General features: G+C 54.0%; 1 protein-coding gene across 25 annotated transcripts; it reads right to left on the bottom strand.

The window, feature by feature from the left end:
* Positions 1-7,137: 7,137 nt before the first annotated feature.
* Positions 7,138-42,397, bottom strand: LOC113879939 (proline-rich receptor-like protein kinase PERK8). Of its 25 annotated transcripts, none has more exons than XR_003507527.1 (9): positions 42,272-42,389; positions 39,482-39,560; positions 38,512-39,233; positions 36,721-36,836; positions 32,681-32,788; positions 32,388-32,556; positions 32,120-32,253; positions 22,193-22,268; positions 7,138-7,512 (listed from the first exon to the last, which is right to left on the bottom strand). XR_003507527.1 is itself a non-coding variant. In XM_027521805.1 (9 exons), the coding sequence occupies exon 9, from the start codon at positions 16,697-16,699 to the stop codon at positions 15,731-15,733; it is 969 nt and encodes a 322-aa protein (XP_027377606.1). In that variant the 5' UTR covers positions 16,700-21,868; positions 22,193-22,268; positions 32,120-32,253; positions 32,388-32,556; positions 32,681-32,788; positions 36,721-36,836; positions 38,512-39,233; positions 39,455-39,560; positions 42,272-42,396; the 3' UTR covers positions 9,194-15,730. The 25 variants fall into 25 exon arrangements, 20 of the variants coding, with proteins under 20 accessions (XP_027377622.1, XP_027377621.1, XP_027377618.1 ...); XR_003507526.1 differs by having other exon boundaries at positions 39,455-39,560; positions 42,272-42,388; XM_027521805.1 differs by lacking the exon at positions 7,138-7,512 and adding an exon at positions 9,194-21,868 and having other exon boundaries at positions 39,455-39,560; positions 42,272-42,396.
* Between the last annotated feature and the right edge of the window lie 18,551 nt (positions 42,398-60,948).

Genomic DNA, 60,948 nt, shown 5'->3' with positions numbered 1-60,948 from the left:
AGAGGGAGCCCCGAAGCGAGGATGATGGAGTGAGGCAGATGATGGATGGGTGATGGCCAGGTCCACAGTGAGATGAGATGCTGTGCTCAGGATGAGGCCAGGTGGAGGTGATGAGAGCCCGAGGTGACCGGCCCACGGGGAAGGATGGGCCAGGACCCAGGACTTGCGGCGTACAGTGAAGCAGTGCTGGGTGAGGGGAGCCAGGACAAGGGCACCCGTGGGGACAGACATGCATGAGATGGACCCCCAATACTAGAGGTGGGTGCAGGAGGAATCCAGGCCCCACAGACTGGCCTAGAAATCTCTGAGGCTCAAGATGGGACCTGGAGTGCCAGCTAACACCCCTGCCCACCTGCATTAACAGAATACCCATCTTGTACAAAGCTCAGAGAACCACTACCAAGCTGAGAAACTTGCCAGTGAGGAACAGTGGATGCCCTAGAGTGGGGGCATTCCCCAGGAAGGAATTTTGAAAAGCTACCTAATCCCCCCTTCCCCCAGCCCACTTTTAAATTGGCAACAAAGCTTTCACGTCAAGCTTACAGAGTTGCAATGATGTGACTTCCTGGGTATCACATAATATTTATGTGAGATATATATATATATATATAAAATACGTAAATGTAGATATGTATCTGTCAAAAGCACAGAGCTCATTGGATTCATCCACTCTCAACCTCACTGGCAAATCAATCAGACAAAACAGACTTTCATCAGCAAAAGTCTGGCGTTTTTAGCACCTTCAATCCAGACCAACGCAACCCTAAGCGCTGCAAAGACAAACACCACCCTTCTGGATTCTGAATCTCGGGTAGACGCATCCCCCAGATGAGGAGGGGAGGGCGCACCTGGGACAACCAGGTGGGAACTGACCTGGACGGAGCAGCCTCTGGGCTGAGTGCCGTGGGGTTGCAGGCATCGTCCAGGTCTGAGGCTCTGTCGAGGCTGCAGTGCCGTGGCCAACATCTGGGTCCAGAGGTCCTGGCCAGCGCCCGTGGGTGGCAGACGCCCCAGGCAGTGGCCAGGGAGGCTGAGCAGGCTGCAGAGACTGGGCAGCACCCAACATGTCCAGCTCAACACCCTATCCCTCCATCCAGGAGGTGGCTGGACAAATACTGTGAGCTGCTGGGGAAACTGGGTTCTCGGGGCTGGCCGGGAGGAACTGATCAGAGTCCCAGGTGGGGAGGGAGGAACTGGGGGGCTGCAGGCAGGGGAGGCCCCACTCGGGAACACTGGGCACAGCTGGTAAGAGGGGGCGTCAACAGCTCTTGGGGGCAAGATTGCCAAGGAGAGGCCTTGCGGTGGGCGGGGTGGGGGAGGTGCGGACAGGGAAGGGTAAGGGGTGAGGACAGAGGATGCCACTCTCCTGCTCATGGTGGCAGAACTGGATGACAGATGGGCTGGTGGGAAGCTACAGGGGGCTTGTGGCAGGGGGTACTGCAGAGAGTGGGTCTGCGGGGGATCCGGATGTGGAGTTCAGATTCAGGGCATCTGAGGTTAGGGAGAGACCCACGGTCTCTCATTTCCAGTCACTCTCCACCGTCTCTCTCACTCTCTCACACACACATGCACACACACATTTGCACACATGCACACACCCATGCACACACAGGCAGGATCAAACACATCCATCCCCCAACCGAGGCTAGGGCCCCCCTGCACCGTGAGCACCATCCCCCGGGGTCGGGAGAGCACTTGAGCCTAACCTGGGGCAGCCACCCAAGCACCTATCCAGTGCTGGGGGCAGTGCAGGAGCTGGGGTGAAGGGGTGCAGACTGATCTCTGAGTCAGGGATTTCAGGTGGCAGAAACCTTCAGAAACAGCCCCCTTGCAGGTGGCATGAGTCTGGGCTGCATGGGGAGTGTTGGCTAAGACCCTTTGAGGTCACATCCAGTTCTAAAGAGGCAAGTTCCAGCTTGGGTCATTAACCCCAGATGACCAGGCAGGGGTGCCCTGGGGGCTTTGCTTCTAGCAGCGTGGCCCAATTCCTGGGCACCGAGGCCCCGGCCAGAGTATCTCAGAAAAGACCTCTTCTGGGCCCAGCGCCCTATGGGCACGTGAGTATCTGTCTCTGAGCCCTAAGGTCTCCCCTGTGACGTGGGGGGCCCAAGGGGTACCCAGCCCCAACAGGCACACATCCATCCACTCCTGCCACCATCAACCAACACCAAGCAGACAGATAAAGTGCTTTGTGAAGTGCAGGTATATAGGTAACGATCCACAACGCCCTGCCAGCCCCCTCCCGGCCCACCCACACCCACTCCCAGGGCCACTTGGAGCCCAGAGAAGCTCTGGCCTTGGAGGCCCCACAGCCGCGGGGAGGCGGCGGACTATGGGCTTCTGGCAAGTACCAGCTATCAAATCAGCCTGATAAAGGTCTCCCTGGGTGGGGCTCCCCCTCCTCCGCCGATCACTTGAGTAACACTTGGCTGGAATTGGGTCTGACTCTGGACCAGTTGGCTGCTGTCTTGCCCCTCACTGCCCTGCCCATTTGTCCTTCCAACCCGCCTCCGCCCACCCACGAGTGGGCCGGGCCTCTGTAGAGTCTTTGCCGCTCCCGGGACTGACTTCCCTGAAGGCTCAACTTGAGTGCAGGGTGCAGGGCTGAGAGTAAGAGGCCAAACTTTCTCCTGAGAAGTGCTGGGGAGTCGGGGGTCTCCTGCCTCCCACTGGCCTGTGTGGGGGACACCCCTCCACGTGAAGGGGGCTTGAGAGAAAGCTTTCTGAAGGCTGCCAGCCCCTGTCTTACCCCAGCCCCCCGGCTTCCCAGCCGCCAGGGCCTCCCAGGTGGCACTAGTGGTAAAGAGCCCCCCTGCCAATGCAGGACACTTAAGAGACCCGAATTCAATCCCTGGGTCAGGAAGATCCCCCGGTGGAGTCCATGGCAGCCCTCTGCAGTATTCTTGCCTGGAGAATCCCATGGACAGTGGAGCCTGGTGGGCTAGGGTCCACAGGGTCACAGAGAGTCTGACACGACTACAGTGACTTAGCACACACATAGGGTTGCCACAGAACATAGAGGATGCCCAGGTCAACTTGAATTTAGGGAACAAGATGATGGCCGCCAGCGTGGATTAGAAGGGAAGGTTATAGTCATCTGGGGGAAAATGGCAGCCCAGGGCATCTTCTGCGTTATTGCTTCCTCTAAGAGCAGAGCTGGCAGTATCCACGAAATCTGGGGCACGAGCCGACCCCTCCTGGGAAGGAAGAAGGCCGTGATTTTCATCTCCCTCAGGGATTGCCTGCCTCCTCGCCGTGAATCCATTTCACCAAGTGGTCACTACTCACTAAGCAAAACGGGGGCTCCCATCAGAGAACATCCCTCCAAAACGGAGGAGGACAGAGTGACTGACGGGGGAACTAAAGCCCCACGGGACAGTCAGAGACAAATGGTGGCTGAGCCTGGCTCCCTAGATCCCCAGAAGGGGGTCTTCCTGTCCCATCACTCCATCCCGCCGAGCAGCCTCACTCCCTCTGGCCTGGTCTTCCAGTGCGGTGCTGGGCTGGGATCCTGGAGCACGGGTACCATCGCGGTCAACCTGCCCGAGGAGACAGGAGGTGTGGCGCCAAGTCTTCCCACTCCTGCTCTCTTGATGGGTGTCTGTGGGCAATCCGCTCAGCCTTCCGGTCTCTTCCTGAATCTCAGAACAGTCAGAGGCAGTCTGTTGTCTGGAAGATTTGACCTCCAGAGAGAGAGGTCTGGTCTAAATGGACATCGAGTAACCAATCTGTCTCTCAGCCTCAGTGTTTCCATCTGTAAAATGGGAGCTGACTGGGAGACCACCATGGACCATCCAGGCCTGACCAAAGGGGAGCCCTCTACACTGAGACCACAGCAGCAACAGCACCTGGAATTTAGTCTTTTGCACTTGGAGGGCAGGGACTGAATCAAATCTGTCTCTTCTCCCAGAGTCTCAGCACAATACTTAGCACTGTCCAGAAAACCTTTGACAGCTCGACAGCCTTCCTGGGAGGGGCTGCATCATCATCTCCGACCTGCGTCAAGTCTGGAGGCTCTGCCCCTGGTCCAGAAGCTCCCTCTGTCCTTATTTCCACTACCGCCGATCGACTTTGAGCCTTGCTTCCTGCAGCTGATGATGTCACAGAGCAACTTCACATTTTTTTCACAAACATTATGAGCCCGCTGGCACACCCGTTTCACATTTGGCTTAAGAGACTGTTGTGCGGACTTCTAGGAAATCAGCAAGGAGTGATTCTAATAATTGCCTGTTCTTGGAAATCTAAAATAACTTGGCCCAATGACAGTGGGTGGTGGGGCAGTCCTCTAAGACAACATTTCTCCTCCACTCCAACCCAGGTCTTGAGTTCCAATTACTCATAAAAGAAGCTCTTGTGTGCACAGTTCCAGATTCGAATGAATTTCCAGGAAACATCACCAAAACGATGTTGGCATCGTTAGGATGTGTTTTTCAAGAATGCATGCTAGCTGCTCCCTGTTCCTGCAGACTCCAACTGCAGAAAATAAGTCAGTTTCTAGGATATATCATTGTAGCTATGTCTGAATGGCATAAATGATGATATCAGATTCTCAGAACCTCCCAGTCTACAGATTCTAAAGTCAGCACATGCAGAATAACACTCAGCATTCTCTTCCCGCAATGTTGACACTTTTCATCACTTCGACTGTGTCATCCCACGACGTTCTTAGGGTTTCTGAGCAAGGCAGTGTTTTTGCCCTCATTCCATTCATTGCCACCTCTCTTTGGTTTAGTGGACACACTGGGGTCAAGCCAGCGTCCAAGGGATCCCGGTGACCATCCAGGCACTGAGGGCAAGGTCCCAGCTCAAAACACAGAGGCACGTGCCACCATCAAGGCCCCGTGTTGTCTGGGGCCTCCTCTGCTGCCCACGCCATCTTCACCACCCATGGTGATGGTCTGGCCCCCTCGCAGCCCCAGCCTCAATAATAAGCTTCCGTTGCTGGAAATAGGCAACCAGATCTGACCAGCCCCAAGGTCTCGGCTGCACGCTGGACTGGCTAGTGGGCGTTTAGCACTTTTCCCCGGGAGAGGAGCTAAGTCAGGGAAACAAGCTTGGGTTACATTCCAGGGTCTGGCCAAGTTGGCAGTCCCGTGGGTCAAGTCTGGTGCGCAGCCAGCCATGAGTCCAGCACGACTGAACAGCACTTTGCTGCACACTCAGGGGCGGGCTTCGGCAGCAGGGCCCACCCACGATCCATGACTTCTGTGGCCAGGCTCGTCCTCTCCTCCTCCTCCGGCCAGCAGTGCCTGCTGCTCCTCTCTCCTTACGCATCTGGAACCCAGCTTCCTACGGGGTGCAAAGGCTACCTCCGGCACAGCTAGTGAGGAGTCTGCAGGCCACACGTGGAAAGCAGAGTCCCCTCTGTCACCTCCAGTCCAGCCAAACCTTGGCCACACCAAGTCCTGCCCAGGCAAGCCCACGGCCTTGAGACTTTCTCAGTTCCTCCTGTCTGAGCTTTATCAGAAGCTGGAGCTAGGGTCTCAGTTCTGAAATATCAAGGTGGCCCCCATTCTGGATCCCCAAGGTTCACTGGAGGCCAGAGCTGGAGTCTCAGTGCTGGAACATAGAGGGGGGCCATTCATCACAGACAATCTGAAGTTCTTCAGAGGCTGGAGCTGGGGTCTCGGCTCTAGACATCACAGGGCCCCTCACTCTGGATGACCAAGGTTCACAGGAGGCCAGAGATGAGGTCTCAGCTCTGGAACATCAAAGAGGTCCCTCATCACGGACAGCTGAGCTTCATCGGAGGGTGGAGCTGGGAGTCTCAGCTCTAGAACACCAAAGGGACCTTCCTTCTGGATGTGTGAGCTTCATCCTCGGGCGGAGCTGGGCTCTCAGCTCTGGAACATCAAGGGGACCTTCCTTCTGGATGTGTGAGCTTCATCCTCGGGCGGAGCTGGGCTCTCAGCTCTGGAACATCAAGGGGACCTTCCTGATGGATGTGTGAGCTGGGACTCTGCCCACTACAAGCAAGACTCTCCTGGACTCTCAGCTTTCCCTTGCCCGGGCATGGACTCATCTGGTGGGCACATTTAGCGGCGGTCTTCTACTCATCTCAGTGTTGCCTGGACTGTCCACATCCCCTTCCGGGACTGGGGTCAAGCCTCCTTGGCTGAGATACGGCCATGGTCCAGAGGTGGTGCTTTCTCTCTGCAAAGGGGCCACTCTCAGCCCTGCGCAGTCATGGTCGGACTTGCTTGTAGTTCTCTTGAGGCACTTCCCTATGAGGAGGGGAGGGGAGGGGGAGGCAAAGGAGGACGGAGAAGAGGGAGAAATGGGCAAGGAGGAGATGGCGGAGCTGGTGGTGGCTTTGGCGCTGACAGCGGCGGTGCTGGTGGTTTTGGCGTTGACGGAGGCAGTGGCAGTGTGGTCGGCCTCTCTTTCCTGCTGGCTGAGTGTCCAGATCCTCTGCTCCAGCGAAGCCAAGTGTGCTGCCCCAGGATTCCTCGTGGGCTCAGGTCCGAAGCTCCCTAGCACTTGTCCCCTCTGTCCCCATTTGGCTCCAGCCATATACTGCTGGTCAATGGTCTGACCTTCCTGAGCTGAGCCACGGGGGTGCAGGGGGTGCCTCCCTGCCAGAGGGCAGGGACTGCAACTCAGGAGCTACTTTTTCGGGCCCTTGAGACCTGCTCAGAAGCCAACTGGTGGGATGAATGTTGGCCCTGGGTCACAGCCCGGCTGGACCGCATGGCAGTCCACTCACCATCGGTTTAAGCATTATGACTGTTCTACCAGGTCCCCTGCCAGGGCCCTGGGGATGTGTGAGAAATGGGAGGAAGAATCACAGGCCTGGAGCAGCACCTCCGGGGCTCCAGGGACCTGCACAGACTTCCTCCATCTCCTGTCTACATGCCTTTCTGGAAAGAAACCTGGCATCCTAAAACCAGCAGAAGAAGGGGACCAGCCCAGGTTAGTTCATCCCAACATGCATCTGCCTCAGGAGCCCAGCAGGCCAGCTTTGCTTCTGGGCCTCCCATCGCCCCCGAGTGCCCGACAGGCAGGGGACAGGTGGCTTCCTGGGACCCGAGCTGGCTCCCCCACCCCCCTATCACACGGGCCCAAGGTGACGGGAAGCCCCCAGCCAGACAGCATCCCGACATTCACCCCTCCTCAGATTAGTAGCACATCCATCGCTGTTTTTGTTAAGACAAGAAACATTTATTGAGAGCACAATGGGCCGTGCCAAGCCCCGCCCCCGCCACCGGGGGAGGGTGCTTTCCGACCCTGGCACAGGCTCCTCACAACAGCCCTGTGAGGTAGGTGTCTGAGCCCATTTCTCAGATGTGGACAGCAAGGCCCAGCGCTCCCCCAAGTCTCAGGGTTCATGAGGGGCGGGGAGGAGGTCCGGCCCGCGTGTCTGACACTCAGATCAGTGAAGTCCATCAGTCAGAGGGAGAGGAGGCAGGGAGGACACGCCCCTCTGCACAAGGGGGTCGGCCCCGGTCCAGAGTCTTTAGGTCCAGCCTGTCCCGTGGGAAGGTGTGCAGGCGTCCCCTGTGGCTGTGGAGGCTGAGAGAGACAGGCGCAGATGAAGGCCATCACTCCCGGGCTCACAGGCCGACAAGAGTTCTTAAGCACACAGGCAGACAGGAGGCGAGGGGCAGACACATTGAGGAGAAGGGATGCTCGGGGCCTGGACCACACAGGGACAGGGGAGCACCCAGCCACAAGCTCTTGCCCTCCACCTGGCACCCTTCACATCACCCCTTCCCTGGTCTCCTCCTCCTGTAAGTTCCAGAAGCATCACATGCTCCTGCACCAGTAACTCCAATGGTCCTCACCTAACCAACCAAAATCTAGATCTCTTGGCCTTGGGAGAAACCACCCCAGCTCTCCTGTCCAAGCCGTTACCAATTAGACCAGGGCATTTTCTAAACTACCAGCTTCCTCCCCATCTGAAAGAGGAAGTGTCAGTCACTCAGTCGTGTCTGACTCTTTGCAAACTCATGGACTGTAGCTTGCCAGGTTCCTCTGTCCATAGGATTCTCCAGGCAAGAATACTGGAGTGGATTGCCACGCTCTTCTCCAGGGGATCTTCCCGACCCAGGGATCAAGCCCGGTTCTCCTGCATTGCAGGCAGATTCATTACCATCTGAGACCCCTGGGAACCTACTCCTCCTTTGGGGGTTTCTGAAAATTCTCCCTGATTCTGCCTACCTGGACCTCAATCCCCTCCCCTCTGAACCTGTTACATCTCTCCATTGAAGAGCAAAGCTTCCTGTCCCTCACTGCGTCCCCTAGGCTGGCCGGTGCTCCCCTGACACCCTCCACCCCGCCCGGCAGTTTCTGGGGCCACCATAGTTCCAGAAAGCACAGGGTTTCTGTGATCAGGACCCACAGGCGGCAGGGCGCTGTGGCCAACCTCAAACCGGAGGCCAGGTAACAAAGCACTGATTTTCACATAAACAACCTCCTCGAACCCGACAATAACCACGCCAGGCAGACGTGACTATTTTCAGATTACAGGTGAACAAACCCATCCAGGCCACACACACATAGGTGCTTAGATAGCTTTGAATGTCAGACCTTGATTCTTGGGACCAGTGTACGGGGCCCATCGAGACAGGTTAGCCAGCAGCCCCTGAGCAGACACTGCCGTTATGTACCCATTCTACAGAGACGGGACCAGGCTTGGGGTGGTTCAAGTAACCCCTCAGGGCCACTGCACTGGCAAATGGTGCTGCCACCACCAGAACTCCAGCGGGTAAGATGACCATGCCCCCCGAGCCCCAGTGTGGGGAGACAAGAGAGAATGGAAGAAAGGAATCAAGGTCTGGGATCCAATCCCCACTCATTTGCTGGGTGACCAGGCGGCATCTCAGACCAGGCATGTACCTTACAGGCGAAGGCGGATGGTCACCAATGGTAAGGATAAAGACTTCTCAGGTCAAAGACCTCCCCTCCCCCAGAGTGAGGGCTCCTGAGACCCAGAGTGGGCAAGGGCGTGGCCAGAACACCTCTGCCACCGGGGACCTGCCAAATGCCACATTAGCAACGCCGCCTGGACCACCTTCTGCGTAACACAAGGAACCGAATTCAATACTCTGTGATAACATATAGGGGGAAAGAATATGAAAACAGACTATATATGTAACACCAAGTCACGTGGCTGTACAGAAGAAAATAACACAGTATCAACCATGTGCCAACAACATTTTTTAAAAATCACTTGGACCACAACACATAGGAGTACATTTTTTTAGCCCAAATAAAGTTTTATTCTAGATATAAACATTTCCAGAAACAGTCACAAGACAGCTATTTGCATCCAGAAGTTTCCCCAGGGTGAGCCCCCACTTCAGACAGAGACCCTCAGGGTCTGCCCTGCAGAGTCTTTGCCAAGGAACACCCTCTTTCCTCTTACAGATGCATGCACAGTCAATGTGTCCATCGGCCAACAATCAATTCAGCTTTTCACATCCACTAAAACCCCGCTTGCCCATCAGTGACCATCTATTAAGCGCCTACTACACAGGCAGCAGGACCATCAGGGTCAGAGAAGCCTAAGTTTCAGAGTCAGGGACAGGGGTCTGAGAACCCTGACCCTGACTCGAAACCCTAACCCTCACTGAGAACCCTGACTCTGAATTGAAACCCTAACCCTCACTGAGCCTCAGCTTTCTCCCCGCCCTCTGGAGACGGGGACCCAGGCCTGCCCTGCTCAGGAGGACAAGGCCCTGAAAACACTCCTCACCCCTGGGCACACAGGCCTGAGGACTGTCCAGGAGCAGACACCTACACACAGACTCACAGTCCCCTGGGAGGAGGGCCCTAGCCACCTGTCTCTACGTGGGGATCCCCTCGGGAGCTTCCAAAAAGTTCTCAAGGACACAGGGTGGCCACGTGTGGACACAGCCCACTGAGGCTGTGAAAGCCAGAGGCCAAATGAGGGGGCCAGGGAGGTTTCTGCAGGGGGAGGGGCCAGAGGAGACCCCCGACTCCAGCCCACCTGGAATGGAATCTGGGGGTGTTCTGCAGAACCCTGCTGTCCGCATGTGAGACAAGGGCCAAGAAAGGAATTCCATGGACTTGTGGAGACCCCTGGATCCACAATGACACCAAGGGGAGGTCTCCTGAGCAGGAAGAGGGGCAATATCTAATTCGGCCAAGTTTCCAGGTCCCACTGAAGCTCCACGGGGGCACTGCTAGGCACGTGGTGGGGACAGGGACACATTGGGGCACATTTGGGCTGGCAGAGACCAGCCGCGGAACCGGGAGGGTTTGCTTTGACTGAGTTTGGGAGAGCACCCTCTGGCTTTTCATGGAAGACTGTTCAATCCTGGCTTGGACACAACTCGCTGGTCTGTTAAATGGGCCCGCATGCCAATTGAGCAGGAGCCTTTCCCCTAAAGGGCAGAAGAGGGAGTTTTAGTCCCTAAGATGTTACCCAGAAACCCCTCGTTGGGCTCTGTCTACACTGTCCTTGCTCCTCCCCACTAACAAATACCCTCGGGGGACTCACAAAAGTCACTCCACAGACCTGGCAGGAACAGTCACCTGCGCGTGACAAACAGCCATCCAGGGTGGGAGGGCGGGCAGAGGAAAGGAGCCTCTGAGGAAGGAGAGGAGCCATCACTCATTAACCGAGCCAATATTTACTCTGGACCTGCATCACTGAACACTCTCAGGCCACTTGACCTCTGTCTCACATGTCCCAGTGACTGTCGGAAATACAATCTTATTATAAGGTCAAGACCAACTTTTTATTCATTTAGAACTAGCAAAAGCTTCCCTGCTCCCTTCCAGACAGCACCCAACACATGATCACTTTCAGTGACAGCCAGCATTTAATGAACGCTGTTAGAGTTCACCCAACCTGAGCTCTCACAACAACCCTGTGAGGTAAGCTTTCCGGTGACCCACGGCTTAGAAAAAAGGAGACCAAAAGAAGACCGACGGTCAGAGCGCAGTGCCTTGACCGACGGTGCACGGTTAGTTACACGTTAGCCAGATTCTCATTTCTAACACAGAACATCGACTCGTTCATTGGACAGCGGAAGTGCCACCAAGTGACATCTGAAACCAGAGTCCTGGTTTTCGAACAACATATATCATACAAAGGTCCGTAAGATACAGTAACTGGTTAACAGGTTAATCAGGAGCGGAGGACAGTCTCTTAGTCAAGGTTACAAACGATCGCTGCTTACACTGGGTTACAGTTGTGTTATTCGACCATCTACTCATCCATCCTTCCGACAGGAATGGAAGGTGACCCCTACCACTGGCCTGGTACTGTGTTAGGCACCCAGGCGGCTGAAATTTGAGCCCAAATGTCGAGAAGGGGAAGAGGGGACATTGGGCGGTGGGGGGTGGGGAGGTGGGGGGTAGTGTCTTTGACAACTGGTGCCTAATATTTTGCGGGGAGGATACTGCTGGGAGGGGTCTCTTATGGAGGGTAAGTGCCGCCCACAGGCCAGACACAGTGGTAGGCAAGATACAACCTATTCCAGAGGTGGGTGTGAACGCGTACCCCAGGGGTCCAGGACAGTGCCCAGAGCGATCCCCATTCCCCAGCCTAACCCTAACCCCCAAATTACTCCTACCTACCTTTCGAATGCCATACGAATTCAGCATTCGGTCCCATAATACCCACTGTGTGCTTGCTAGAAAGATTGCCCACTAAGCTGCCCCAATCAGGCTGCCCCTCATGGCCGGTCACCCCACCACCCGCCGCCTACTCCCGGGGGCACGCGCACCACCCTACAGGATCACAGTTCAAAACCCTGGTTACAGCAGATCCTCACAACAGCCCTGCGAGGTGGGTGCCATGCTCTGCCCAGCAGGCAGAACTTGGCTGTGCCCATGAGTTTAAACCACATGCTTGTCCAGCTCCAGGGTCCTGGCTTTGTCCATTATACCTACTGTCTAAGGCAGTAAGTCAAACGCAGAATTCCCAGGAGAGCCCCCGAGATCTAAGGTGGGAAGCCCTGCCTGGCTGGGAACCTGGATCGCGGATGCATCCCGGGTTTGCCAAGTGCCAGGCGGCCTGGATGCCCAGTTGTCCCAACAGATTGTTCTATGCAGACCTCACAGGGGGGTATGACCCTCACCATCCAAACCAGCAATTATCTCCCCCAATTTTCTCTCAATAGAGCCCAGAATGAACCAATCTCCAAGGGACAGGAAGGACTCTGAAACTCGCCCTTTGTGCAAGATGAGGGTGTCCTAATGACTCGAAATCCTGCTCATGGCCAGAATCGGCTGTTTGTCTCAGACTCCCCCCCCACTCCAGCTATCATTCTGGCCTCTTGAGACTCTGGGCTATGATTTCTGAGCACCCAGGGAACACAGCTTGCTGATTACTAATCAACCCACTTTGCGGAGGAACGAAGTTGGAGAGGGCAATCAAAATTTCGACAGAACTCTGGCAGAGGGGTGGGCACGCCGAATCAAGGATCCCGCCTTGTGGCTAGCCCCCAGCAAACACGCTCATCTTTTCTTTCGAGAGGGGGTGTCGGAATGCAACCTTGTGACCCAGCTCTAGTATAGCACCAGCTGACCTTTTCGAATGTTTGCGGGCTGGGAGTGGAGTGAATGGAGGGATGGAAGGATGAGTTACAACCGCTGTCATCTGGTAGAGGAAGCGGAGAGGCTGAGGGCAAAGCTCATGGCAGGGACCATGCACCAGGCAAGGTGGCCTGGGGGTGGGGGGCACATCTCCACTCACGGGTGGGGACGGGGGACACCCTGGGCCCCTGGGCCCTGGATCCCTCGCAGTGTGTGATGCATGGGAACGCGCCATGGGGAAGGAAGCCGTGTGGGTGATGTGGCAGATGACATCCAGCTGGGACATGCTCAGAGCAGTGACCCCGGAGGAAGAAGCCACAAGTAAGGGCGTTCACTTCATAACCACAGCCCATGGCGCTACACAGCCTGCCCACAAGGAAAAGGTTTGCTTTCAGGAAAGGGAAAGGCCAAAGCACCAGGTCAAGAGGCCAAATGCAATGGATGGACGGATGGATGGATGGATGGATGGATGGATCCAAGTAATGTTGGGAATCGTCACTGGCCTCCCAAACATGTGGGTGAGAAATTCTGACACAGGCAAACAGCGCTCAGTGCTATAGTAGACGGTCTATAGTATAGTAGACGGGTCTTCCCTCGACTGCAAGCAGAAGGTATTCTGGAAAGCAGGGCCGAGCCTTCTTGGGTCACATGCCCTTCCCGAATGGCCATGATGACTTCTGAGACCTGGCTACCCCTGGGGTGAACCATGAGGGAAGCCCAAGGAGAATATGGGGCCCATTCTACTCCTTGGCTCGTGGAATTGAGTTGCCCCATTTCTGAAGGCAGATTCACTATCTGACCTAATCTGACATATTTAATTAAACCCCAAAGACCACCATGGAGGCCAACGGGACAGTGGCTCACACATCAGAGGGCACTAGGAACATGAAGGGCAGCAGACCGCCTCAGCTGATTGCCCTGAGAGGTGGCAAGTGGTGATCCAAGGGGTTGTCTTCCTCAAAGTGAAATGGGGGTGGGGGGTGGAGGCAGGAAGGCCACCATGTAACTATTCAAGATGGCGGCACAGTTGTCTGGACCTTGGAGGGTCAAAGAGATTCCTGTACCACAAGAGTTACAGAGGGTGATTTGAGAGTTTATAAATCATAAATGCACAAACCCACCCAGGAGAAGACACCTTAAATGTCACTGGGCTGCCAAAGGGAGAATATCATCCCAATGCACATTTTCCAGGAAGAGTCAGAGAGACCTGAAGCGTCATCTAGGCCAACCCCACTCCTACTGATTGAATCTCCGTGAAGCTACCCTCATCGAGTATCTGTCTGTCCTGTCCCTTGAATGACTCCAGGGATGAAGGGCTCACTACATCCCAAGGACCCTCATTCCATCCTTGGCCAGTCTTATCACAAAGCCATGATCCAGCGGACTTGGACAAACAGTTCACAGAAGATGCAATTTTTTTTAACAAACACAGTAAAAAGTTCAACCGTCATTCGTCATCAAAGCAGTGCAAGTTAAAATGACAGAAAAACACTTTTTAACAGAGATAAATTAGCAACAACTTAACAAAATGCTAATACATCACTGGACATCATAAAATGCTACAAGCCTTCTGAAATTAGTAGTCATACAAAAATTCCTGGCCTTTTCTCAAGAAACTCAACACAGAAAATTCATTTGTTCATTCACCACTCCATGTACTCATCCATTCTCCCATCCTCTCTTCCAACAGCCAACCAGGCACTCACTCACATCTTCATCCACCCTTCTATCCTCTCATCTAACATTTAGTATCTACAACATTACAAGCATTAGAGATACAAAGATCACTGCAACAAGCTCTTTGCCCTCAAGGGTTCACAGCCTAGCAGGAGAAATTGACATACCACAAAGCAAAGATCACTTCTAGGTGTGGGAAAATAATTCATAAGAATGAAAAAAAGGGGGGTGTGCTAAGTTATTAGCTGTGGCATAATTTGTAACATTAAAAAAGATGAATTTTGCATAGCAAGAGTAATAATAGTAGGTTGATGTGGTGAATGACTGACACAGCCACTCAATGAGACACAAGGCAGCCAGGGAGGTGATGAAGTGTATGGACGAAAGAAAAATGTTGACAGCGGAATATGGAAAAGGTGGGATGCAAAAATTAAAAAAAAAAAAAAAGTGTATGTGGTGAAGAATAGCAACTGGGTTTAAAAAAATGGGTGCTCGTTTTAAAAAATTAGATGTCCATTAAAAAAATAGTGTGCAGAATAAACAGAATCTGAAGGGGAGAAATAAAGATGATTGATATGTCAAATGATGCGTGATCTGCTCCAGCTCATGTGCTATCCACACCATTTACAGTAAGATCACAACAGGGCCTCTGGCCCATCTGCCCCAGACGCCCAGCCTCTGCCCTCCATCCTCTGGCAGGCCAGCCCCAAGGCCAACCTCCCTGAGTTGGGAGTCATACAGAAATCCAAGGAGACTTGTAGCTCCTGGTACCATCAAGGGAAGGATTTGTGCAAGGGGTGCATGCAAAGGTCAAAGTCAACAGACAAAATTTGTTCTTTCTTTGAAAAGGGAAAAGAAGCACGCACTTGAGACAGGCCGTGATCAGAGAGGAGCGCTGAAACCCAACCTTGGACCTCGTGGGTCGGGCACGGACAGAACCAGATGGGGGCCCATGTGGAACTTCCACCCCTGGCTTCTGCAGCCCTGGCAGTCCTGGGCTGAAACCCAGCATCCCAGAACTGGAGACCTTCAGAAACCCTGACCCAGGGACCCTCAGGTCCCCAGCATTCCTAGGACAGAACTCACCCGATCCCAACCCACCCTCCCCCCGGGACATTCCCCCACTGGCCTATTTCCACCCACATGACCCTGGACAGCCCCTTGGTCCCCGGGAGGAGGCCCCTCTCCTTAGGGGTCTGCTTCTGTTCCTGCCCATCTCCTCTGCGAACTGGGCTGTGATCCCCTCCCATTCTACACCTAACACTTTCTCTGTCTTCTAACCCTCAGCTGCCTTTTAAAACAACCACACTCGGGTTCTTCAAAAAGACCCTCCCAGGCTCTTCCTGCCCCAAGCTCCTCCAACCCCCACTCCGGCCCATGCGATGACGCCTGGGGTGGTTGGGGGGCTCTTTGGGGACCCTTCCCTGAGTACCTGTCTTTGGGGTTAAGAAGTGCGCCACCCCCCACCCCAGGCTTCAGGCAGAACCCGGGCCCCCAGATTCCAAAAGAGAAGACAGCAGAGCCCTGAAGCCCCAGAGCCACCTCAGGCCCACAAAGCTCTGCTCACATGGCCCGGACACATGGCACTGGAGGCAGGGAAGGGTAGCTCCTGACACGTGACTCTGCTTCCTCCGTCTCCTAAAGGCCGCCTGCGTCCACTCAGGGCCCGCGCTAAGAGCGCAGAGGTTGCCCCTGGGCCCCCTGGCTCCCTCCCTGCACCCTGTCTGTAGCCATGGCTTCTGCTTCTCCGCCTCCCTGCCACCTGACATCTGAGCACCCTGGGGCATCGCTGGGCTGGACTAGAACCACCGACCCCACCCCTCGCCACCCCACCCCGACCACTCCCTGTCCCCACCCAGGGCCCAAAGTCACTCCTAGCGGGATAGCCAGCCCTCAGCCCTGCCCACCAGGCAACGCTCCAGCCCCGCCTCCACCAGACTCCACCCCCGGGGCTCCCCGCACTCCCAGCCACGAATCCTGGGTCCAGCCAACTGGGCTCCTCACGTTCAGGGCACTGGTTAGGAATCCAATTTTTTTTTATTTTTTTTTTAATGTCCCAGACTGGAATCGAGAAGTCAAGAGGGACTTTGATCCTTGGATTGATAGACAGACACAGGCACACCACAGACAGGTGCACAAATCCTACCAATACAGAGAAAAAAAGACTACACAGAACCAGGGAGTCCCTGGGATTCGAAATTATCAGTACAAACAGCCCCAGCGAGGGGCAGGGCGGGGGCAGGGCGGGAGGAGAGAAGACGCGTTCAACAACACACCATGCAAAGGCCATTTTTTTTTTTTTTTTTGCCAAAATACAGAGAGTACATCGCAAAACAATTGAGAAGGTAGCAAGGCCTTGAAACGGGCTCTGGGGATGCCAGGGGGAAGGGGGCGGGGTCCTGGGACCACTTCTGCCAACCCTGGGCTGAGATGCACCTGCCCCAGGACACCCCGAGTTGGGAACGGACGGCAGCCCACCCACGGAAGACCCCGCTGGAGGGCTCCTGGACATGTTTCAGAAAGCTGCGGGAACAAGGTTTCTGTGATGAGGCCGTGCCGGCCCCCTTCCCGCCCGCCTCTCCCCTGCACAGGTCCTGGAGTTGAGGGGGGCCCCCCACCCCGCCCCAGGACAGCACAGCGGGCCCTGGAGGCAGGGGGCACCCCTACCAGGACAACGCTCCACCCAGGGCCCCTTGCTCCCTGACCCTCTGCTGCCCCCTGGCGGGAAAAGCCTCCCCCACAGGTGACCCATGCCCAGGGAGGGGCCAGGACATCCACCTGGCCCAACACCCCCTGTTCCCGCAACCTTCTGCAGGCACCTGGGGCCTGAGCCCTTCTGCCTCTCCCGGGCTCTAGACGGGGCACTGCCAACAGGCAGGGCAGCATTTGCCCCCACGATCCACCCAAGCAGGGAGTCGATGCCATTCCACGTCTACACATGGGGAAAACGGAACGAGAGCAATGAGGTGAAATGGCCCCCACAGCCAGGATGTGACAGGGGCCCTCCAGGCAAGGGCCCCCCTGGGCCAGCCCCTCCCCGCCAGGGAATGCGCGTCACAAGCACACCGCATGCCAAGGGCTACCCACTCCATCCAGCTGCTGGGAACCCGGGGGCCCAAACAGGAAGCCTTCCCTCCCTCTCTTCCTTCATTTCCCTTCTTCCTTTGCCTTCTTTCCTTCCTTCCTTCCATGCATCCATTTCTTCCATTCATTCACTCATCCATTTAGATTTGATGCCTTTACCTACTGACTTCAACAGCATGACTTTAATCATAGCCTTTGGTTCATGAAGGTCTCCCTTCTTATTTGTTTACACATTATTTCCATTTCTGCTTTCTTATTTCTCTCACGCTTACTTTCATTCCTTCATTTTTACAAACTCAGGTGAAGAAGGATGAGTCAGGATCCCACATGCAACACCCCTGGTCCAAGCAACACCATTTCATTCATTCACTCATGCAGTCTCGCATTTGCCCTGCCTTTCATTCTTATCCTGGCTTATCCTGGGAAATGATTATAGCGGTCAAAACTCCACGTGCAAAATAACCATCATCAGCCCACGTGCTTACCTGCCTTTGCAGTCTTTCTTCCTCGCCACTAGTCACCTTTTACATTTTGCTATTTATTCTTCTATTTATGGACCTCCATTGCCTATATTTTATGATATAAAGATAATAAAAGGCTGGAGGTGCAGCCTTGTCTTGGGGCTGGATGTTTGGTCTATTTTTCATTTATTCTCGGAAAGGTGCAATACTTTTATCTATTTAAGGAATCGTATGTAAACTAATTATCGTTCCTGTTCAGACAACCTCTCTTAATGAACCATTTATCACTTTGGTGGTTGGTTTACCGTCTTTCTTTTCTCTCTTTTTTTTGCTGCTGCTTCTTTTTTAATCTCTCCATCCTCCTTTGCCCTAGAAAAGGGGACTGGATGACCTTATCCATCATTAGGATTGATGAACACCTCACCCCTATTCCTAACAGACCCTTCTCTCCAACACACCCACATCTTCACTCCTTTCTGCTGGGTCCCCCACCTTTCTCTTTCACTTAAGTTTCGTTTTGCCCCATTTCTTTCTCTGCTTCTCTTTCAGTCTTAGGAACCTCAGGTGTGCGGGGTGAGGTGAGCGACCATCCCATGGACCGCCTCAGGCATTCCCATCAGGAACTCAGGCATTCGTGGGTCCATTCATTCTTTCTGTCACTCTTTTATTGCAATATTTATTCTTTCACTTATGGGCCTCAGGTGCACAGAATGGGATCACCTAGCATCTGTGGTTCCTGGAGCCTTCTCGGCACCAGTCCACGTAGGGCCCCTTTGGTTCATTAATTCCTTGCACTGGTGATTTGCGGGAGGACTTATTTCACTCTCTCAGGAGCCCAGTTTTGAATCACTCACGATTCCTGGTGCATGGTGCCTTCTCATCTTTTTGTTCTAGCATGGCCTTCTCTCTCGTAATTTATGTACATATTTATTTATTCATTCAATATGTTTTTATGGCTAATATCCATCTTGTCTTAATTGTCTATGCCCCTCCTCTGTCCTCACTGGCTCTTTTGGCAATTCTTCGATTCTCAAGAGCCTCAGGTGCAGAGACTAATTCATCTAAGTCCCCTTCCTCATTCATTCATTCATTCACACAGCCATCCCCTTATTTATTCTTTCTTTCTGATGAACTTCAGCTTTTACTAGTTTTTATATTTAGTGAATAATATGTTTATTAAGTACTTATCCAGGAACTGCCTTTTTTCTTCCATCCGTCTATTTTCATTTCTTCTCCCATATCTTTCTTTCTCCCCATCTCCCCTTCAATTTTTCAAACTCCTTTCCTTGCCTTCTTGTGGAATGCGTGTGTTTATTCCTTCAGGCTTCTATTTACGTATTGTTCTTTTTACTATTTATCAACTCGGGCCAGACATCTGAATGAATGTGGATGATCTGTGCTAAACCAGGCCCCTCTCACACACTTCACTGACATACTTATTATCTTTTTTACTTCTTTATAAAAACTTTTTATTTTTTTCCCTCCCATCTTAATTAATTATTCTTTTCCACCAGTCTTTCAGGCTTTTTTCTTACTGCCTGTCTTTCTTTTGGAGATTGGGCACCAGGAAGTGGCTGAACCCTAACACGCCTCGCAACATCAGCCTCACTGGTCACTGCAATTTTTTTTTTCTCAGTCATTCATGCATTCATGTGCCCATTCAGGCTTCCTATCTCTTTGATAATGGTTTTTACACTTCTAGATGGCAGGGTACCTAATTGGATACATGATAATATACAAGCAATGGGTCCTCCCCTCCCTAGCCTCTCTGAGGTCCTCCCTTACTTATTTCGGCTTTGACCTGCCTCCTGGTTGGGTGGGTGGTGACCCATCTCAGAAGCCCAGATGTGAATTCACCCATGCGCATGGTTCACGCCCCTCACATTCCTATTCCTAGAATACCTCTCTCTTATATACGCATTTATCTATTAGTACATTCCTTTTTCTCTTTGCATTTCTAATCTGACTTCTGCTTGTCGTTTCTTTCCCATTTTCAGTTTCACTGTTTCTCTCTTTTACTCTCTCTCTTTCTTGTATTCTTTGGAGCTCAGGTGCCACGACCTGATGGAGCCTAATGTCACCTGCAAACAGCACCCCCGGGCCCTTCAGCTCCGCCTCTCAGTCAGTCTTTCCCTCTGGCTTTCCTTCCTTCACACCATTCTTCCTTCCTGCTTTTGTTTTTCTTTTTATTAGGTATTTACTCCTCTACTAATGGAGAGCGTGCTCAGATTTTGACCCATTCTGACCCACAGTTTGGATTCCTAGCCTCGCCTTCTTCCGAGGACCTACTCACTTATCACCTTTTTTATCCTCTCTCTTTCATTGCAACTTTGCACGTCTCCTCCTTTCTCGCTTGTCTTCTTTCATCGTCCTGGAGCTTTGGTGTGACCACGGCCTCTCCCCCTCCTCACTGCATGCTGTCTCTGTCTCTTTAGATGCTCGCTCACTCGTTTATTGAGATATTTATTGTTTTTTGATAGTCCTGTGGCTTTCAGGGTCGGACTAACCACAGCCCTCGAGTCATGACCGTCTGTTGCTCAACTGCTAGCACTGCCTGCTTTTGTATGTTTATCCATTCACCCACTAATATTTTTCTGGACTTCACACCCGTTACTTTTTCTTCCACATTTCTAGATTTTTATTTAGATATTTTATTCTCCTTTTTAATCCTTTCATGGAACAGACCTCAGTTCGCAGGACTGGATGACTCAAAACCCTTTCTGCCATGCTCCCTTCTGGATCCAGGTATGTCCACTGCTCACTCATCCTCCCCTTCATTTTTTTCTCTCTTTTTTTTTTTTAACTTTCATTTCAGTCTTTATTCATGTGTGCCCAGAATTAGAAAACTTTGGGTTAAAGTTAAATCTCATCTCTGGTTCCCTGGGTCTTTTTTCATTTTTAACTATTCTTTGAGCTCTTCCTCTAGTGTTTTCTCTTTTTTTCTACTGCCAAGAGCACGTATTTGGATTAATCCTAATGCTTGGCTTATAATAACCTGACATAGTCCTCCTTATGGGGAGTATTTTTCTCACCTCCTAATTTTAAAAGTTACCTATTTTTTACATATTAATTTGCATCTTTCCATTTTCCTTGCCGCTTTCAATCCCTGGTACCCTCTCTCCCATCTGTTCACTTTGATGGGCTTCACCTTCCCAGCCTCAGCCCTGGTTTACACGTCCAGACTCCTCATTCTCTCTTTCTGTCATGTAGGTGTTTCTTCTTTTATGGACAAGCGATAGGTGCTATGCATTTGAATTGCTTGTGTGCCTTAGTCCAGGATAACCGGATACCGGTTTCTGCATGGCCCTATTTACATACTGATTCCATGCTTCATCGACTTATCTATTGATCTGTGATATATCCAGCTGGATCTCATTCAGGGTACACTCCTTTACACTATTTATTCGTTTATTCATTCTCTCGTGCCTGCATTCATTTATTCATCCACTCGCTTCTTTGGATCAGGTAACAGAGCCCAGCAAAACGCCTTCCCAACCAGAACAGTAGGGCATTCACAGTACTCTGACCTCCCACCCGCTCTCATCCTGCTGAGCACCAAGGAGCACAGAACCCACAGTCCTTGACACGTAAGCATGGCAGATGCAGGCACAGGCAGAACACGCGTTAGAGCAGCCAGACCCCCACCCCGGGGCCCACACCCTGTGCACACAGGGGTCGGGCTCCCCAGGCCCGCTGGTGGGGCAGGCGCTTCCCCAAGGACCCCTGTGAATGGTCATCCCTATGAGAAACCTGTTTCAAGACCCAAGAGTACACAGAGACACACATGGTATATACAACCTCCCTGGTGGGAGACGACGGACAGAGTTCATCTGAAAGCAGACGGCTTTGTCTATAGTCACACACACAAAAATATATTTTGGCCTTTCAAGGCAAATAAAAAAGGAACTACCCATCATTATTGCTAAGCGTCCCAGTCCCAAACAATAAAAAGCTTGAAGAGGTTTGGCCCGAAGCTTTGAAGACAGAAAGTCTGTCCATTGGGACATTTCAAGGGGGGAGGCAAGCGAAGATTATTGGAGCTCGGAGACGGCTTCAGAGGCTGGTGCCACTGCCTGCGTTTTCTCCTTGGCCCATCGAAGGGCCCCCCAGCTAGGCCACTTCCATCCTAGTTTGCCCTGCCACACAAGAGCCAAAGTGGGGCTCGGTCATGAAAGGGCCATTGACTTCCTTTGTGAAAGAGGAGCAATTCTGTGGGGGTCTGGCACTTGAGGCCACCTGTAGAATCCCTTTGCCACAGAGATGCCATGAGGAGGGTGGGGGTGCGCCTCTGAACGCAAGCCCGCAAGGTCCACACTCAGCTTGGCTCCCTGGGCACCCCCTTCTGGGCGGGGACCTCCGACCAGTGCTCACCCATCCCTCCCCACGAGGCTGTCGGGGCGGCAGCCCGCCTCCATCGGTGACCAGCCTCACATGTGCCCCCCACACCCCCAACAACTTACGATTGTGGGGCTAGAGGGTGCTGGGGTGGCGGGTTCGAGGTCCTGGACCACGGAGGATTCCAGATGATGGCTTCGGCTGGAACGAGAAAGCACCGGGTCACTCAGAGAATCTCACCCAACGGAAGCAGAGGCGCCCCAACTTCAAGGGTGGAACTGATGAAATCAAGCCTTTCTCTCCTCTTTACACTCACTCACGAGCGCTCTCACCTGCCAAGCTCCCCCTCTCCCAGCTCCAGGTATATCTGGAGCTGACGGGGGCTGGCGTGGACATGACCCCAAGGCCCTCAGGGTGGGCTGATGCCACCCGTGCTGCCAGACGCTGTCTCACAGAACCCAGAGGCTCGGAGTCACTGCGTGAGTGACAGCTGGAGCTGGACACACTCAAAGGCTGCATAGAAGGCTTCCTGGAAGCGCATTCTACCAGGAAGAAGGGCGCTGCGGGCACAGCTGAACCAGGGTCAGCGTGTGCAGGGTAGCGTGCGCATGATGAGGGGCGAGGGCAGCGGGCCCTGGCTGAGACTAGGGAAGTACGCTGAGGACCACGCCAGGGTTGTGGGGTCCTGAATAAGCAGCATGTCCTAAAACCACGAGATGGAAGATGAAGGGACAGGGCTGCCCGGACAGACGGCTTCACCTGAACAATCTACCCACAAGTTTTCACCAGCCCCATATAAGAAGCCCTGACCAGGCTTGTCAAATCTTTGACATCAAGTATTTGCCTTAAAGTTTAAAAAGAACGAGCTGACCAGTGATAGACACGTGTCATTATACATCTGTCAAAACCCACAGACTGTAGGATACAAAGAACAATAGAAACCATGGATTTCAGTTAACAGCTACATTCTCAAGGTCAGCTCATCCATGGCAACGAGTGCGCCACGCTGATGCCAGATGTTGACCTCGGGGGAAACGGGGGTGGGGGGCAGGTGACGAGCATGCTCTATATTTGCCATTCACTTTTTCTATAAATCTAAAACTGCTCAGAAAAAAAAAAAAAAGGTGAGTCATTTTCTAAAAATATGTTAAGGGAGTTGATGTTGAACATATACCCAGGAGGCTCTGGTAGGTAAGTGTGGCCAACAGGTGGTCTGTGATGACTAAGGGGGGTTTGGTGTGTTTTTTGTTTTTTGTTTTTTATACTGAAGCACAGTTGATGTTTACAATATTGTGTTAGTTTCAAGTGTACAGCAAAGTGACTCAGTGATGCAAATACATGTATCTATTCTTTTCCAGATTCTTTTCCATGATAGGTTATCACAGGGTATTCAATAGAGTTCTCTTGTGCTACACAGAAGGTCCCTATTAATTCTTTTATCTGATGACTGAGGTTTGATCGGCACTGTAAGGTGAGGAGGGAGCCAAATCAAGGCAAGAATGAGAAATTAAAACTTGAGAAAAGGAAGAAAGAACAAGGAGAGTCCAGTAGCCCTCCAAGGAAACCCAAGGAAGGAAGAGGTCCTCTCCAAGCCCCCTGCCCTGACTTAAGCCATCTGGGTACTTCAACCCCCTTGCCCATGGTTCACTCACTGGGGTGCCCAAGACTTGGCCAGGGCCCCAGGGGGCTCACCTCTTGCTTCCAAGCCTCCTGAGAATTCCTCCCCTGACCTTGAGCTTCCCAAACACTCTATTCCCCTGACTGGTTGATTTTATAAGCAAAAAACAGGAAGTCTTTTTAAAAAACCAGAGTTAATCAAGCAGTCATCAGCCCATGGGTGACCAGGGTACACTGGTTATCTAAGGGCGCTCTGGGCCGTATTGCGGACCCCCCACTCCGGGAGAGTTTCCAGCCCTTCCTCAGAGACCCATGAGCACCCAGGGGTGGCCCTGTCACCATCTCCACAGTCCTAAGAGCATGGCCGGGCTCTAGACCCGGAACACACGGCAAGACCACAGTCACCGCCCTTTCCCACAGGCCAAAGAGGTAGGAAAGGGCTCTGCTATGTCTTTCCGCTTTGGTTCTCTTTGGTGTCTTTTAATAGGACTGGGGAAATCAGAAGCAGCTCAGGGCACCTGGGTTTTTTTTCCTGCTTATTTCCCCAGGGACCCCGGGAGCCCTCAGAGTTTCCTGGTTGTTCGTACTCAACTTTCGGGCAGACCCCCGGGCTGCGACTAAAGATGTTGCCCCGGCAAAGTCATGCCTTGGTTTCTGAGCTCCGTGTGTCCCAGCCCTGCGACCGTGGTGATGGATCAGCCCTGCGGTGCTGGGCTGCAATCGTGACAGATGAAGACATTGCAGAGATGAGTCAGTGTCTGGAACCAGAGGAAAACACGAGCTTCCTTTTAGGGTCCAGAGGAACAATTGTCGCAAGCAACGTTGATCGGAGAACTCATAAACGCACGTGCTGCGCTCAGGATGCATGCAGGAAGCCCTGCTGACTACACCAAAATCATCCTCCAGAGCGTACGAGGCTTAGAAAACCCTAGCTCTGCTTCTCAGGAAATGTTTTCTTTTTCTTTTTACTGAAGTATGGTTGATTAGCAACACTGCTACTTCCTGCAGTACAGCAAAGTGATACATATATTTACGTTCTTTTCTTAATATTGTTTCCCACTACGGTTTATCATAGGATATTTTTTTTTTAATCGGAGGATACCTGCTTTACAATGTTGTGTTAGTTTCTGCTGTTCAATATCATCAATTAGCTACATGTATACTGCCTCTCAAGATTTTTAAAGTTCCTCGATTCTAGGGGCAAATGGGACCTCCTTGATCTGGCATGTCTGGTACAAATCATTTGTGGATCACTCATAATTACATATGTGTGTGTGTGTGTGTATATATATATATGAGACTGACTTGTGTTGTAGGGCAGAAACCAACGCAACACTGAAGAGCAATTTTCCTCTAATTAAAAAATAGATTTAAAGAAATAAAATTTTTAAAGAATTTTTCCTACTGTAATATATTTCTCCCCCCAAACCTTTTACTATTTACTAATCAATCTACTTTTCTTCTATACAATAAATACTGTATTGAAATTGAAAAAAATACATATATATCATTTGTGGGTGTTGAGTGCAGGGGAAAGATGGAAAAGGACGATTTTTTCATAAAATGTTGATTCTCAGAAATAGAAGCCCGCAGTTTATCCAACAGTCATCAGCCTCGCCCTCCTACCTGTTGAGGAGAGACCACCCCCTCACAACTTTCCCCAACAGATGCAAGCTCTTGGCGGACCTCATTTCCTGTACCTTTGTGAAGGCCAGGGCCCTGAACATTACGGGCTCATTTATGAAAATAGGAGAGGTAATTGGGACAGCTTTTGAAATCACGTCCCCCCCGCACCAACCTCTCACCGGCCCCCATCAGTCCTCTAATTTTAGTCGGCCAGGGAATGGGGGCTGTTTACATACGCCTCTTCCTGGAATTTCACTCTTTGCTTCAGGAGTGGGCAATTAGAGAGAATTAAGGCCTATTTGGCGTATGTTTACCGTTAATGGATAGAGTGGCAGAGGCACTTGGGAAGGCAGGCTGCCGGTCTAATTGAAGCTGGCAATTTCCCGATCCCTCATTTCAGCTCGCAGGTATTGTAGCAACCAAGGTCAGCAAACAAAGGCTGTAGCCCACCATGGTGATCACGGGTGCAGGCCTGGCCGTGGGTTTGTGCACTCTTTATTACCATGCACCGAAGCACAAAGAGACAGCTAGAGATGTTTGCAAAACTGAGTCTGGGATGGGCAGCGGGGCAGGCGACTGATCGCTTTTCCAGAACTTTGCCTCTCTGCCTGATGGCTTTTTCAGGAAGTTCTCCGCGGACCGGGCCAAGGCACCCACGGAGGTACCGCGGAGGGTCTCCTGACCGAAAGGCCCCGGGGCGAGCCGCAGGGAAGGGTGCGGCCTGGCACACCCTCCTGGGACCGCAGCCACGGGCCAGGCTCATTACACGGCCCAGAAAGGTGTTCCAGGCTTGGCCGGCGGCCCACCTGTGTGGAAGAATAGTCCACTGAGCTGCTCTGGGCCACGAGCCTTATTAGGATCCGTGTTCACAAAGAGCTGACCGAGAGGACTGGTTGACGACTGCCAACCCTGCTGCCTGGCCACGGGCGGTGGGCTTCACACCCAGCTCCCTCAGGTCTCTGCTTTCCTTGTCTTGGAAGTAAAAGAGGGTGGAGAGACAGAAGACCAGTGATCTCCAGCCCTCTGACTCTCAAGACTCAGCAAACAAACCCCTGAGCAGCTGGAAGGAACTCAGGGCCCCATGGACCCTGAGGTGACCGTGATCCTGCACTGCCCCCATTTCACAGATAGGAAAACTGAGGCCCATCAGGGACCAAGGTCATAGTCACAGTGGGACCTGAGCATAGGCTGGAACCAGGTCCCTAGAAGACCAATGCAGAGCTGCTGCCTGACCCTGGGGCACCCAAAGTGCCCAATCTGGACTCTCTCCTCTGACTGACCAGGCCTGAGTAGCAGGGGGTCCCTGCCCCCAGCCAGGAGGCCAGTAGGGGCCCAATTTGAACACCTAGGGACCCCCATCCCCTCCTCTGGTGAAAGAGCCCTTGTCTTTCTAGCGCCAACATCCCTGGCTTCTTCTGCTTCACTAAATACAGACAACTGAAAGGCTACTGCCTCATTTTACAGATGGGGAAACTGAGGCCCAGAAGCCAGCAGCAACAAAGTCACCAGCAGAGACTCAGAACCAGGATGCTTTCATCCCATGGCAGGGACTCTGCCCTGGGTTCCTCCAGAAGGGCCTGAGTCCTTGGGATAGTTGGGGGCAGCGAGAGTGCCAACTTGATTCCCTCCAGCTCAGAAGGCCCCCGTGCTTAGGGTGGCCCCGACCCTGAGCCCCCTGCTGACTGCCCACCTCTCTCACCTTTCCTAAGTGGATCTCGGAGCCACAGAAGCCCCAGTTTCCTAACCCGAAGGAATGACTTGACCCCCCACTCCACGGAACAGCCCAGAGAAGGGCTGGAAGGGCCAGCACGGCTGTAAGTCTGGACGGCCAGCACACACGTGCGGCCAATCTCTGCCCACCCCCGACCAGCCTTCTCCCCAGCTTTCCACCCTGGACTCCTGTCTCCTTTGGCTGTTTCTCAGGCATCAGGCCCGTTTGATCAGATTCTTGTTTACAGGCAGGGCGACTCGCTTCCCCCTCCTGAGAAACTTGCAAAGAGAAAGCCCCGGGTCGGGGGAGTCCGGGCTGGTCTGGGGTCGCGCGGACGGGGCAGCTAGCTGGACATGCTTTGTGCGGCCTCTCGTTTATGCGCCTCGGAGCCCCCACCATGCACACAAGGGCGAGGGGCCCCGCCGTAGCCCCCGGAGGGAACACACACGCACACACACACACACTCTGTTTCAGGGGGAGGTAATTGAGGTTTCCTCTTTTCATGTGAAGAAAGGGCACCTTCTATTGAGAGAATGTATTCACAGAACCTGGGAAAACTCATCTGCGCTGGGCCTCCCAATTATCCCCAGGTGGCTGTTCTCCGTGGGGGGCTCCCCACATTCCTTCTGCGGGGCCTTTGTCTCCATCTGCACCGCCCTGGGAGCTCCCAGGCTAAGTCCCCTCCTTAAACCCCTGCCAAAGACCCTATTCACTCTGCAAAGAGACGCCCGGCAGAAGGTGGTGGGCAGCCTTCCTCCCCCGCCACCCTGGCCCCCCGACTCCCAGGAAGGAGGACTTAAGAACCCTCCATCTGGATTTTTGTTGAAGCCCAAAGAAATTGGAGAGCAATTAGGAGAGTCATGACTACACCCTCCACCACTCTCCTCTCCCTTAATTAATTCCTCTCTCTCTCTCACACACACACACACACACACACACACACACACACACACACACACACCCTTCCCAAGTTGGGGCCTGCCCCGGCCTCGGCCGTCCTGCACCTGCTCTGCCTGCAGGCCCCTCACGACCGCCGAGGCCCTTGGTGAGTTCCCCAAAGGCGGGGATAAGGGGCCAAGTATCTAAAATCTGGAAGGCACTAGGAATTCAAGGATGTGTGGGCATTCAGAAATGAGCCTCTTGGGCACTGCTAGCATGTCGCCTGGGCACTGACTGAGGAGGGGACCCTCGACCTCTGCTGGATCCAAGTGAACTTGAGATCCCTCCTGCTGCTGCTGCAGCATGTGGGGAGGGGGGAGCTGTGCCTGGGAGTGGACACTGTAGAGGGCTGACCTCCTCCTGGTGGATTTCCAAGGGTCCCTTCATTCTCTTCCCTCCTGGCCCCAAAACACTGACTCATGCCACGCCCATAACGGGGCGCTACCTCAGCTTAACTCCTGCCATAAACACCCACCGAAAAAATGGCCCAGCCTCCCGAAGCCATAGGCAGGCAGCTGGGACTTGGGGCTGCCCATTGGAACTAGGGGGAGGTGCCCCAGAGTGAAAGCCTCCCCTCCTTCCCCTACAGACCATTCTCTTCCTTTCAACATGGGGACCCCATGCTTCAGATGGCCTCATTTGGAAAGCTGTAACTAACTCTTTTCCAGAATTTTCCATCTGTTCAAACCGGGGATGGGAGACCAAGGTAGTCAGACTCCTTTAAGTCCTTCTTTAGGACAGGGGGCAGAGCTCAAAGCCGCAGATGGAAAAAGGAACCAGTTCTTGGGGCTCATTTGCAACTTGTTAAATGTCAGTCTTCTAAAAGAAAATGCTCCCAGCACCCCAGACCTTCTGATTCAGCTCACAATGGCGGCTTCTACACTGTCCACTGCCCTTTAACCCTTTGGGGCCTTAATTTGTTTCCCTCCACAACCCCTTCTGTGTAAAGCTGCCTTCCTCTTTTCAAGGAAAAATTCATTAGCAAGCTCATTAAAGACGGGTGATTTTTTTTTTTTTTCTTTCTGGAAGTCAGATTGGTCATAAAAAAAAAAAAAAAAAACCACACACATTTAAGTTCCTTCATGTAAATGAATGAATAAGAAACACATGCCTCCCGTTGCCCTTAAGTCTTGCCAGTTTTTTACATTATTTGGAGAAATGTGCTTGGAAATACATTTGGGGTTTGAGTCACGAGTCAGGAGACACTGGGTCAGGGGCCCTGAAAGCTGCCATCAGTCCCACAAGCAACCTGCAGGTGGGAGACTGAGGGCGAGAAAGGGGGCATTTTCTTGCTTTCCAGACGCGCAGAGGCGCAGCTATGCTCTCAGCCCCCGTCCCAATCCCCCTCCACGGTCGGGGAAGCAGGTGGGGCCCGAGGACCAGCTTTCCAGCAAGACCACCATCTCTTCCCGATACCTGTGCGCACCCAGAAGCATTCAGCTAGAGGCGGCCCTGAGGACCGGCCCAGCACCACGACAAACGCCCAGGGAACCCCTCCCACCGTCTGGCTGGCTGGCTAGGGCCTCATTTTCACCCCTTACTGCTCAGGGATGGGCCAATCCACCAAAAAGGAATATTCCTGAAAATGATCCTTTCTTCCAACACTGGACAATGGCAGGTGGATACGTTTCAGCTTCTTCAAATGAAGAGCTTGACGCAGTATACCTATTACTCTATTTTCTGAGTGAAAAGTGTCCAGCTCTTTGCGACCCCATGGACTCTATGGTCCGGAATTCTCCAGGCCAGAATATTGGAGTGGGTAGCCTTTTCCTTCTCCAGGGGATCTTCCCAACCCAGGAATCAAACCCAGGTCTCCCACATTGCAGGTGGATTCTTTACCAGCTGAGGCACAAGGGAAGCCCAAGAATACTAGAGTGGGTAGCCTATCCCTTCTCCAGCAGATCTTCCTGACCCACGAATCGAACCAGGATCTCCTGCATTGCAGGAGGATTCTTTACCAACTGAGCTATCAGGGAAGCCCCCATTTTCTGCATGCTGCTGCTGCTGCTGCAGTGTCGCTTCAGTCGTGTCCAACTGTGCGACCCCAGAGACTGCAGCCCACCAGGCTCCCCTGTCCCTGGGATTCTCCAGGCAAGAACACTGGAGTGGGTTGCCATTTCCTTCTCCAATGCAGGAGAGTGAAAAGTGAAAGTGAAGTCGCTCAGTTGTGTCCGACTCTTCACGACCCCATGGACTGCAGCCTACCAGGCTCCTCTGTCCATGGGATTTGCCAGACAAGAATACTGGAGTGGGGTGCCATTGCCTTCTCCGATTTTCTGCATAATGACACACAAAATCCAAAATATGTGTTTGCCTGAGACTGAGCATTCACCAAAGCCTCTAAAATTCACCACAGCCCAAAGACAGGCCATCCCAAATACCGAGGAGGAGAAGGGGCGGGGGGCTGGCAAAGTCTGGGACTGGGTGGGAATCGGCCTCCATCCTGACTCTGCCCGTCAGCCCAGCCCACCTGGAGGGGCTCCCGAGACGTCCCCGAGGAGGGAGGCGTCCAGGAACCGTGGGCATTTGGCTCTAACGAATCACATAGATCTTTCTGGTAAGCTCCGGATACAACATCCCGGAGCCCGCATCCTGCCCTTTGTAAAGATCCCCTCCCGGGCTCCGTTCCACATCATCATGTTTGCAGGTGGCAAATGCCAGCCTCGGAGTAAATGTCAAGGGGTGGAGACCGCCTGGTGCCCGCTCCCTGGAATCAGGCCTGGGCACACGCTCTCCACCTCTCTGCAACCTCTGGGGAGTGGAAACAAGTGGACAAAGGGGTCAGCCCCCTGTATGGACACGTCTTCCCTTCTCGCCTGCTCAAAATACCATCCCCAGCCCATTCCCCACTCAGGGCAGGAGGGCAGGACTGTGGAAGAGCTGGCCCCCAAATCTGGTTGATGCAAGAGCCTTACAGAAGCTAGGATGGAACCCGGAGACCCTTGGGGAGTACGGGGGTCCATCCCCTCTGCTCACTGGGCTACAGGGCTCATAAAGGCGGGTGCACCCCAAGACAGGGCCCCCAGCTCCAACGTGGTCCCTGTTTCCTCTCACAGAGACCCTGTGTGGAGCATCAAGGCATGGGGACTGGGACAGGGCTAGGCCCACTTGAGCCTCCATAAACATCAAGGGAGTTGAGTCAACTCTGACCCCATATCCAAGCCATCCCGGCCACTTAGGTGCCTTCATTCATTCACCCCAGGGGCTACCCTGAACGTCTCAGACATGCGCACAGAGCCAGCCACCTTCCACTGAGCTGCTGGCTGCGAAAACATCCCCAAAGCCCTGCCGTGGGCTCCTCTGCTGTGACCGCAGAAAGCAAGGTGCCCTCAGGGGAGCCCCCGCACCCCTGTCCACCTGACCTAGATGCCACATAGGCCACATCACCATATGGGACCCGCCCAGGCATCTGACTAGACCCTCTGGTCCTTAAGGCAAAGCTGGCCTCAGGCCCCTGGAGAAGAGCCCCACCCCCAGGCCCCCAAGGCTCCATCAACGCTTCTTGAATAAATGATGGTCCCATAAACAAATGTCGGGCCCAGAGAGCCTCATGGAGCTAAAACCCCAGCTTTCTTGTGCTCCACCATTACTGATTTTATTTACACACACAAAAACATTCCCACCCCGCTGCAATTTCAGGGGTGAGGAGACGAGGCCAAGGGAAGAACTCTCAAAAACCACTGTTTGATCAAAGGACATTATCAAAGCCTTGCGCGTGAGAACCCAGCATTCTCACAGCCACTGACGTTTCCATGGCGTATGGGCAGAAGCGCCCTTCCAGCTCCAGGCGGACAGGCACGGCTGTTTTCGCATCTCCAAAGGGGCCCGGGAGCTGGGCTTTAGGCGGAGGGCAAACGTCCTGCTATTCATCTCATTACCACGCTCAGCAAAGCTCTGTGAGGACCTACTGTGTGTGTGCCTGGCCGGCGCTAGTTCTCAGGAGCCCAGACCCGAGGGAATGCTCCCCACTTACCGTGCTGGCACACAAGGGTCTCAGCTCCCAGCGGCTTCCAGAACGCCCGGCCCCGTGGTCGGGGTGGCAGAGAACTTGCCCTTGGAAGTGACCCCCTCCCAGGTTTGCATGTGGACCTCCTCGAACTGAGATATGTTTGAGTAAGCCTGATGAAATCGTGGTGTCTCAAAAAAGCGCGCAACTCACCCCAAGCCAGGCAGCAGCGTCGCAGCTCGGGGCAGGCGCGAGACGCCAGGTGACCCTGCGGAAGACGTGCTGCTCCAGGGCAGCTCCTCCACCTCCTCTGTCCAGGCGTTCACGATCCGGGGCCGCCGGGGCTCCTTGGTGTGGCGGGGGGGAACAGGCAGAACGTTAGAAGGACGACAAAGCAAGTCCCCCAGAAAAGCCACACACACACACACACACACACACACACACACACAAGACCCAGAAAAGGCAGAGAGCCTGGTCTCACCTGCCATCTGGTTTTCGGTGGAGGGAGGTGGCTCGTGGGGGCGGCAAGGATGGGAAGAGGTGTGGGAAGCAACAGGCCAGGGAGCAGCCCCCAGACGGGCCACAAGGCCTGGGGAGGCACGGGCGCCGAGCCTGGGACTCGCCGGGACACAGCGCTTGGGTGGGCAGACCTGGCAGGATGTGATCACAAAGGGTCTGGGGAGATTAGGATGGGGAGAAGAGGACAGGGCAAAAGCCTGGCTACAGCCCAGGGTCACTCAGAGCCTGGGAGGCCAGGCCCACGGGAAGAGGTACCTGAGGATGCTAGGGGGAGGTGGCCTGCTGGGTTTGGGGGGCTTGCGCCCCGGGCACTGGAGACCCACTGGAATCTTGAGTCACCCTGAGGGGGAAGGCCTTCTTGCACTGCGGGAGACAGGGAAAAGGCATGGAGGTGGGAGGTGGGCAGGGCAGCACGCGGGCAACCACAGGTGTGGGCTCGGCAAGGAAACCAACGTGTTAAGCAGAGTGAACGGCCGAGACGCAGAGGGTCCTGAACCCAGAGAAGGGGGCACAGGGAAGGGCACACAGGTCGGATCTGGCAAGCAGAGCCGGGGGGGCGGGGGGAAGCCAGAGGAAGAGCTGCCAGATAGAGGAGGAGCGAGGTGGGCAGCTGGGAAAGGTGAGGCCTGCAGGTCCCCTGGAGGTTCCCAGCCAGGGGCCCTTGGCGGTGGGCAGGCCCCCGCCCGCAAAGGTGGGGCGGGGGAGCTGGATGTAGTCCCAGGAGGAGGAGGGCATCCTGGAGGGAGGGGTCCAGCCCGTGGACCCCCAACTCAAGAGAGAGACCTGGTGCGGCCAGAGCCCAAGGGGACACATGCCACGGCTGCCCCGGCCCCCTCCTCAGTCCTGAACTCTAGGGCTGGGGGCCCATGACGACCATGCACATTCAGCTACAGGATGGGCGGGGAGGCCGGGCGAGCAGGAGGGGCTGGCTGGCTGGGACCTGCAGCTGAGCCCTGGAGAAGGGCAGGTTCGGGGCCCCCTCCCCAGGCTTCGGATTCAAAGGGGGCCACTCAACCACAGCAAGGCAAAGCAGGCCTGCCCCTCGCACCCCCCCGGCCTGCCTTCTCTACAGAGCAGGAGCATGCTGCTCCAACGCCCGGGAGCCAATAGGGCACCCTGGGCAGAAGCAACCCCCCGGCTCCCCACCCTGGGGAGGCAGAGGCCATCAAGGGACGCGCTAGGGTGGCAGGTGCCCAGCCCGGGGCCAAGCCATGGGTTTGCTCAGCAAGGATCAACTGTTGGATGACGGGATGGATGCGTGAGTCCAGGAAGGGGTGAGACTGGTGGGGCCCCGCTCAAAAGGGGCTGGGGGTGGGGCAACACCCTCCACCCTTTAGACCTAACGCTTCCCAGTGACTCCCACCTAGCAGCTCGGGTTTGACAGTCAAGTTCCTTCATTGACTCACCTGTCCAAACATACATCCCACATACTCTTACTGAGCCCCATTTTGTGCCGGCTGGTTCTGGGACACCCAAAGGAGGAGTGGGCTGGCCTAGGACGCCCCCCTGAGGGCCAGATGAGGAAATGGGAGTCGAGGAGAGAAGACGGATGGACCACAGAAGGGGGCAGTGAAAGCAGAAAAATAACGGAATAGTCAGAAGAACTGGGGGGAGCCTCCGGGATTGACTTAATGGTGGCTGTGCCCGCTGGGGCCCCGGAGTCCGGGGGCCCACACAGGAAGACCCGCAGGACCCCCGGGCTGGAGGAGTGGGGGCAGGTGTCCCGTGCCCACAGGGAGCTGGGAGCTGCGTCAGTTCGGGCGCAGAAGGGGGGCCACAGAAACAAGGACACAGGTTAAAGCAGTCCACACCGTCCACTCGGGAGTCAGGAGCACAGACACTCCCTGCCAGCGGCCTCAGAAGATGAGTTCAACTGCCTTCCCCTCCTCCCTGGGTTCTCAAATGCTAAAATATTAATGACTTTGGGGCAGGTATTTTAGTTATTGATACGTATTTGAGGGTATGAAGGGTTCTATGGATTTTCTTTTTTCCTACTTAAATCCTTCTAGAAACACCAGGAGCTGCCCTCTAAGCTCTCTCCACAAACTGCACAGAAGAGGGCAGGTTTCGGTGGGACCCCCTATTCTCAGAAGTGCCCACCGCATCCAGTCCCCCAGTCCGGGCAACATCTGGGGTCACCACCACCAAAAGCGATGGAGTGGTCCCAGCTGGCCGACTGTCATCTAGGGAGCTGGATGGGAGGCGGTTCTGCTGACTCAGGACGTGTCGAAATCTCATCCACCAACACCAGGGGACCTTTAGCCAAGAGGTAAGTTGAGGAAGGGAGGACCGGAAGTTTTCAACTAATCAAGTTTTCTTGCTCCAAACACTGCACTTCTCCGCACCCACTCCCTTTCCCCCACCCCATTTGGCGGAAGGTCTGGCTGGAGTCTGAGGTTTAAAACTGGAGTGATCCGATCGTGATTGATCTGCCTTCAGGTGAGGAACATCCAGAAGTTAGGGTTCATAAGGGCAAGTTTCTGACTCAGACACACCCTCCCTAAAGACAAGAAAGGGCTCCAGGGATTTCAAGAATGAGGGCAGAAAGAGAGGACTGACGGGCGGGGCGGGGCGCAGGACACGGGAACCGTTAGTGGGTACAGCGGGTGACGCCGGGTTCGGACACTGGATCCGAGTGGTCCCGACAGACCACTGGGGTCTCTCATCATACAAGGGGCTGAGTGTGAGCCCCCACCTCTGCCCTTCTACGAGGATGGGGCTGTGCTGGGGCACCAATACCCATCCACTTCCTGACCTGAGGGGGCGTTCCACGGACGCTGGCTTGGCTACAATTGCACGGCGTCTACACCTAGGACTTACTTTTTCACCCAGGACTTACTTTTCCAGCTTTGGGAAGTCTTACAGGTTTAACACCGGGGAGCCCTAAGAATGAGTCCGGGGTGAGCCTGACCCACATCTCTGTCTCTCTGCTCCTGGAAAACTGATCCCAGAGGCCTGAGTCACCCTGGCCCATGGCTGGTCTGCACGCAGGGTCGAACAAAGAACTCTCTGCAGAGCAGCCCTCATCTGTGGCCCAAAGCTGCCTGCAGCTTTCAACCTCACTCCATGCACTGCAAGCTGGGACAGAGGCAAAGGCTTGAATGGGGAGCAGAATGAGTCCCTGGGCTCCAGCACCAAAATGAGAAGTGTGGCTTCAGACCCTCTTCGCCCCTGCCCTGCAGCCGCGGTTCACCTCATTATGATAATCAGTGTGTCTCTCCTTCCCAGACAAAGAAGGCTCCTTATGAGATGAATATTGGAATCCAGCAGCTACCTCATTAAGGCCTACAGCCTCTTCCTTGACAAGGCCCAAGATTAGCCCTGTGTTCATTAAGGGAAAAGGGCAGAAAGTGGAATAGAACTGAAAAACACAGCTGGGGGGAGGGGGAGGGCTCTTTCTGCTCGCCATTCATTCACTGAAAGGCTCCATGTACCTTCGGGATTTAATCACCAGCGAGGGGGCCAGGAGAAGGGTTTAACCAGGATGCGGGAGGTAAAGAGGTTAAACCCGATAGAAGGAGTTAAAAACCTAAAATGGGGCAATTTGATTTGAAAGCTTCCTGGGACTTGTCACTGGGATAATCAATTGAAAACCTTTTTCCTGTTTACTTTCTTTTTGCCTAACCCCAGAAGGAACCTTTCTCTGGATGTGTTTTTTGGGGTGGGTTTTCGTATTTTCTAAGTCTCCCTTTGCTCCTGGTTTTTTGTTTTTTTTTTTGTCTTAGGGGCACTTTTCTAGTCTTTGCTTCTTTCTTGCCCCCCCTTCCCCCACTTCTTTCTTCTCCCTTGCGCTCCTTCCTGTGGGAACTTAACCTACAAGAAAATTGGATGGCGACCTTGGCTGTACTTTCTCATGAACACTTAAGTGAATTTATTTCAAGTTCCTCGAATAGTGGGGACATGAGGTTCTACCTGCACGATGGCCCACCTGACCTGCCAGGTAAAGATAACTATTCTGCAACTGAGAGAAAGGTGGAAAAGCTTGGAAACACTGAGCTACCTCAAGGCCTCAGCTCTAGGTGGTTTGGGCTCCAACCCAGAGAAGATGCCAAGAGGCAGGTTCTGGAAGGTTCTGGAAGGGCTGGATACTCTTCTAGGAGAGGTTAAGAAGGAGGAGGGCCAGAGGCAGGTGACTCCGTACCGTCTACATACAGGTCAGGGGGTGGAGGGGATAGGGATGTCTGTCAACACCAGAGACCAGGAGCTGGGAAGACTGTGAGAGAAACACTGAATACGTGTCCGTGCGTCCGGGAGCCGGAAACATGTCTGGAGTTAAGCTCCAGAAAAGTCATTACCTTAGAGCTGGTGGAGTTCAACGGACCAGAGGAGACCACGAAGCGGTGGGTTGGAGGGGAAACGGAAGGTGAGGAAGGAAGACAGCGAATGTAGATAGGCTTTACAGGAGGCGGGGCTGCGGAAGGAAAGAGACAGAGGCTAGAAAGGAGGCCAGGAGAGGCCCGGAGGCTCAGAAGCTGCTGAGAAAGCAAAGTTAGGAATTTGGAGGGACTCGCTTGTGGCCGAAGGGCCAGGTCTGAGAAACTGGAGGGGCTGGGGCGGGGGGCCTCCTCTCCCTTTACTGTGTCAGACACCTCAGATGTCCTCATCTGAAGGCCGCTTGACAGCCTCTGTTCCCCTAGGAGGTACAGGCCAGCCCGGGGTCCGGACAGGGAGTTGTGAGGTTCAAATGAATTGATGGTTGCAAAAAGGCCTTTGCCAACTGCAAAGGGAGACATAAATGTCCCCTATAATTACTCACTGGTAGCAGGACGCTCAATTTTACAGCCCACTCAAATCTCACTGGGGCCTGAGTTTTCACTGACCATAAATTATGCGTCCTTACATTAAGGATGTAAAACCCAGTGGTGAAAGCTCCTGCCAGCCTTTGGAAGACAAAAGGTCCCTCCTAATAGCCTGGATTAACTCACAGCAGATCTCCGCCCACTTCATTTGCCACCTCCCAAGTCATCTTTCCACCTTCATTTGCCACATAATCCAATCAGCCCCTTTCAGAAGCCCGGGAGCTATTGTCTACACCAAGCCGGGTTTCTCTAAAGCGGCCCGAGTTGTTTTTGTCTCGTCCGGACAAAACTGGTTGGCTTAAAAGGGGAGGAAAGAAAGTGCTGGTCAAACGAGGACCCCAATTAGCTTCCAAGAGACTTGTTTTCATCATCTTTGTATCACATTCCAGGCCTGGTGTGCGGGGCATATTGTAGGCAGTCCAGAAAATGTTTGTTGAATTAATTCTGTTTTTATTTCTTCTGGAATTTATTTACTGAGTACAAACACACAGCACCTAGTGGGTGCTAGCTGTTATTACTGCGGGGGCGTGGGGGGGGGACAAGGCTGGGCATGTGATAATGAGGCACAGCCTCCTGGTGCTAAGTATCTCGCAATTTCCACAGCAATTTACAAAGCACTTTCATAGTGGTTACATCATTTGGCCTTCAAAAGCGCCATGTGGGGTAGATAAACGCGGGTGTTTTTTGTGTTGCTTTTTTTTGCCCCCCTAATCCCCATTTAGGCCATGAAAAGAGCTGAGACTCAGGGAAGGTAAGCAATGTATTTGAGGTCACACCGTTATTGAGAGGTGGGACCGGCACATGGTACCAGCAGTGGGGCCACCCAAGACCCCCAAGACCACCCCGGGCAGCTGGGATTCCAAACAGGCTGTCCCATTGTCAAACGTTGGAGTGGAAATCAAAAGGCTCTTGGTAGAATTCTGGGGCAGGGGTGGGGGTAAGGGGCAGCCCCTGATGGCACCCAGGGTCCAACTCTGACCCCTTCTCTTGCCAGGAACGGAACAAAACGCTCACACTCCTCCAGCCTCAGCGACCTCACTCTAAGTGTGAGTCACTCCCATCCCACAGGGAGGGGGGCTCAGTTCTGTCTTCTTGCCCTCCACCTTTTAAAATTACTCAAATGGAGGCATTCATTCTCATTTGTAAACGAGGCGGCCTCGCTCACATGGACATCTGACATAGCAATAACATAGGCACAGAACATACAAAGCGCTCTGGAAATGACCACACGCCCCGTGCATGTCCTGACTCAGGTCAGCCCGAGCCCTGGCTGAGTATGGCCCCTACCTGGTACACCGAGAGCCCTGCGGACTGGGGTTGTCCGGAGCGCTGTGGGAGAATAAACGAGAAGCGTGAGACAGGTGAGGGGGGCGAGGGGGACGTGGTCGACCAACCTGTTTGGGAAAAACATTTACTGACCGCCTCTTCTATGCCTGGCCTTACCAGCTTCCCAGAATCGGACCAACACTCACAACACCCTGGGAGGTTGCTTTTCTCGATCCCAGTTCCCCAGAAAGGACGAGGAGATCTGGAAGAGGTGGGGATACCCCTGGCAGTTCAGTAGCATGGCCTCGGGAATCATGCTCCTTCCAGAAGCCCACCCTGGGCCTTGGAATTGCCACGGAGATGCTGGCCGAGCCCTTGGCCCAGGTCTCCCTCCTGAGAAGTTCCCAAAGGGACCCTTCCTTTCAGACCATCCTGGGGATAATGACGGGGTGGACTGAGAAAGACTGACACCTCCCTGGGATGGTGAAACCTCCAGGTTGATGGAAGGTTAACAGAAGCAGACGCACATAGAAAAGCAAAGCATCAAGGCAAAAAGCACATCGAAAGTCCGAGGTTAGCCAGTGCCCCCTCACTAGGGCACTGGTTTCAACACTTAGCCAAGAGGGACAGCTGGTTGGTCAGTTCGGGTCCTCTTCAATCTTCGGCGGCCTGGGGGGGCGGTCACTGCCCAGTGGTTGCTTTGTTTGCTGGTGGGATCCAGGAATCCCTGCTCCTGGCGTCCTCTGCAACAGATCAAAGGTTAGAAGGCCAAGTCTAGGTGTTAGTTAAAGTTGAATTAATTACAACTAAAACTAATTAGTTAAAATTTTAAATTGCCTTTTAATTGCTAATGGGCCTGGGGGTGGTGCAAGCAGGGGGGCGGGGGGGGGGGGGCGGGGGGGGGGGGGGGCGGGTTCTGCCCGCTGTGTCAGGTTTCAATTGCCACCAGGATGGGTTGAGGTACCATTAGACGGAGGTGAGCAGCAAGCACCTGGGCATCAGCTCGTCATCCACAGGTGGTCCTTGGTGGCAGGAAGGCAGACGGAAGGTGTCATCCTTGAAGACAGACCCTGGGGCAGGGGAAGGGGGGCACAATTAGAAACCGTCTTGATGACCTCTAACGGCCGGCACTGGAACAGCAGAGGGAGGGAGGGGGCAGTCCGAGGGAGAGGGAGGAGGGAGTGAACAAAGAGGAGGGCGGAGGGGGAGGAGGGAGGAGGGGGGAGGGGGAGGGGGCGGAGGGGGAGGAGGGGGGAGGGGGGAGGGGGAGGAGGGAGGGGGGAGGGGGAGGAGGGAGGGGGGAGGGGGAGGAGAGAGGAGGGGGGAGGGGATGAGAGAGAGGAAGGGGGGAGGAGGGGGAGGGGATGAGAGAGAGGAAGGGGAGGGGAAAGGGGGGGTGAGGCAAATGGGAGGGGCGGGGGAATGGGAGGGGGAGGAAGGAAGCGGGGAGGGGAGGGGGAGGAGGGAGAGGAGCGGAAACGGGAGGAGGGAGAGGAGCGGAAAGGGGAGGAGGGTGAGAAGTGGGAGGGGGGTAAGGAAGATTTGATTGACAAGGCACAAGTGATAGCGGTGTGCGCATGCGCAACCTGAAGCCTAGGTTAGCAGGCCGAGAGCCATTTGCAGACACAGACCGCTAGGGGGCGCGCGGCCAGCACCCAGAAGCCGAGAGCAGACACCTGCGCGCACCCCAGCCTCCCGCCCGCGCCCGGCCCGCAGCTGCCAGGGGCACAGCTGGCATAAGGTGGAGGGGGCGCCCAAAAGGTCTCAGGCCTAAGAAAGTGGGGGGCAGAGCCCACCCCAGCCAATCGCGCAGGGCCGCTGGGTCCCCTAAACGCCACGCCGGCCGACACCAGCCAGAATCCACCTGTGGATTCTATGTGGCGGAGCGGGGTGGGGGCGCTCGCCCCCCCATACAGGTCCTGAGGTCCTTCTGCACCCCCCAACTGCGGGGGTCAATCTGGCACCAGACAGAGCTGAGCATTTCAAGGGGACAGTCGCCATAGGGTTCTTTTCAGAACAAGATTCCACTTTTGATGGGTTAAAAATACCGAAATCTTGGCGCCAACCTCCAGAAAATGCAATTACCCATCCATTAATTAAATGATAAAGGCCCAGTTTTCAATACACTATTTTCACACACTTAATGTGTCTCTGGACACATGATACAAAATACAGTACCACTAGGAAATAAAATAAAGTTAGCCAAAACCGCCTAAAATTATCCAGACCACCACCGAGCCCCCCCACCCCACCCCAAATCTCGTCTCCTTTTCTCCGCCACAGTAAGAATCTCAAGACCCCCGCACGATGGCGCCTAATTAACCGTTTTACGACTTCTCTATCCTACCCAGATGAGCCACACCTTCTCAGACCCTCAAAACCCAAACGGGCCGAAATAAACTCATCTGTGTCCACGCTCATCCACGACGCCCTAGGTCACGCAATCAGTGCCGACCACGGCATCGCGACCCAGCGCGAAATCCTGCAACCGCTCCCCCAGGGAATCTGGGGGTCTTAAAACATTTCTCCCCTAGGTAGATGCACCCAGAACTCTCCAGGAAATCCCGCGCCCGACCCCCTCCAGCAGGAGAACAAAGGCCACCTCCCCTCCCCACCCCGCCCCCCCAAATTCCGCAGTGCCGCGGGCGCCCTCTGGCGGCCAGCGAGAAAATCTTCCAGAAACCTGCCACGTAGCAACCCGCTCGCGCTCCCCCTCCCCAAGCCCGCCGGCCCACCGTGGGGAGGGGGCGGCGTGGGGGGGTGCTTTACAGGGACAAAGGAAATGGCAAGAGGCGGCTCGATCAAAAATCAAAAGCCCACAACACGTCAGAACCTTCCAAGGACCATCGCGCAACACCGAGAAGACCCCCCGATCCCCCAGTTCTCCGCTCCCAGAGCCCAGAACTCTCCCAACACGCCCCCTTTTTCTGTATTTCTCTCTTCCCTTTTGACCAGCCCCTTCCAGACCCAAGGACACAGCCTTCCCTCCACCTCAACCCACCCCGTGCCTCTATTCTGCATGCACCCCTAATCACTTGACCCGTGCCCCCGCTCCCCAGCCGCCCTTCTGCACGGAACCCGTCCCCGGGGGGGGGCTTCTGGAAGGTTTGCACTTGGGCGCCGTATCTCTCACTGTTTTAATAAGCCAGATGCTACCGGGTAGTAATGCTACTGCCTGAATTTTGACTGGAGTAGGCTTCGCACTAGCCTGTGTACTTGGATTCGGAACCCCTAGCGGACAAGTACCTCTACTCCTGATGCCTACGGCCACCAAGAACCTGGCCAAAACTAGCGGGAAAATATGCCCGGGAGACTCTGGCTTTGGGGGTGCTTCCCCCCCAATTTCTTAGGGAATGGGAATGCATCCACCACCACGTCTCTCACCACTCGTGATTCTCAAGGTGGCTTCAAACCCAGAAAATCTCGGTTTTGGACCGCGGTGACTGCGGCACACTGGCCTCTGACAGGGGGTTGATCAGATTCCTCCCACTCTTCGTAACTGAGGCCGCGACCACCCAGCCTGCCCTCAGTGACTAGACTGGAAAGGGGCCCTGTGATTCTTTCTTTTTTGCCCCCGTCCTCCAGGAAAATGTGCCTCAAGACTTTCCTTCCCGACACGATTCCGTCGCCGACGCTCGGGGACCAGGCGAAGTGGTCGCCTTCAGGAGACCGTCTCGGGTATCTATCTCGCGGCAGGTCCAGTAGGACGGAGCCCAGCCCAGAAGGGGGTGTCGTCTTCCTTTTGCACATCCTTTCGGGCAAAGGATGGCCAACCACTCACCGGGTAGGGAGGTTCTCGCGTGGGCGCCCGGGCTCTCCGGAGGAGCCGCGGCCCAGGCCAGCGGGCCAAGGCGCGCTCCATCCCAGCTCTCCGCCGTCTGCGCTAGGGGCTGGCTGGGTGGGGTTTATATGGAGGCGCAGAAGGGGTGGTCTCTGACGTCAGTGCATTCTGCTGCAATGCGCTCATTTCTCCAAAAGTGATTGGCCGGAAAAATGAGCCCCCCAGATTCTATGACAAATTGCTCTAGCCGCACCCAGATTGCAGCAAAGAAGGGAGGAAAAAATTCTGCCGCAGTGCCCCTCGCCGCCATGACCAACACCCTGAGCTCGCTGTTGCTTTTTCCCTCCACGAGCCCCGCGCGCCAAGCGAGGGAGATTTCTGTGCACGATTTGCTGGGAGACCGGGACAAGGGGTGGTTGTCCTCGGGCGGGCGAAGGGCAAAGCTGGGGCGCTGGGGGCGGCAGATCGCACACCTGGCTATTTCGGAACCTCAATCAGAGGATGCAGCTTAGGGAAAGAAAACGATGCTCTCTGCTTATTGTCCTGAGAAATAAAATGCCCTAGGCAAGACAAGCGGCACCCAAATGTAAGTGGCGGCTGTCACCCCCTTCTATCCTACCCGTCCTTTTCTGATCAAGAGACTCCATAGTGCACCTCCGAGTCAGAAAAACCGGGTTGTGAGTTCCCGGTTCTGCCGCTTACAGCCTGGGTACCCAGAACCCTGCAATGCCCCCCTCCTCTGCCAAGAGGTCCGTTTCCTCCACTTTAAAGAAAAGCGGGGGTACCCCTAAGAAAGGGAGTTGTAGTAATCTAGACACGAGATGTGTCCCTATAGGGAAAGTACTTTTCAAGGAGGTCCGTATCCCACCGGGAGATCCATAGGGCACCCCTCTCCAAATTTGAGATCACTTCCCCACACATACAACTTTGAACCGCCCCCCCGCCCCTAGCCCCCGGGGAAACAGGCAGCGACACATGTTGCCGCAGACCAGAGCTTCACGGCCTCGGACTCCGGGACTTGGCACATGAGATTTAATCCTTAACAGGTGCCGCCTTCGGCAGCTCTACCGGGCACCGAGCGGCAGAGTGGGCAGAACCGTCAATCAAATGTCCTCTCGCAAAGGTCAAAATGCTGTTGAAAGGGACTAAGGATCTATCTTAGGGCGACAGGTGGGTGGCAGCCGGGAGGACAAGGATGAAGCGCCTGGTGACAGCAGAGGGGTAAGAATGAGTGATGGGTCCCTAAGGGGAAAGACAGAGGGTCCCCGCAGGAGGTATCAAGTTAGAAGGAGCTCCCATGCTCTTCTGGGGCGCTTCAAAGGAGCTTCAGAGCCAACAACACCCCCGCCCCCTCGCCCTCGCCCTCGCCCCGCGCCGTGGCCAGCGATCCTGTAGGTGACTATAAAACTGTCGGGAGATTTCCTGGGCAGAAAAGAAGGGACTGAGCTATTTGTAAGCCCACCACTAGAGACAGGGAAGTGAAAATGGACCACCCGATCGAACGAGACACCGAGCCTTGGGCAGGGGGCTCATTTACAGGCGGGCTGTTGGGTAGACGAAGATAAAGTGGTCTTTGGGGTCCATGACGAGGAGCTACCTTAAAGTGTCAGATAACGTAAGAAGGGGACGAGAACCCCCTTTACAGCCTGGTTGAGAGCATGCAAGTTGCCCCAGAGACTAGAGCCCCGGCCACAGGACTTGGAAAACAGAAAGGCCAGCACCAACCACGGGTGTCAAGAAAGCTTCAAAAAATCATGGCTCCGAGCATCCTCGTCAACAGGAGAGCGTTTATTAGCCATGGTATTAATAGCTAGGAAACAGCCGGAGCCAGCGGGGACCAATCAGCAGCCAGGAGCCCCTGTCGTCAAGCCGGCGCGGCCAATCAGACACCCGCAGGCCCGGTTGCTAGCCTCTCGGGGGCAGAGGCGAGAGGGGTGCGCATTGTCAAGGGGGCGCCAGCTCGCCCTCCGCGCGCGTGGGAAGTCTGCGTGGGAGCGGAGGCGGCCACCAGAGAGCGTCAGTAGTTACGCACTAGGGGTCCCTGGAGGCTGTTCCAGAGACGGCCTCCTGGCGTCATTCCTGCAGCCCCGAAAGGACATGAACGATGCTCTGGGAGGAGCCCCCGGCTCTGGTTGGGGTGCCTCTGAGAGGCCCTGGAAAGAGAAACTCCAGATGGCCAATGTGCATCTACGTCCTCGAGGCCTGGCCCCCGGGAGGAGAGGTGGGCCTCCCGGCGCAGAGTCCGCCTCTCTGCTTTTTTTCCAGGCTCCTTGGCCTGCTGCTCAGAACTTCACAGTAAATCCCACTCCTCTTTTTCAAGGTCTCAGTGACAGGCCAAGGTAAAAGACCCTAGAAAGCCTGTGTTTTCGACAAAAGTGCCGCGGGTTTGAATCCTAGCTCTGCTCCCTCTTTAGCTGGGAGGCTGCTGTCCAGGCCTTTCACTCTGGGCCCCTATTTCCTCATCTGGAAAAAGGAAAGAGTTGGACAAGATGGTCCCCAAGGAGCCTTCCAGTCCTGCTCTGCTTGATTTGAATGTATACATCAGGCGAGTCAAATGTCTTCCAGAACATTCTGCATGACAGTAATTAGTATCAGGTGTATCCTGCCGTCCATGTGGTTACTTCATCATGCTGCTTTTCTTTCCATTGTATTTTATTTTAAACAGAACTCCATGGCAACATGTTTATCCTTCTGGCTTCCTAAAAGAAAGAAAGAAAGAAAAAGATAGAGGGGGGAAAAAGGCAGAGAGAAAGACAGACTGCTGTAAACTAATCTCTACTGAGCTTGGTTTAACCACACACACACACACACACACACACACACACACACGCGCGCGCGCGCGCGCACACACACACACACACTCACACACACAGAGTCCATATGTTTAAATGTTTTTGCTGGCTTTTCTGGAGCTCAGAACCTAACTTTTTAAATATCTGTTGGTCCAAAGCAAAAAAAAAAAAACTTGAAAGAGCTAACTCTACGGTAATATTTGGATCCAAACTGCTTCTCAATCTGAACAATGTCATGCAACTTTACTTGCTGGAAAAAAGACATATGAAGGCTCAGATCATATCGATAGGGCAAAACAGACAAGGAAATCTAAGTTTGAGAAATGGCTCACTTTCTTTCTGTACATGCTAAAACCCAAATCTCCTGAAGATCCCTGGAGGAGAGCCAGTGGCCCAGACACACAACTTAGACTGCTGCCTCATTTTCTTTCTCTTTTTTCACATAGATCTAATTCAAAGCATACATTTTTCTTCTTTTTTAAATTCATTCTTGGGAGCCCTCAAAAGCCATGTGAGCAGCCTCCTATCCACATGTACATACTTGTGGGCAAGTAGACAAACGTCCTAAGATTCAGCCAGGAAATGAAGACAAGCTCCTCCCATAGCCATCTTCCAGGCGTGGGTAAATGTGTTCCCTTATTTAAAACCATGCTCAGGCTTCTGCTTAGCGACCCCTGAGTGCCTGCCCCTCTAAGCGGACCTTCTCAGTCTTCCAGGTAAAATGCTAGTGTTCCCTAGAGATCTCTCCCCCGGGCCGTCTTCCTTCCATACATCCCGAGACTGGCCACAGTGATAGCTGATGCTTCTGCCTTCTTGATGCCTAGCTCCAGCGCCAGCCTCTGGCAATTCAAAACCCCCAAAATCACACATCCCTGAACCACCCTCACTCCCCCTAGGCCTCATCCCAAGCCAAAGAAGCGGAAGGGCACACAGACGGCCTTCCTGTGAACCTGCTTTGCGGTGGGGGAGACTGGAATTATCAGGTACCACGTCTGTGCCTCCTGTAAAGTACAAAACTGGGCATCAAGGATTCAGGGAGAATGATCTAACACAATCCTGTCTTCTGGGATGCTGGAATTGACAGTAAGTCTTCTAGAACAATGGCAACCCACTCCAGTATTCTTGCCTGGAGAAATCCATGGACAAAGGAGCCTGGCAGGCTACAGTCCATGGGGGCCCAAAGAGTCGGACACGACTGAGCGACTATCACTCATTTCTAGAACACACACTCATCTGTGACTCCTACACTAACCACCTTTCGAGAACTTGATTTTACCCTCAACGCAAAGCCTGAACACTTGAGCTTGGTATTTAAGGACTTATAGGAGGGATCCCCCTTTTTCTTTCTGCTCTCACTTACCCAAACACAATTCCTACGCACACGCCCCGCAACTCAGAGTCGTGGTGGTCCCTGCCGTGTGTCGTGATCCTGGGGTTGGTAAGCAGGGAGCCTCATGGCTTCTTGATCACATGTGGATTTTCTACCCACGACCCCAATGTCAGAAGCATGCTGCTCCCTGGAAACCTGAGCTCCAGGTGCTGCCCCAACCTTTGCATAGAAGAGTTTGCCAAACTGTAGATATTAAAAGACAAATAAAATGCAGCGCCTTTCATGAAAGGCCACGGATAAAGCTGACTTCCCAGTAGACTGCTGGCCTTCCAGGCAGTGTGTTGTGTTTGACTCTGGGGTGTGTAGTGTGGGGGAGAGAGGGTGGGCACTGCTCTTTAGAGATCCTTTTCATGATTAGAGCCAATGAAAAGGAGCTGGAAGGTAATACCTCCAAATTACCCCCAAACCATTAGCTGTTCTGGGCGAATAAATTCTGAGTGGTTTGTCTTCTTTCCACTTTTATGGATTTCTCTACTGACATGTATTGCTTTTATTTTTCTTTGAAAATGCAGCAATCCAAGAAGGCTGACCATTTGAGCCTCTTTCTGATGGGCCTCAAATAGGAAATATTTTCCTAGTAAGTAAATAAAAATTACGAGACTCAGGACTCCCCCTCCTGAGTAGTTCAAGGCACTGTCCTCGGAGGCATTTGAGCGTGGGGTGCAAGTGAGGGGATCCAGGGGTAGCCCCACAGCCACACTTGATATCTGGAAAGTCTCTCTTGATCCCGTCACGGAGGTGAACAGATTCCAAGCTGATAACAGTAAAAGAAATGGAACATCAGTGGGCACCCGTGCACAGAGGGACCTAAGGAGATCCACTTACTAGGGGACGAGGCAGGCCAAGAATGGGGTCTTGGAGAGGAAGCCCACCACCACAGGGTGGATTTTAGAAGTCACATCCTGACACCAGGAGAAGGTGGCCACGTTGCCCAGCCACACCCCCACCCAGCCCCCCTGGCTCTGGGTGTGGGCCAGCCCGGATTCAAGCAAGGGGTTTTTTTGGCCCAACTCCATGGAAATATTTCCTTCGGTGGAGCAAAGAACTGCTTCATTCAACTGCCTGCGGCTAGGGAGGGGGCTGGCTTTGCTATGTTGACAGAACTGCAGAGGCCTGGGGAGGGGCCCCCAAGGAGAAAATGTATTCCAGGTAGAACAGGACTGGAAAGTTTGCTTTTTTTTTTTTTAACTGAAAGGTTGCTGACAGTTGAAAAACTGCCACCCCACCCAAGAGGCCCCAGGAGAAGACATCTGTGCTAGATTTCAGCAAGGTCCGTCGCAAAGACCTGTCTCCTTAACAGCCAAGGAAAGGGGACCATTTGCAGACTCACTTTTCACTTTCAGTTTAAACATTCAAGGCCTGGATCCTTCCAAAGCCCACGGTTGGCTTCCCCGGGCCAAGTCTGCTGATACCTGAGTCTCTGAGCTCACCCAGAAGCCATTAGCTCACTAGTAGAGTCAAGGGCACCCAGAGGACCCTGGAGTTGGAGCCCGTGTGCCCTCAGAGGTTGACTTCCAGGGCACACACCATCCTCCTTGGCTGACCCTAGGTGTACTGATGTCTGTGGCCTCAGAGAGATCACCCAGAAACAGAGGGACCCCCCCGCCCCTTCACCAAAAAGCCAGAAGGAACCACACTTATATGACTCCTGCCTGAGAGCAGAGCTCAGAAGCTCATCTGCAACAGTCTCCAGGGGGAGTGACGTACCTGCCGCCCGCGGGGCTCCTAGGGGTGAAAGGAGATCAGAAACCAGGGGAGAGCAGAGAGCGGCATGCAGGTGGGGACCGCTCCGTGCAGGGGCCATCCTACGTCGAGTTGGTGACACCGGCCACCTGAACTGAGGGGGCTGTGCTGGGCCGCGCTCAGTCGCTTCAGTCCTGTCCGACTCTTTGCAGCCCTGTGAGCTGTAGCCCGCCAGGCTCCTCTGTCCGTGGGATTTTCCTGCAAGAATAGTGGAGCAGATTGCCCATGCCATCCTCCAAGGGAACTTCCTGACACAGGGATCAAACCCATCTCGCCTGTGTCTCCTGCATTGCAGGCAGGTTCTTTACCACTGAGCCCCCAGGGAAGCCCAAATGAAAGGGCTGAGATCCTATAATCACAGTGCCCATTGCTAGTGTTTGGGCCCAGCTCTTGGGTAGACCAGTAGTCTTGCCAGTGGGTGAGAGTTTGGGCTCTGAGTTTAGACTTCAGAGTCAAGTCCACTCGCTCGCTGCCCACGTACCTTAAGTTAGTTGTTTAACCTCATTTTCAGAGTCTGTAGAATGGAGAGTAAATGTCTCCTTCAGGAGGGAAGATTAAGTGGACAGAAAAAACAAAACAAAAAAAACATACGCTATAGCCACCATGTGTCTCCAATCCGTATGACACCAGGGGTGAAGATGGCAAGAAGAAATCTTGTTTTCTATGTTATTTGCTTTTACTGTATAAGAAGCATGCATTTATTTTGTACTTTACAGAAATTAAGTCCAATGTATGTGCTAGAAGTGAACCAAGCTCTGTGCTGTGTGCCCCATTGCCCTGCCACGGACGTAGAGATGCCCTTCCTACATGGGTGGACAACCTTGACTGCTGTTGTCTCAAAAATGCCTGAGAGTTTGGTTGCTGCTCCCCAGAGCGTGAGGAATGGGCTCTGCTGGTCCCCACAATCAGCCGGAGAGGAAAACGAAACATGCCCCCCCAACTTCAACCTCTTTGCTGAGCCCCGTGGGTTCTCTGTGGACCAGGCTGGCACCCCTAGTGCAGGCATCCGGCCCAGCACCCTCTGTCCCCACCACCAAGAGCCCCGTCTCCTCCTCGACAGGACCCCCATCCCAAAGATGAGAATGTGAGATACAGTCCACAAGCTCGGTGGGAAAGAGATCGTCCAGATAAAAATATCCCCACAGCACTTGGCCTGCTTCCTCCCCCTCTTCCTGTTCTCCTGTCCCTGGTAGGACTCAGGCCCTCTGGGGTCAACATGAAACATTTGTCAAGGAGGCAGCCTTGACAGCCAAGGAAGAGGTGGGTGAGAATGCAGGCTTTGACGTCAGGCCTGATTCAAATCTGATACCATCTGTTGCTCGTAACTTGACCTCGAGGGAAGGTCTCATGCCCCTCTGTGTCTCAGTTTCCTTATCTGTAAAATGGGGATAACCATCGTGCCAGCTCCCCCCCCCCCCCGCCAAGGTTGTTGAGAAGGAGAAGGGAGGCGTACGTGTGAAGCCCTCAGAGCAGTGCCTGAGTACCCAGTGGAGCCTGGTAACTGAGGTGGCACCCTCTCCACCCCCACACAGACAGCCATGCTGTCCCAAAGAGAGTTGGTCTCACAAGGCCATCCTTCACGGGGATGCAGAGCGAGAAACCTTGGCCACAGCCTCCTGGTTCAGGAGGAATAGCTCTGGGCCTGGCAGATGAGAGCTGTAAGCATCTCCTTCCTGGGACTCATGGGCTAGGGACAGAGGCAAAGATTCTAAGGGTGACCAGTTACCCTTGATGCCAGCCCCTGTTGCATGCCCATCCTTGAGCCAGAGTGCAGACATCTTGAGGCCTCAGTTTCCCCAAAAGCTCCCCCCACCACACCACGAAGGGAACTCCACTACCAGGGTGGCTGGGGGTGACCACAGGTCACGGAGGGTCATCTCTGAGCACCACAGGTCCCCCTGAACCTTGCCCTTGTCTGCCCAGTTGCTCAGGCTTACGGCTCTGCAAACGCTTGGCCCTCGGAGACACGGGCTCAAATGTTCAACATACCCTTTAGGTGTTTGCGGAAAGGATGAGCTTAAAGGCGCCTGCCTTTAGGTAAACAGAGCTGCCCTTGCACATTTGATGATAAAGAAAAGCAAACAAAGGCCACCTTTCAAAGCCTGCTCCAACCTGAAGACAGCGATGCCTTTGTTAACCGGCGGGGGCAGAGGGCTTCAGGAAGGTTCTGGGAAGCCCAGGCCCTTTGAGGAGGGTGTTGCCCACTCACCCCACTGAGCTCTGGTTTCCTCCGCAAAAATATGGAAATCAGGATTCACACCCCAGGTGGGCCCTGAACACAGAATGCTAAGAACTGCTAAGAACAGAGTGCTAAGAACGATAAAGCCTCCCGCTTTATTAGGAGGGTCAATGGCCACGAAGGTCAATGTCCATGGCCGGAGGTGGACCATCTGAGCCAGTCACCCGGTAGGTGGGACACGTGCAGTAGAGCCAGGACACCCAGCACCGCCTGCCCCCAAGATACACCACCGAGGGCCGCATCTTTAGCCTGTGCCTTGTTAACTTTGAAAGATGAATTCCAGACAGTTTTGTTGATGTTCATTCATTCATTCATTCACCCCTTTCAAGAAACACCCACTGGATGCCTAAGGCTGGCACTGTTTCAAGTGCTGGGGGGTAGGACAGCCGGTGACGGGCACGCTGTCTGCCTCTGGGGCTCACGGAGCTGAGCCCTGCACCAACTGTGCACCAGGCTCAGCTCTGGCCACCTTTGCTCCCATCTCAGTTGGACGGTTGCTCAGCCCAGGCCCTGAAAGCAAGTGAGCGCCTCCCACCCTCCCTGGAAGGAGGAATCAGCAAGGGGCAGCTTTATCATTTAACTAAAAGAAAGAGAGCCCCTTAGGGCCCAGGACACCCGAGGGAAAGCTGCCATCTCTCTGTCGGGTCTGACTATCAGGAATTTTGAGCCCACGTCCTTTCCCGACAGTCTGGCGTCATGTAGATTTCCCAGAAATTCTCCCTGTTTACTCTGAGGGGCCTCCCTACAACAGAAGTCGTTCAAATCCTGCTCTCGGCCGTAAGTCCCTTTCCGGCTGGCTTGGGGCACCCGCGTCTCAGAGCGGTAGACGTATGGCCATGTGGCAGCCCCAGAGATCCAAGCAAAGCTGTCTGGCTGCCTGGCCTGAGCTGACCCCGGAAGGCCTCAATGTACCCCCCAGCCCCCTGCTTCGGGGGTTCCCACGGGACCCTCACACACACCCTGAACAGACAGTGCAGACCCAGGCCTGGATTTGGATTGGTTTCCACACCCCAACTCAAAGCCCTGATTGGGAGAAACCCCAGTGCAATTAGACAAAGAGGGATGGGAGTGTCAGGAAGAAAGTGCGGATGTGTGTAAACTGCCATCTTCCACCGAGCTGGACAGGGAGCCTGAAATACAGGGGGGAGTGTGGGGGGCAGAATGTGACTGCGGATGTGTGTAAACTGCCATCTCCCACCAAGCTGGACAGGGAGCCTGAAATACAGGAGGGAGTGTGGGGGGCAGAATGTGGAGGAGAGAGGAAGATGGGGGTAGAGTGGGCAGGGGGCCCAGGTGACTGGGGTGCTCACTGGCAAGGCCCCTCAAAGTGCCCTCTCTGGGTGAGGTTTCCCCAGGGGAAGAGCATGTCCACAGCAAACCAGAAGGCTCCACCCTGCCCTGTCCCAGGACCTTATCTTTATAAAGGATGTGCTGGCCAGTCCCGCCCAGGAACAACTGTGGCAGAAGAAATATAGACAGCGAGGGGCCAGCAGGAAGGCCCTGACTCCCGAGGGAAGCCCCTCTGTTTCCCGCATCCTATTCCTGTAGTCTCAGAATAAAACATCCGCGTTGAGTTCCCGCAGTCCAGCTCAACGAAGAGCAGAGGCTCAAAACAAACAGCCCAGTGGTGACTGAGGCAGAAGGTGGGGCAGGGGCCCAGAGCCTGGTGGAGACGCTGCCCCTCTCCATCTAGCGAGCAACATGAGCTGGGAGGAATGGGGGGGTCCCAAGTCTGGAGTCGTACCCCCAACAAGAGGCTGACCTGGCACCCAGAAAGGGGAGCCCCCAACCCACACAGCTGGAGGAACCTGGGAGGCAGCCCCTGGTTGCTCCGCCCTGCCCCAGGGTCCTTGCACATTCTGTGAGTGAAGAGAAAGATTGGGGGTCCAGGAAGGCAGCCCAAAAGGCAGGGCGTCTTGTGCCCCGTCTGCTCACAAGGACAATGCCCCGGACCACAGGAAGCAATTCACCCTGCTGCCTTTCAGGAGCACTCCTGCCCCCAACCCCGACCTTGTGGCAGGTCCCAGGAGGGGGCTGGGCCCTTGGCAAAAGTCGTTGCCACTTCCCTTGTGGTGAAGGCAGCGCTATGCCTGCATTTTGAACCAAACGGAGAGACAGACGATGTGAGGGACTTGAACATCTGCTCCCGGAGTCAGGGGGGCCTGACCCCAAAGGCTGGGGCGGGGGTCTCTGAACCAAGGACTGGGGCTCAGGATCCCACGCAGTCCCCCCAGGGGGGGCTTCTGTGCTGAGCACAGCGTGGGTGCCAAACTGTGTTCCCCTCGATCAGGATTCACACTGAGCCCGTGTTCCCTCCCTTCGATCAGGATTCACACTGAGCCCGTGTTCCCCCCGCCTCGATCAGGATTCACATTGAGCCCGTGTTCCCCCTAAAAAAGGCGCAAAAACCTGTCTCGTCCTTCACTCCAGGCAAAACCATGTGCCGAGGCCACGTCGGCCTCGATCAGGATTCACACTGAGCCCGTGTTCCCCCTAAAAAAAGCGCGAAAACCCGTCTCATCCTTCACTCCAGGCAAAACCATGTGCCGAGGCCACGTCGGCTTTGTGACTCTCCAGCATCCCTCGCCCCCACCTGCAGCCAGGAGAGATGGCCAGGGAGACTCTGGGTCCCAGGCCAGCATCGCCCCAAGGGGGCTGCAAAGCGAAAAGGGCAATGCCTGATATGGACCAGGCAGACTGTCTCCACAGGACTTCTGTTTGTTTAAGATCTACATTCTTTTACTAAACTATTTGGAATATTCATCATAAAATGCCACCCACCCCGTACACACGCACACACACACACACATACACGCATGTAGTTTCCCTCATCAACTTGTTACTGCATCTGCCATCTAAATGGGCATAGCTTTTCTGGAAAGCCCTCTGGCAGAAGAGAGCCGACATTTAAGTGCGCAGGAGTCTGAGCCCTGCCACTTCCTCTAGAATCGATTCCCGCGGAAATGATTGTGCAGGGTGCGGAGCCCCGGGGCTGTCAGCAGGCAAACGGAAAACAATGCCGACCGTGCACTCTGCCCGGCGGGTTCTCTACGAGCCTGTTTACTATTTAATAGCTCCTTTAACCTTCACCCCTGCACTGCGTCACGCCTGTCTGCAGATATGGAAACTGAGGCACAGAGAAATGGCTAGTGAGGAGCCGCCCTGGGATTCCTGCCACAGGCGCTTCTCCCTGTTGCGCAGCAATCACGTTTCCCCACACCCCACCTTGCCCACCGGGAAGCACAGAACACGCCAAGGTTCACGACGTGGAACTCCGGTCTTGATCACACCGGTAACAAGGAATCCCTGGGGGAGATCCTCTGGGCAGGACATTCCAGTTTGGGGGTTATGCCTTCTCCTCCAGCTGTGATAAGAGCCACGTGCAGCCCCATATTCATCCCGGGGAGTGGGGCATCGCTGCACCTGGTTCAGGGATGCCACACAGAAACCCGTTTGCACTAATCCTCCACAGAGAACCTGGGGTCTTTGGGCTTCCTAGTTTCCCTAGCTGGGGAGAAAGGCCTGCCGCAGTTCCCACCCGGACTCCAGCAAATGCCACGAGGGCCACGCACTGGCCCCCGAGGTCACTGCCCAAGCCGCCATGCCACGTGCTGCAGAGAGTGTGGTGAAGGAGGACCCCAGCCCCACCATCCCGGGGGTCCCTGCACTGCCAGCCGAGTGAGCCGTGGTGCTGCACACGGTGGCCCCATGGCAAGGGGAACAGGTGTCCGTGAGTCGCCCACCGGGGGCCTCGGAGGCCGCGGGGTGCAGGGGAAGCTCGCTGAGCCGAAGCGCAGCAGCACAGGATAACTGGCCAGGCGCATGTACCAGCCAAGGATCCTGGCCTCTTGTGGGAACACAAAACAGTTCAAAACCACTGAAGTGGAGCCTATAGCATTTAAACTATCGTATTTTCCAGGCCACCAACCAGCCCAGGCGCACACCGGTGCTTCCCAAAGTCTCCTTTGCATTTACTCCACAGGTAAATATTACTAGTAATTGCCTAAGGGGCTTCGGAAGTCTCGGGTGAAACCTGCAGGTGTCACGCCTCCTCTGAGACTCCTTGGCCCTAAAGCCCTTTCCTTCGTCCCCAAGACTGAGCAGGAGGAGGGGGGAGGGGCCGCTTCACTCCTCCCCCAACCACAGACCCGGTCTTTTGCAAACTAGCCCGACCAGGCTGGGGGCCTGAAACTTCCAGCAGGAGACTTCTTCCCCTTCTTAAAGAAACAGAGCATCCCCAGCTGGGAGCAGACCCTGGACCAAAGACCACCTCCCCTGGGGATATTCGTTTTCTTTCCCTTCCCGGGCTCAGCGGCACTACCCACACTCCAGGCTCTGGGAGGGAACCCAGAGATCCCGTTGGTGGGCAGTTTTCATGCCAGAGCCTGGGATGGGCGTGGGGGACTCTTTCTGGGTCCCTGCGGAACCAGTTAGGCATCTCCTTACAACGGATCTTGATTTGGGGGATCGTGTGTTCTTATTTGTGCCTCCAAATCCTGCCCACTCTTCCCTGTCATAAAAGCCTCCACTGAGGTTCCCGGAAGTCCAGAGATTCAACCAAACTCCCCAGCTCTGATATGGCAACTCTAAGATGGGGGCCAGACTGTCGTGGGAGAGGCTTCTGGAAAAGCAGGACCCGGGGCTCTGCTCGGTGCTAGGAGCAAAACTGCTGCTTCTCAGAGTAACAGGGCTGGAGGCCCCCCATCTTTGGAACTAGGAAGCAGTCTAAGTCCACTTCCTGTGGATGGAGCTGGCCCAGACATACGTGTGCTTGTGGCAGGGGTGGGCGTGAGGCAGGTTGTAGCACAGGACACTGCCCAACTTACGCCTGGAGGAGTGTGGTACCCAGCTTGGCATCATCTCTAAGCGCTTCTGGGACCCACAGGACTTGACTACCTCTAGACCACCTCTGGACTCAATTCCAACAGCCCAGAAGGCTGAAGTCTCCTGGGAACAGGAGATGACCATCCCCCACCATGGGTGAATAATCCCCTGGGAACCAAGAGCCTTGGGGGAGGGAGGGTCACCTAAGAGTCAAAAATCAGTACTTCTTGAAAAGTGGAGAGTCAGATGGGGGAGGTGCAGGACCAGGGCCCGGAGCAATTTGGCTGTAGCCTTTTCCCTAAAGACTTGAGACTGCGAGCAAAGTGGCCCGAAGACCGTGGATAACCCGCGGCACGGAGAATCACCGAGACCCGTGAAATCACCAACCGTGGCGAATGATGGTGAATCACAGGAAGCTGTGCTGCAGGGAAATGCATCTGGGCAAAGAAGCGCCTGGAAGTCCAGGGGTCAGGGCAGACCGGTGTGCGGTTAGAGCATGCTGGGCTCCGGCCGGCAACTGGCAGACCTCAGGCCGGCAAGTGCCGTCTCCTCTCAGACCCATGACGTCTTAGCAATCCCCGATTGAGTCTGGGGCTTGCATACTGCCCTGGCCCCCAAGCCACCCCACAGCCTCCCCTCGGTGCGGCAGAGCTGTGGTCTCTTCACTCGAAGAGTGGAGCTATAGGGACCAAATCTGCAAAACTCAACAGTTTAGATCCCAGGCCTGAAAGAGGAGGATATGCCGATCTCCTTCTAGGAGCATCAAGCCACCCCCACCCCAATAGTTCAGCCCCGCTGGGGAGAGACATTTGCAAAACAGCAGGCTAGGTTGGGGGCCACCCCACCTCTGGAGTCAGGAAGTATGTGAGTCTTTACCCCTCTTTCTCTTCTTAAAGTAGCAGGGTGTCCCCAGTTGGGTGGCAAGGAACAGCTTCTAAGGATGAAATATAAGGGGTTCACCTTGGCGGGAGGTCAGCTGCTGCCGCAGCCCAGGCAAAGCCTTTCTGGCAACACTGTTTTTCCCCAGACATGGAGAGAAGCCAGTGTGGTCACCCACACATTGTGTTTCTTGAGGGCATTGATTCTGGCATGCTCACACAGTTCACAGTATTTTCAGGAACCACACTACAACACCTACTTCATTTATTTACCACAACAATGAGAGGAAATGGGTCTTTTGTCTTCCAGTTTGGGAGAATCCCAAACTGGCTTCTCTCATTCACCGGGTGGGGGGCCAGAACCACACAAACCATCAGGGGAAAGACAGGGTTACAGACAGACTCTCAGCAGGAGAATCGAATCTTTGGAGCCGCCCCCCCCCCCCCACAACGGTTTCCCTAAGTAGGAAGAAAGGTCAATCTCCACGGCAGAATTTCAGCACACCCTCAAGAGGATGCGCAGAGTTGCCCGAGAATCACTGGGCTTGACGCTATGTTGTGTGTACCTTGAAATGAGAACCTGAGAATCACAGAGGTGCGGGAAGTCCCAAACAAGGGTGAACGACGGTTAAATCACAGAGAAGCCGAGAAAGGCCGGGACCCCTAGGGCATCAGGGCAGATCCGATGAGGCAATTACAACGCTGCGGGAAGACAGTTCAGTGGGCCTTGGGTCACTGGCGGGTCTCGGGCAACTGATAGACTGGGGGCAACTGGCGGACCGCGGGCAACTGGCGGACCGCGGGCAACTGGCGGACCGCGGGCAACTGATGGACCGGGGGCAACTGGCGGACCGTGGGCAACTGATGGACCGGGGGCAACTGGCGGACCGTGGGCAACTGGCGGACCGTGGGCAACTGATGGACCGGGGGCAGCTGGCAGACTGGGGGCAACTGATGGACTGGGGGCAACTGGCGGACCGCGGGCAACTGATGGACCAGGGGCAACTGGCAGACTGGGGGCAACTGATAGACTGCAGGCAACTGGCGGGTCACGGGCAACTGGCAGGTCTTGGGCATCTGGTCGGTCACGGGCATCTGGCGGGTCTCGGGCCTCCGGAGGACCGTGGGCAACTGGCAGATCACGGAGTACTGGTGGACCGCGGGCAACTGGCGGGTCTCAGGGAACTGGCAGACCGTGGGGAGCTGGTGGATCATGGGCAACTGGTGGGTCTTGGGCATCTGGCCGGTCACGGGCATCTGGCCAGTCATGGGCATCTGGCCAGTCATGGGCATCTGGCGGAGGACCATGGGCAACTGGCAAGTCTCAGGCAACTGGCAGGACATGGGCAACTGGCAGGTCACAGGTATCTGGCGGGTTCTGAGCAACTGGCAGACCGCGAACAACTGGCAGACATTGGGAAACTGGCAAGCTGTGGGTATCTGGCAATGCATGGAGTATTGGCAGAATTGGGGAATTAGCGGGCCAGGGGCAACTGATGGACCTCAGGCCACTGTGGGCCATGGGCAACTAGCAGAGCCTGGTTCAAACTGTGCTCCTTTTGCCCAAAGGAGTAGCTAATGATTTTGGAGTGACGCTGCAGGTGCCAACCCTCTCCGAAGACCCTGGACTCATTTCTTTAGACCCCGGGACTCAAAGAGAAAGATGCCACCAGTCTCACTGGTAGCCCCACCGCGGGCTAAGTGAGCCATTTGCAAAACAGTAAGGGGTGTGTGAGCCTCCCTCGGAATTCTGTTGGCTTTTGAGTTTCCTCTTAAAGAAACAGGGCACACGTAACAGGCTTTCAGGAGCTGCCTGAAGGGTGACATTCAAGTTGTCCTAGAGAGGTTTTTAGCCCCTACATTGAGATCCCTTTTCCCCAGGTGGGAGAGGCAGAGTGTACCCCCAGGCCTTTTGGTCCCCCAGACCCCGGGAGTAATCACACGTGACTCAAAGTATCGGAGAGCTGAGCAAATGTTATGAAACCTGGCAAATCATGGTGGACTGTGGGCACAGATCATGGTCTGGCAGGGGTGGAGCAGCGAGGCCAGAGGAACCGTGGTGAGCCTCAGCATCTGTGCAGGATTACGGGCCGGATGCAGCCTGACCACGGGCCACTGGCAAACCACGGGCCACTGGCAAACCACGGCCCAGAGGAAGTTGCCTCTCACAGCCCTGCAAATTTTGCAACCCCTGTTTAGGGTCTGCGGCGTGGAAATCCTCTTCACTTCCTAGCCACTGGCAGTGCCTGGGCTGGGCGCTCTAGAAGATCATAGGGGAACCCAGCAGGTGCCAAACCACACCTGGAATCCCAGAGCTCAGTTCTATAGCCCCCGGGGCTGAAAAGAGAGAGTTGTGCTCTCTTCGACCTAGGGCTGGGTTTGTTCCCACTCTTTGGGGGGTTTTGCCCTTCCCCGGAGCCCAGGCCTCCGGTAGACTGAGCCATTACAAAGCAGCAGGAGGGCAGTCCGGAGAAAGAGAATATGGTAATTCCTTTAGCTCTTTCCTCTTTTCCTACACTGTGGGTCTTTTCTTAAAGGGGAAGAGGATCTCCAGGCTTAAAGGGGTAGTTCAAGTTGGAAAATTACCTAGTTCCGCTCGGAGCAGAGGACAGCAGCAGGGTGTGAGCATGAGTGTGAGGGCAGGCCCGTACATATTCATTCTACTGTCTCCCTCGTGGGGACCCACGGAGTTGTATCCAAAGATGTTGGGAGTGTCAGTCTGAAACCTCGCAGGGCCCTCCTGGGTACAAAAGCCTTTTCTTGTCCTCTGTTTCTGGTTTGTGTAGAAAAAGGGTTTAATTTCCTGAACTTTCCCTGAGTTTCAAAGTACAGATTCAAGCAATTACTGATTAGGGAAGTAAGAGAGTGCAAAACCAAAGGAAAAGCAGTCACGAAACAAATACAGCAATAGTGCAGAGTCCCAGCTGCTCCTCAAGGGATGCACAGAACAACCTGACACAGATCTTGGAGTTGTTTTGCAGGAACTGAGGCCTCCACCCCGGTCACTACCTGCTGAGACCTCAGACTGGTCCGAACCAGAAGGCTGATGGTTAACGTTCCTGGAACACCATGTTACCTCAGGAGACAACCATGCCCCTGAAGTCATCATCGCCCCAAATTTTGCCTTTAAAAACTCTTCCCTGAAGATCACTGGAGAGTTCAGGTTTTTGATCATGAGCTGCGTGTTCTGTTTGCTCGGCCTTGCAATAAGCCTTTGTTTGCTCCAAACTCCAAAGGTTCTGTTGGTTTGGCCTCATTGTGCAGCGGGTACATGTACTCGCCTTTGACAACAATCCCGGCTGAATCGTCCTTTCCTTGTATCTGGGGAGAAGCTAGTGTCATTTTCCTTCCTACGCTCCATTCTGTGTATCAGATTTGGGGGAACCTAAAAGGTGAGGGTCCTGCCCACTCTCACCACGCATAGTGCTTTATCGGACCTTAGCATTTATTTAACACAACAAACCTAGGAAATGGGTCTTCTAACTTCCGGTTTTGTATTGGGTTGGCCAGAAAGTTTGTTCAAGTTTTTCTGGTACATCTTATAGAAAACCCCAATGAACTTTTTGGCCAACCCAGTAAAACCACAAACTGGTGTGTCTCGGGCTTGTGGAAGACCAGACCACATAAACCTGGGAGTAGCCATGAGAAGTCTCAGGTAGGCTTTGCTGGGAATGGATTTAGGACACAATTTTAATTAGTAAGTACCAAACACACTTTACATTGATAACGGTAACACTGAAATTGTGGCATTTTAAATAGTTTCCTCAAAAAAGATTTTCCTTTTCCTGGGAAACATGGAAATCCAATAATGAGCATTGATGTGGCCAGTCTACATCACTATGCTTTAGTTAAAGCTAACGTCTGAGCAAACATTCACATTTCATGTTTACAATACGGTGGTAAAGAATCTGCCTGCGATGCAGGAGACACGGGTTTGCTCTCTGGGAGGGGAAGATACCCTGAAGAGAGAAATGGCAACCCACTCCAGTATTCTTGCCTGGGAAATAGCACCGACAGAGGAGCCTGGTGGGCTACAGTCTTTGGGGTCGCAAAAGAGTAGAAAACAACTTAGTGACTAAAACAACAAAAACAGACTGTGAACTACTTGCATCTCTGAATTTTAGCCAAAATTCCATGAGATAATTTAGAGGAATGTCAGATTGTTGAAGTTCAAACTCATAAAACTTTACATTGGGATCACTTTTTTTTTTCTTTTTTGCTCCATTTGCATCTTATTTGAGAATGCAGGCAATTTTTATTTTCTAATTCCTTGGGAAAATATTTCTCCATAAGTCTTATGTCTTTTTTACTAGGGGGTGTTTTTAAGAAAAATTACCAGCTCTGTGGTTAGTTTCCCACAGTTGATAAAAATCTATCAAAAACACCATAATATATAATTAGCAAGGAAAAAAGTTATTTTTCTAAAGCTGCAGGAACAGGAAAGAAATAGCACTTCTTATTTGTATAAGCACAAACACTTTCTAAACCTAGTCCTACTGCAAGTAAATCCTAGTATTCAAAAGTTCTATAAAAGTGAACAAAGGGTGCATATTTACATCCATTGCTCCAAGAGTTCAACATTAGATCTATATGAAAGTTTGCTGATCCGATTTAAGAGTTCAAAGTTCTTTCTGTTATTTGGCCCAACCATGTCCATATCCTTCTCTGGTGGCTCAGTGGTAAAAGAATCTGCCTGCCAAGCAGACCAGGGTTCGGTCCCAGTGGTAAAAGAATCTGCCTGCCAAGCAGACCAGGGTTCGGTCCCTGGGCCGTGAAGATTCCCTGGAGAAGGAAATGGCTACCTATTCCAG

This window comes from Bos indicus x Bos taurus, chromosome 21, assembly GCF_003369695.1.
Source record: "Bos indicus x Bos taurus breed Angus x Brahman F1 hybrid chromosome 21, Bos_hybrid_MaternalHap_v2.0, whole genome shotgun sequence".
Lineage (NCBI taxonomy): Eukaryota > Metazoa > Chordata > Mammalia > Artiodactyla > Bovidae > Bos > Bos indicus x Bos taurus.
This window is presented reverse-complemented; position numbering and strand designations above follow the sequence as displayed.

What these genes read in the sequence shown, in the direction of transcription:
- LOC113879939 (XM_027521809.1), bottom strand. Translation starts at nt 16,699, where the DNA reads ATGTCCAGGAGCCCTCCAGCGGGGTCTTCCGTGGGTGGGCTGCCGTCC.